Source organism: Gymnodraco acuticeps, unplaced genomic scaffold, assembly GCF_902827175.1.
Source record: "Gymnodraco acuticeps unplaced genomic scaffold, fGymAcu1.1, whole genome shotgun sequence".
NCBI classification, from domain to species: domain Eukaryota; kingdom Metazoa; phylum Chordata; class Actinopteri; order Perciformes; family Bathydraconidae; genus Gymnodraco; species Gymnodraco acuticeps.
Window position 1 is genome coordinate 1819047 of NW_022991588.1, and position 72089 is coordinate 1891135.

Consider the following 72089-nt stretch of genomic DNA (forward strand, 5'->3'; position numbering starts at 1 on the left):
AATGTTATATGTTGTATTATATAACAAAATAGACATTAAATAAAATATTAAATAGATACCTTTACATCCTAAACAGAAGGTCAAAACGTTAATATGTTACATGACAAACAAAAAAACGAAACATTATATAGGCTATATATACAGATGTTTGCTAATGTATCCCTCTTATATCCATCAGGAATTAATATTAAATGATGAATTAACATTACCTCAGCACTGCATAAGTGTGGTCGTCAGTCATATTGACAAAGAAGCACTATTATATTATTATAATTATAATTATGGGCGTTTAAAAGGACGGTATTTCGCTTGTCAGATTCATATTTGCCGCCCATAGAGATGTAACGCCAGGTTGCTATAACAGCCGAAGAAGAAGGCTATGACGCTATCGCGTAGAGCTACGTTATTGCGTAATGCGGAAGCAAAATCTAAACTGGGTTGGAATAACGATAGACGCGGCCGGCCCAGGCCGTGGCGCATTTCCATTACAGTTTAGGACCTGGGCTAGCAACGCAGTGTAGGCGGGGCGATCGTCTTTGTTTTTGTTCACATTTCGAGTTGTTCCGTCGAGCTCCCGCTGGATTTGATCATCCCCATTGAGATGTAGGAACGTCGTCACCTCCTCGGTCGACCACGGTGTGCTTTTCTTATTAGACGTAGCCATTTTTGTAGCTCATCCGTTTACAAAATGCTGTTTATAAAAATGCTGCAAGCTTGCTTCTAAATATATATGCGACGCTAGGGATGAACTCGCGCGCGATCTTGTGACGATTCTCTCTGACCAATCAGCAGTCGAGAGTGTTGACGTCACTAGTTCAGCCCTGGCCCTGGCCTGATAGAACCACGATTTTATGAGGCCGGAAAAAGAGGGAAAAAGTACCCGCTGGCCGGTACTAGGCTATATGGAAACGCCACCAAAAACCGGCCTGGCCGCTTGAGGACGGTTAAGGACGCTTAAACGGGGCTACCCGCTGCAGTGGAAACGCGCCATTAGTCGGGGCAGAAAAAAGGTGAAAAAGTAGCCCCGGGCCAAAACTAGGCCAAGTGGAAACGCAACCAAAACGGGCCCCGCACGGCTCGGCACGCTTAAAGCGAGCTGCAGTGGAAACGCGCCAATAGAAGGGGGGTAGACGTCAGACTGTTTATTGTTTTTATTGTCTTTCTTTTCATTTTTATTGACTGCGCCCTTGGCTTTAAGCCTGGAAACGACAGTGGAAAATGATTTATGAAGAGACAATATTGATGACATGTGTTTGTGTGACTTAAATGAGCAGCGGAGCTTGCTGTCGTTGATGTTAAGTCCATTTCCCTCATGGCGCGAACTTGAGGATGACGTTCTGAAATCACCCGAGGCGGCGGGGAAATGGGGGCATGGTTGCACCCCGGAAACACATGAGCATCTAACACTGGAACGTGTTCTGGAGCTGGAGAACAGGGAACTTCCAGCTCCTTTATCGAGGAGAGGAGGCCGTCAGGCCTCCCTCTTCTTCTTCTTCGTCTGGTGGCTGAAACTCTGGGCCGGCTGTGCCTGAGCGGCTGCTGCCGGAACCGGAGACTTTCTTGGCCAGCCCGTCCTCGCCTCGTGTCTGGGCTGGAGACCCGGGGCGGGCTGTGGCCTCTGCTGTTTCTTGAAACGGGCAGGACGTGAGGCAGCCTGAGCGAAGGACTGCCGCGGGGCCGTTGAAGGCGGCGGCTGGACCCTTCGGGGAAGACAAAGCTGGAGAGCCTCATCCTCCTTCTTTTTGGACTCACACCGCTGCTGCATCGAAGCTAGAGCGGAGCCAAATATGCCCTCGGGAACAATAGGCATGTCCAAGACGTCCTCTTTTTCCCGGTCTGGAAGATTCGTCAGGGTAAGCCACCTGGCTCTCTCCTGTACCACCATTATCCCCAGTGCTTTGCCCGTGGCTTGGACTGCACAGCGCTGCACACGGAGGCAAATGTCCGTGATCGCTGCGATTTCGTCCCACACGGCAGGCTCAGGTTTGACCGTCATGTCCTCGCAGAGCTTCAGCAGCGAGGAGACGTTGAGCGCCCTGGCGGACAAAGCCATTGCTGACTGGAAGCGGTCTGCCTTTGCCGGTAGCGTGGGGTTCCTGCTTGGTGCCGAAGCCAGTCGCGGTTGGAGGTGGGCTGCCACCAGCGGCTCCATGGGCGGCATGCGGAGCAGGCCGAGTTTCTCCATGCCGTCACAGTCCAGGGAGGAGGCACCCTGGATTGGGGCCTTGTTGCTGAAAGGGCAGTCTCTCCACGAGACCGACACCTCGTCCAGCATCTCTGGAAAGACTGGGAGAAGCTGCTTCCTCATCCTCGCTGCTTGGGGCAAGTTCTTCCCCTCATAGCGAGATCTGGAGGTCTCCTTGGCCACTTCAGGCCAGGGGATGTCCAGCCTGAGCGGAGGCTCTTGATGGTGAAGCGGGCAAAGGCCCGCACGAACCGGGGGTATCGATAGCTTCCTGGGCGTGATCCAGCCCAAGGCAGGACGAGCAGACCTGGTGTGAGTCCGTGCTCGAGATCTTACACCCGCAGCCGAAGAGCCGAAGAGCCGAGCCTCCGAGCCTCCGACTCCTCTGGTGTGAGGGAGAGAAGGGTCCATCCTCGTTTGCCGGGGTGTCGGCGCGGAGGGACAAGCTAGTAACAGGTATGTTACCGAGAAAATAAATCCAACCTTATCGTTATTCCGAAAGGAAAAAACGACGGGGTAGATTTTTCTCCAAAAAATATTAACTGGTGTGTTAATATCTTTCTTATCTCCGTCTCGTCTGGTGTGAGGGAGAGAAGAGTCCGTCCTCACTCGCCGTGGTGTCGGCGCGGAGGGATAAACTAGCAACAGGTATGTTACTGTTTGAAGAAAAAATCAAACCTTACCGTTATTTCGAAAGAAAAAACGGCGGGGCAGATTACAATATTAACTGGTGTGTTAATATTTGTTCAATTCTTCTGCAAAGCAAAAAAAGTAACCGGCAAGCGCCCGTCGACCGAATGTTAGCTTGGGTTCAGTCTGTGGACCGTTAAGCTAGCCCGGCTACTGATATTCGAGATGTGCTCTGAAGCGAGAAGAGGTGTTTGAATGACGCTGCGACGTAGCGCAAGCTACTTAAAGGGTGGGTGGATTCCCTGACGTAGACGTCAAGATCACCAGCCAATCAGGATTGGCGTAATGAGATTGATGCTTCTGTTTGCATACGCGTTGAGGCGCATCCCATAGTGAGACATCGAACGGAGTGTTATGAATGAGAACACTTAACACTTTCCAAGCTTAATACATTCTTACCCTTTCACTGTATATAAGGACTTTACTGCAAACTGAGCACATGCACGTCATTATTCAACAGTAACACAGTATTCAACAATTGTAATATTCATATTTAGGAATAAAGAATTTGACTTTGGCCCATTGTTCAAAGATCTAATTGCACAAAGGCAGAAACCATAAATCCACGTACTGTATTTATAACTGACCAAGATAAAAGTGACAAAATAAATTCACCTGCGATTGCACAATGAACAAAACAGAGGTCTCCTTTGAGCTGTATAAAATTAAAATATTCTGTGTTTTGGGTTTACTATATTTCCTTCCACAGGCTATACATCTATTCACCAGGTGGGCATCAACGGACATTTTACTTTATAACTATAATAAGACAACTAATGACAGAGATCAGGTCAACTGTCTTTCTGCATCCTCATGCAGCACTTAGCATTTTGTCAGCATGTGTCACAAAAACACACATTTAACATGACAGAAGCCTCCAACTTAGGGGGGAGAGGTTTCATCTCTGTCACTCACAACTCCAAATGTGCCCTGTTTAAGATGCAAGGGTTCAAGAGGCAATAATATGCACTAATTATGATACTAATTTAATCAGACATTAAACAATAAAGATGATGGGACAGGGCTTAATATGAAAATATGATAAAGGGGGTCGTACATTACAAAGTTATTTTGTATTTCCTGTCATGAGCCAGCATTGAGTTTCTTACTTATTTGTGTGTAAACACTGTAAAAGAGTGAGGGACTCTTCATGGGCCTTTAGGAAAACACTGTTCTGACTTTAGAGGCGCCCCCCCTTCTCTACCCATTACATGGACTCTTCACCACAGAAATACAAAGATCCACTTTTTTCCCAAAATAAAGTGGGAATTTGAATATAAATAAACAAACAAACGTTGTCTGCTCAGTTTACTGTGACTGAAAACAAAGCTTTTGTTATTTTGTATGGGACCTTTTTTTTTTTTAGAATAAAGCTTTCCCATTCAGCTGATTTATTTTGAGCAGATTTGTTTTTTAAAAAGACAGTGAATGTGACTGCAATGTACTTCAAAGCGTGCTGGCAAAGGTATATCGTTTTTGTGTTTTTGCATCAGTGCAAAAACGTTGGCTTCAGTACTCGCACCATGGTTTTATGGGTTTGTTAACAAAATACATGGCATTAGTATGTGAAGAAAAAGCTGTGTTGGAATCCGCTTTCCAACAAACATGCGGGAGATATAACAGTCTTGAAGTCTGTTTAAGCAAACTAACTGCAAACTATAAATAAACATCAAGAGAAGCAGGATCATTAAAATGTCAAACAGCATACAGAGCATACAAAAGGAATAACGCATTTTATCCTTGGCTAATTTGAGACAAATGGTGATTTAAATGCTGTTCCTGGTGGATCAAATTAACTTGGATAATATATGCTTGGATTGATGAACGCACCTGTAATTATTGTCCAACTCCCTGTAAATTTGTTTCGATAAACTCTCGCCCTTCTCATCAGCATTTTTTCTAGAATTAGCAGGCAACATTTTTCTTTTGCAAAATATCTCTAAAAACCAACTTCACACCATCGTCCTGGCACTTAACAAATCAGCAATGTTAGCACATAGCTGGTGAACATAGCTTAGCATTTAGCAGCAGATCTTCAGAGATGGTGAAGATCAAAAACAGATGTAAAAGGAGAACACATATTAGACCTAAATGACTACAAATGAATGTTCATGCTGCATGATGGACAGGCAACTGTTTGCAAACATTATAGCCATATCAACTTAAAAATGGTTTATTTATCATTGTTTATATATGACATCTTGTTTGCCTCCAAGTGGCCCAGAAGACTGAGTAATTGCAGGCCTACATAAAAATCAAGTTCCATTCAATGGCAGATTGCAACATTTTTTAATTAAAAATAACCTTCTTCTCGGCACTCAGGTTGGAGACACTGACGATGCACAAGATTAACAGAGGCCTTTACTCGTTATACACATCAACAATACATGTAATGTTGCATACAACCTAACACACACACACACCAACAGACAAACACCAGAGTCACCAGAAAATGCACCAAAAAGAATCAATTGTTGAAATAATTATGGGGCAGCTTTGAAGGAGTTTTTGTAAACCTGTACCTAAAATATTTAGGTAATGAGGGAGCATGTACAGTAATGCAGTCAACCCAGTCCAGGCGCCCATTGGCATGCCAATAAACACAGCGTGGATTCATTGATCAGGAGGGCTGGTCAGGGTCACTGTGGGAGCTCCATCATAACTAAAGGTTGCCCTCAGTATTGATTTTATTATCAAAGTGAACAAAGACGAGTTACAGAGCATATTATGGAGGCAGAGTTAAATCCCAGAACACATGAAGACATCAACTAATATGTGTTAGTGCTCTAAATGGGTTTTCTTTTGTGAGACTCAATATTTAAAAATAAATGCATCCATAATTATCATATGATGGGACAGTCCGAATGGCCTCTGCTTACTTGCTGTCTTGGCAGGTACATCTCTTTATTGAAACCCAATGACCCATACAACATCTTAACCCAATCACTCCATTTCTACAGAGCCCATAGTGCATTGAAAAGCCATTTCAAGTCATAATCAATTTGAGCTAAATCAATAACTCCTGGTGGAACATGGGGGCTCCCTGCGCTGTCATTCAGACAGCTTGCTCTATCTGTCACTGTTGTCTGTTATCAGGCTCAGCTCTATTGTCTGCTGCTTGATGTTATCTAGTCGACAAGTACACGCAGACGCACACACAATTATCTCAGCGCAGTGCTCCATGGAGTCGTTCTTTCAAGACAAAATTCCCGCTCAACATGCTGATTTTAATTACATACCACCTTGAACGCTGCTTGCTTTTTATTAACTCTCACTTCACAGCTCCACTGCACACAAGATAGTATTGTCTAAAGTCATCATCCCTTGCAAACAAATAAAAGATGATATTCAAAATGATTTAATCACATCTAGACGTTGACATTTAATGTTATGACCATGTGAACATGTTTGCTTTCCACTCTCTGAGCAGCGTAGCCTTGCAGGTTTATCTTCATGTTTCATTTGTTCCTTATACTGCTGGGAATAACAAATAAAAGATAAATGTAATTGTGTCAAACTATTTTATTATATGTTGAAGAGCAGTTTGTTTATGATATTTACCACTACAGTATTTCCATGATGAATAATCTGAGTTTTTGTTTTTCAGAGTCTCACAAAAATAATAGCGTTTGCCTGCATCTGTGGAAAAAACCATATCTACTACTTGTTTAATAAAATATGCACACAGCCTCTGGTGTTTTCTCTTGGGACGAGGACACAAACCAGCCTGTCCTCCTACAAAAAACGACCATATAGGCTGATTGTTCATGCCCTTATTACGACCCAGAGACACGTTTTAAAGTGCATGTTGTTTCAACATGCTCCCGTTGATTGCAAACGCTCTCTGGAAAATCCTAAATTGTGGAATAGTTTGGCCATTAAAATGCTTTTTGATTCGATTTCTGGCGAGAAGTGTTTATTGTACTCTTGGAATCCACGTCCAGTCGATTTGTAGGATCTATAGTTTGATAGAGATACAACTACGGATTTCTCTGTTGTTTTTGTGAGATGTCAGTTTACACTGTAATGCAATTCAGCCCTCTAATAAATCCTAAACTCCTCATATTTTCTTGAGGAAGGTATTAACTCAACTCCACAGTAATTGTTCAGGTTGAGGTGTCGTGCTGGACTGTATTATATGAAAATGCCTTTAATATTTGTCTGTTGGCATTTGAGTAAAGAAAAGTCAAACTAAATGTTAAAAGACCTCCCTGAAAGACTCACTGCTTTTTTCTATATTTGTTTATCCCTGTATACGCAGTAACTGGTGTTTGAAGGGTCAGTTCACCAAATCAGAAAGAAACATATCCCTCACTTACTTTTGTGGTTTAGCCACGCTGATAGTTCTTATTTATTCACCAAGCTTTTGTGATATCCATTGCTCAGACAAATGCCTCACCCTAGTTTCAACCTGTTTTTTGTCCTCAAAAAGTGGATAATGAAATTAGAGAAACTCAGCAACAATGTGCCTCTACAAGAACAAAGCCTGGGATACTCTAGTTTATCTACAGACCTCGCTGTGAACTGTTTTAATTTAAGCTATTTTCCCCATTAAACACACACAAACAATAAAAGCCTATAAATTGTTTATCTCAAAATGTTCCCCTGAAGCAAGACAGTCATATTGTAAAAAATAAAACAAAATAAAAAGTTGAATTCATAAATAATAAAAGACACCAGTACCTTATGGTGGCTAATGTTAGCAAGCTATCATTGTGTTCAGTCAGTTCGCTGACTTTATAACTTCTATGTGATGTAACGAGTTACAGATAAATCATTTGAAAGGTTTATTACAAAAAACAAGGTCTTTTTTTTAACAGCAAATCATGTGGCAGGTAAAGAACTAGTGTCATTATATTACCAATGGCTAAGTGCCATTAACGTCTCACTAAGTGGCCCAACAAAAATTATTATGTTTATCTGAATTAGTTACTATGCTTCTACTGCTATTATACTTCGCTGCCCTCTCATTTTAACTTTCAAGCCTGCCCAATCTCTGGTAAGAGGTGTACTTATGCACCTGTAACTACCAGTGGTTCAAGTGTCCTCGAATATACCGGTCCACCACTACGGCAAGGGGAGATGTTAAACCATGGGAGGTCAACAAAAGTGTGGTGATTAGGGTGTGTTAATTAAGTTACTTTTTAAAGCAGCTAAATGCAATGGATCTCGGGACATCTGTTAAATTCAGGGCAAAGGAGTAAAAACTGTCTTGACAAATACACAGTTCATAGATTAAACAAGCTACACTGCTATGTAAGGTGCAATGTTAACATATTTTCAGTATGAAACAATAGATTGTCTGTTTAGCTGTAGCTGAAGCTAGTATAAAAGATTCTGCCGTGACAAGCCATGATTTCACAAAAAAAATGAATTAACTGAAACTGCTGCCAAAAAAAAGGAGATTATGATAAATGATGTATCATCTCTCAATCATGATAATATATTCTTTTTGTTTATTTTTATTCCCACTGAACATTCTTTTATCTTTTACTCCACAGTTTTACAGAATTCTCGATGATTGAAGCATTGCTCCCGGTGACACCAGATCCTCGTCTTATTTCTTTATCGGATAACTCAGAGCGTACAACATGTCGGGAACAACAGCTGGCCCCCTGTCTTGTGCGCAGCATAAACCCCAATCAAGGTTGTTGTTGTTTCCAGGACTGACAGGCATGAAAGAAAGCATTTAGATGTTGACCCTAACATATCTCCATCTGTCTTTGAAGCCTGCGAGTAAGGCCGTGGAATCACATGTTGCCAGTAGAAATCCTAAAATGTTTTCTGCTGCACATCTACTGTTGTTATATTTCGTAAATGGTTCAATGGTGCATCTACTGATGTGATAAACCGGCCAAATACTTCCAAAACACACAAACCATTAAATTCCAACTGTGGCTGCCACGCTACCAAAACTTCATACACCGTCCACAAAACACACAGGTCACTTCTTGGCCAAATCAGGACTTCAATTGGGTAAAAACAATCCGTGGTAGTTCAGGCCACTACTGGCTTGGGGAGACATTCCCACCCACACAGCAGCGTTATCTCTCCCAGTACAGACATGCATGCATTGCCCGGGGCTCCGCAGAAGACACACAGTTGGCAGTGGACTTTCTTGTTTAATTATAGCTCTTCAGAGTAATGCTGCAAATTACCTTCATTTCCCCCCATTAATGATTGTTATAAAGCATCCTCCAGCTTCCCTCTCTAAAGCAGCTTTCAGTTTGTTGATTTTACAAGTCATGGGACAATAGCTTGGAAGAAATGATGGGTAATGATAGCTGCAGGGCATCCGCTGAAGTGTATCAGTAGAGTTGGCAAAGCAGAGGCTTAGGCACCTTGACAGCTAAGTGTGTTTGTGGTAGAGTATCTTCTCTTCCAGGATGATAATGTGACAGTCAGTTAGAGGAAGAAGACACTATCATAGCTCTTAAAAACAAACTAACCAGGAGTCACTGGTGTGGCCAAGAAATCCCTACTACCGTCTCTGGTTGTTGTGCTGTTTTTACCATCTCTCAAATTAATTTAAAGACTTTAGCCGAAGAGCTAATGGCACATGTGAAACAGAAATATGTAGTTCCGTGTTCTTCAACCTGATTATTTTACAGCTGTAATTGTTATATTTTAGACTTTAAGATCAAGAGTCTTACCTCAGTAACTGATAACACACATCATCTCAGTAATAAGCTCAATATGCTGGCAACACTTCTGTGGAAAATACTTGATGATATGAGCAGAGCAACGTATTTGAAGAACTTTTCGAAAAACTGTAAAATAGTTCCAAAAGGATTTTCTTTTTCATTTAACTTCAGCCTTCAATCATCAGCAGCTTTTCCTTTCCCATTACATTCACAAGACTCACTAAAGGGTTTCTCCAGATTCTGCCTCGTCTTCAAGGGGTCTGTAAAAAGATGTCATAATATCATCTCCAGCAGGAAGTGTGTTAAGCTGCCCGTGCAGGCACTCTGTCAGCTCCTGAGACAGCACTCCCAGACTTCCCCTTTTCAGTAAGTAAATAATAAGACACTTGCTTTTCACCTTAGGAGGAGGGGAGCAACTCAAAAGTGTATATGAAATTCAGATTCAAGAGAAAATTAAGATGTATTGTAAGAGGGCCTGACGCTACACCCCCCGCCCCTCCCTCCAGGGGCAACTCTTCTCTTGGCCTTGCCTACTTTACATGGAGATATCATCTTTATCCAGAGGAGTCAAAAAGGAGCACACAAATGTTGTTTTCCCAACAAGACATTGGCATAAATTCAAACAAACATGTTTGAATGCATGAGTTCCACATGGACGCCCATTGCACAGAGGAGATAATGTGCAGGCGCAATGGCGCATATTTGAGATGGATATCGAGGTTAATAGGATAACGATGTAAAAGGGAAATGCTAAAAGTGAATCTCCACACTGAGGAATATTATAAATGTAGAAACCCTCCTGGAGTGTACAGAGACAGAGGGAGAGAGAAGCAGGGAGGATGATGAGAGTCTGAACTGACTGTCTTTCTGCATCAGGGGTGTCCTGGAAGCACAAGGACACAAACACACGTAGCACAGGTCACACACTTGAACCTCAAGGGGACTCCACCAGCATTTCTTTAGACAATTAAAGCCCCAATGCATGGAAACGTGGACAAAAAAGAGAAGGAAAGAAAAAAAGAGGCACAGAAGCAGCACAAGTAGTTACATAACTAAAGTGCCTGTCCAAAACCCACACCACAGGGACTATTAAAAATGACTGCGTAGAGGCTGGGAAGGAGAGCAAAGTAGAGTGGTGTTAAAGTGGACAGGCAGGGAGGAAATGAACTGGATAGAGAGGATGGATGGAGAAATAATGCACAAGAACTATACAGTACCAGCATCACAATAAAAGACTATTTGTTATGCTCTCGCAGTTCATCCAGGGAGACCGAAGTGTTGCCAGAGGGGTAAAAATGGACACATATATTTGATATTTTCAAGACAGCAATGGTCTCAGACAGGCTCGCACCATGTCTCCTCACACCCGTCTAATCACTTGGTATCTTGACACTTCAATGAACTCTAAGATGATACCACTCCTCAGCATTCACTGATGAGCAGCCCTTATTCAAAGCAATAGGTCATCCAATTAAAGACAACCTAGACAAGGTCACCCACACCTGTACATACAGAATGAAGACCTGCGGATCTCAAAGCACGGGGTGTCAGTTCCTTTGTGAGGTTTACAAAAGAGAAACATGAAACTTCAAAGTTATTTTGATACCGGAAACCGTTCTAGGAATAGTAATTTCAGTGGCGTGCTGAACCTTTGATGTTTTTTTCCTCCTTCAATGTAATGAGAATCTGGAAATTATTCCACCGGCACTGTTGAAACGCCCTTGTGGAGCTGATTCTGTTTCTTTAAGAAAAGCTGACAGCTACAGGACAGGCCCCCACCATTGTATTTCCTGATACATATGGCATGAAAGTGTATGTCAAATCTGTTGGAAAGCATTTTTCTTTCAAGTGTGTTCACAATTTCTACCAGGATGCCGATGTGTAAGATATCCTCTTAACCTACCAGGTACATTTGTTTTTCAAATGTAATAAAATAAATTGGTCCCATCCTCGAAGGTGTGTTACCTGAATCCAGACATCTGAATTGCCGCCAACATTTCAGTTCATATTCAAATTGTAAATAGGTGATACAATACTTATAATGATGATTGAATAAAGGCACACCATCTGCTCGACTTTAAAATCCTTGTCATAGGAATAAAATAATAAGAAAAAGCTCGCTGTACTTTTTTAATTTTTTTTATTTATTCTACTAAAATCATACAAAAACAAAAACGTATAATTCATACACACAAATCAACAAAATTAGTAGAAGTGGGAGGGCTGAAGCATAGCTTATGGGGAGTAGCCCATCATCATTAGCATCAATATAATAATGGCATTTATTTCGTCAAAAACGTATAGAAATTAAGAAGTACAAAGAAATAAAGAAAACTAATGAAAACTGAAAAAAAAAAAAAAAGTTGGGGCAAGAAAAAAGTAAATGCATATATAAATAATACTGGGAATATCCAATATGTGTTAGCTGGAGTAATCTGCAAATAGAATTGTTTTTACTTTAGTTTTGAATTGTTGATGACTAGTAATACTTGAAATGTCTGGGTGAAGTCCATTCCACGTTCTAACTCCGATTATGGATAAGCTGTGTGATTTGATGGTTGTTCTACAGGGCTTGCTACACAACCAGTTAGGATGCCTAATTGGGTATTTCCTGACTGTGGTTTGGAACTGCTTTTGAATGTTAGTAGGCATTTTGTTATGGAAAATGTTGTGCATAATCAGTACTGTTTTAAGCTTAACTATATCAACAAATTTGAATAGATTGAGTTTTTTTAAACATGGGAGTTGTGTGTTCATATTTACTAACACCACAGACTATTCGTAACTATTCGTTTTTTTTAGATGTTATTATTTTTTGTAGATTTGTTGAGTACGTGTTTCCCCATATTTCAGAGCAGTAATAAAGGTAAGGGAGAAATAGACTGTTATAAAGAGTTCTGAGTATTTTTTCCTCGAGAATGTTCTTAGTACGATACAAAATACCTATTGTTTTTGACAGTTTAGTTTGTACATAATTTATATGGTGCTTCCAGTTGAGTTTTTCATCAACAATGAGTCCTAAAAATGTACATGCACCAACTTTCTCTATCTCAGTATTGCAAATCCGTATAATACAGTCATTTCTACATTACAAAAAAGGACAGAATATATAAAAGTGAATAAATAAAGAGAACCTCGTGCTAACTTCAGTAGAGGTTTGATGGCATAAAGTCAGACAAAAGTCGGTACGGTTTTACAATCCACTGATATAACACTTGCTTACCCGAGAGATCAAATCATGTTATTCCCGGGCCTTAAATATCAAACCATTACACCTTGTCCACTTTCATCCTGCTGCCTGAAATATTTAATGTAAAAGACAAAATTGCAACAGTTAGTTTAAAAGGATATATCTTTGAAGATCTCTACCACGCTTACCATGAGAATTGTAAAAAGCAACCGTCTCACAAGACTGACATTTCAATGAGAATAGTCTCAAGGTAGAAACAAAAACACATAACTGAAGAAACGTCATTTAAATTGAATCAAAGTCAGTGTGTTTCAGGATCTCTAGCCCTGACAATGACAAGCACTTTGCACTGCAGAGGAAATAACAAAACAAACTCACTCCATGACTTTATAATCTAGTGATCAGGAAGACAAACAGAATGTTATGTATACCCAAATCCAATTAAAGTGGAAACGGGATAGGGCCCGCAACCCATTTGTTTCTACACATTCAATCTGCACTGCTCTTCAAAAGCAACACTGGATTATTACTTTGTTTGATTGCAACAATTATTGGAACAATCAGCTTTCCACCTTCCAGACATTTTGACTGTCTGTGCAATTTTCCACACTACATCTTTAGTTTCTGCGCCGTAAGCACTTATTATTCTCTCATCGGCACAGCTCTTGGCGAGGCCAGTTAGAAGAAAAGGAAATATGCTGCTCCACGTGACCAGTGTTTGGCAAACCAGTCCCTAGACTAGGCTCCTGCATGCAAACACACACAACATCTTCCACCTGTCCCTTCTTGTAGACATAAGCAAATACCCCTGGCCATTGGGAGAGAAACAAGACTCATGAATCTTGACAAATACACACAGCTTACTCCGATTCATTACAGCAATACCTCAGGGGTCCTCCTTCTGTCCGTGTGTCTCCACCGTGTAAGGGCCAAAGGCTTTCCTATGTTCAGCAAAGCGTAGAGTCTCAACAGGTCCAAAGGTAAAGCTCCAGTAAAAAGACAAAACATCTAGAGGTCTGTGCAAGGCAACAGCTAAATTACTGCTGGCTGACTAAGAGTACAATAATTCATAATGATTTGCAAATGTTCTCCTTATGAAATATATTACAGAATGTGAGTAGGCTACATTGTCAGTACCCAGGCACTCAATCTTATTAAAGGCTAGACTCAGGGCCGCCCCTGGCCAACTTGGGGCCCCAAGCGACATTGTGAGATGAGGCCCCCCCCCCCCAACCGACAGGAGTGAACTTTTTTTTTTGGAAACAAAGTAGGCTACTTTGCAAATATAATTCCTGTTTATTATTATTATCAACGTTTACTTTTTTATACAGTGAGGTAAATGGTAAATGTGCATGTATGTCGTTCAGTATGGGTTTACAGGTGAATTTTGCATTTCCTGCCAAATACTAGCCTCAAAAAGATAAAAATATAATTAATGCAAATAAACTACTTCTACTAATAATGATAATCATAATCAATTCAATAATAAAAATACTATATTGTTTTATTATAATATAGTTGTAATATAGTCAAGACAAAACATGCTTATGACATGCTCAAAAACTGATATTTCTTAAATCTGTATTCAAATGTAGTTCCCTCTGTCAGCAATGTATCAACAACTACACACACATTTCTATCAGTATTTCTCTGTGTTGTGGTTGACATGATGACTGTTAGGAGTTAAGGGGAGAGGCTGAGCATCACCATGAAATGTGCAAATTGACATAAAAATGAATAAAAGGGGAAAAAATGCTCCATGTTTTTTAGGCTGTAAACTTGAACTGTTATGTAAGCTAACTAGACAGACAGACAATCACTCTTCCTCCTGTATATTGGCAGATAAAAGGCATAACATAATGAATGAATGAATGGTAAATAAAGAATGCTGGAAATAACTGCATCTCCATTAGCCATATGCTCTGCAGAGACTGCCTTCTTCATGTCGTGAATTGCAGCTGATGTTTTAAGATGGCAATTGGCAATTTGACTTATACAACATTCGCAAGTTGTACATTTGACTCATACAATAACCCACCTTCGAGTGATGCTCTAGTTTCTTCATGTTTTGTTTTTTGCGCCGGACTGAAACTGTCTTTTCACCGACATCTCTTCACCTGCACTAGTGGCCGTATCAAAGCCGTGATTGGTCAGATGTCGATTCATTGCAACGGTGTCTAACCCTAACCCTGTAGGGAGGGGCGGCCCTGAGACTCCTAATTAATTCAACTGGACCCATTATTGTACCTGGTCCATATGCAGGTAACTGTGGTATGAGCTCATTCAATTTATGTTATGGCATCATTAATAAGTTTCCATCAGTGGCGAACCGTCAGGGCCTTCAAGGTATTCAGAGAATACCCTGGAACACTCAGATAAAACAAACAAAAAATCGATTTAATTATATAAATAAAATGTATATAAAAATGAATAAATGAGAATCGTATCTGTGTTGTTGATCTGTAATATTACAGTGTTACGTTGATTTATTTGTCCTTCTCGGACCATGCACTACGCATTTCAGTGGTTTTGTGTTAGAAAAGAAAGCAACCAATCAGATCTTGTTCTGGGTCTCTGGGTAGAATATCCTTCACCAAGGTATTCTACATCCTTGATCGAATGCCCTGGCCGTTGCACTGAATGAGAGCGTACGTTTGGACTGACAGTTTGATCAACCAATCATATATTGATTTGTATTCTTTCAGAGTTTCCCTCGGTTTCAGGGTATTCTAGAAGGCCCGCTAGTTAACTGGCTCGAGACAGAGGATCTAGAGATGAATGCGACGAAGCAATTCATGCCGTTTTATTGTTTTTAACGTTGAAATGACAAGTGCAACAGGTGAAGATGAAGTTATTGCGGAATTGTTGTGAGTACCCTTTTCAAGACGACAATTCATTGAAAATACGGACATTATAATGCCGCGGAAGGGGGGGGGGGAGGGAGAGGGGGGGGGGGCACGGCCAGTTGTGATAGACACGGTTCGCCACTGGTTTCCATCAATATAGTTAATTGTGTTTGCATAGGATTAATCACTTTATTTCCCAAAAGAAGGGTAAAGACAACCATCCAGTCCAGGACAATATTACATGTACATAAATTAGCTTATGAAATGTAACATGGGAGATAGTATTGGCACATTAACCTCGATTATGTTATTGAACTATAGTCCGTGGTACACCCTCATTTATTGTATTTTAGCTGCCTTAATTGCCGCCTAATGATGGGTTAAAATCGGTTAAAATAAACCATACCTCTTATGTGAAGTGTTGGGTGCCAACATGAAGGGAAATGTATCAGAATGACAAGGAATGAATCGAACATTGAAACAATGGAAGCAGCTGCCAATGCTCTAGAATCAACACATCTAAAAAAAGTGATGGAAAGTCTAAAACTGCTGTGCCGTTTGTGCTTAATCTAATAAAATTCATATCATTTTTAAAAAGGCGCATGTGTAACAGGACAGGTGATATTTTACACGCCGAGATAGAAAATGTCAAAGCCATTAACTCCTCGGTAAAACATTTGAGCACACAAACATTGCACATAAAGGCTCAATAGTGTGGCATCTGATACCACGGCAGCAAAATACGTGTTTAGTGTAACGTATAGGGCAACAGGCATGCACCCCTTCAACATTGAAACCCAATCGGGCATATGTTAAATAGATTATTTAAACAGTTTGGCATAGCATAGGCAGTGGAGTCAAGGTTAAGCCTTCATTTCCTTTAACGTTATAATAATGCCTGACCTGATCTTTAACCGCACAGATCTGCAGAAAACAAACAGTAAATGTGTCATCTTTCTGAAATAATGCTGGATAGCTTTTATATGGAAGGGGCTTTGTGAGACAGGCACTACAAAAGAGTGTTTCAGACAGAAGGTCAGCACGAGAGAAAATGTGTTTTCACATTTAAGCAAACATGTTCTAGTTTAAACCCAAAATACAAGTATGAATTTGACATTCAACATGAAGTGGTCTTTAAGGTAATATGGACCATGAGCTTATTATATATAAAAACAATTAAACACAATTTGACACAGCAGACGGGGTCATAAGATTAAGCAAAGGTATAAAACCTGCTTCAGTTGTTTTTATCTGATGTTAACCACAAATGACCAGGTTGGTGGTGGTTGGCAATTCAGCTTTTAGTTGCAGTGGTAGTATGGAAGATCATACCTTTTTCATGGATCTTTGGTCGGACTCCTCACCTTGGATAAATGTTCCTCGGTACACCCTGTTAAGGTGCAGTTGCCCCTGACAACAAATCCCAACATCTAGACTGAGAAGAGTTTCGAAACTGTAAAAACCTTGGATAAATAGAGTATACAAGACTACAAATGCATACCCTAAAGAAACAGCCTTTACAAGCATGACATTGACATCCATATTTAATTGTTGACAGAATCATCCTTCACAGGGTTGTCATGGAGTGATTTATGGCAAGGAAAACGAAATATGTCAAAATAATACTAAAGATAATAAAAAAAGACTAAAGTTTATAATTAAGTGTTTCACACTGAGCAGCAACACAATACATGTTACCATAGGTACAAAAGGACAAAAACAAGTTTAACTTTTATAGAGCAACTTCCAGAAACCAAACAAAAGAAAAGAGACAACTCTGCTGGGATGTAGTCCAACACACAACTGAATAGGAAGTTATTTCACGTTTACTAATTGAAAAAAGGTAAAAACAAAGTTATAGAGTATATTAATATTAATATTACTTCTCAAAAATATGTAAAAAAATACGCAATCAAGAAAGTCATCACCATTTCCTGTTTTTCAGACCTGGAAGCCATCTTGTGCTCACAGGGGGAAACCACGCCTCCAAAGTACTCGTTATATGTGCTGTATGAGTAGGTGGAGTCTCAAATGTCATTGGTCAGATAATATGTGACCAATTATATTGGCCAATTAACTTAATGCTCACTTAATATCCTACTTTTATATTGTGTTAGCTGTAATTTGGGCCTTCAATAGCATTTTATTTGTCAGAGTTTATCTTCACGGTCAACATTTTATTGTATACTATTTTTAATTTCTGATTATGTGCATGCCCTGTTATATGCTGCTGCAACAAAAACATTTCCCAATTTTGGATCAATAAAGTATCTTATATACTAACGGTTTTGTGCAGGTTGTGTTTGTTTCGGAGGTAGAATATTTATGTAAATTAAATATCGAATCAATTTGGGTTGGGATGATTCTGAAAAAAAATATATTTCCCTGTTTAACCTGCTCACACTCATTCCAGAGTCACGACCTGATTGGCCAGATTAAATTGTGAAGGCGGTTGCTATAAATGTGGCGAGGGGAATGGAATGTTCCTTTTGTTGGCTAAAGAGCAGCACAAGGACTGTTGTGAGAAGGCAAATGATTATTTCAGTAACATTATGTTTCTGGTTCAATGCGTAAAATAAAATGCCCAATTTCTTCCAAGAAAACCCTCTATCTATCTATCTATATGTTTTATCACCGGCAGCTCACATTACAACACTGATACACTAGTTTACATTTTCAGTATGTCAAAGATGCTGAAGAAGCCATGATCCCAGCAGAGCTGTCTCATATTTCATAATTATAGTTACAATTTCTTTTAGCCATACTAATCTGCTAATAAAAACCGCAAGAGTACATTATTCCAGAGTAATTCAGTCCAGTTAGTCAGCCAATCTCATTTTAACCATCACAAAATCAATTATAAATACATTACAAGTTTACTTCATTTAACTTAACTAGCTGATCTGTAATCAGCTCGATCACAACAAAACAAATGTGAGGATTTAATTATCAAGTGTCATTGCTCGAGTGAATCAATAGTCAGCTTTTCTGTTTAAAAAATAAGCGTATGGATGCAAATAAGGGGCGAAAATACCTCACTAGACCCAACTCCTTGATTAAACTGGTTAAATGACCCTGGCTAAAGTGAAAGCTTTTGATTTAGTGGTGCTCTGTCAAATGTGTTTGTTTACGGCTTAAGAGCAACCGAGTCTCATCAGACCCTTTCTGTTATTGCTGTAGAATTTTTATTTATAGAAGGACCATGCATACAAAAACATTAATCTCAGCAAAGAGAAGAGATGCAATATGCCAGATTATAGCTAATTTCCATCTGTGGTCCTCAGACAGGTTCATAACCAGGGCTGCACATAACTGGTGCGCAGGTGCGCATGCGCACCTCCGCCAAAAAAAGAGCACCGGGTCATTTGAAACAAAGCGCATTTGCGTACCAACATTGAGAGAGGGAGAGAGAGAAGGGAGAAGAGAAAAGAGAAAATAGAGGAGAGATGAGAGAGAGAGAGAAAGATATTTGCGAGTTGCATACATGTATGAACCATGATATGAACTCAGGGTCGGCCCGTAGCGCTGGCTAGATGTTCGCCTAGGGCGCCAGATCTGTGGAGGCGCTGCGCTGGCAGTTCTGGGAGGGAAAAAAACATTTTGACCGTTGGGGCTCATCCTAATTTTCGGCCTTGATGTAACAATATTCATAATTAAGTAAATGTAACACCCTTTTCACCCCGGTTACACGTTTCATTTGCCCTGTACGATGGGCGCTGTAAGTGATGAAAATGGGGGATGTTGGCTTATCTGGCGCCCGCAGCTCACAGCCAAAATGCGAGTGAGCGAGCACCGGTTCCGGCGCTGTTGTTATTAGAATCTGGTGCCGTGCTAGCTGCTCTAACGGATATAAGAAGAAGATGTTTCTACAATAATGTGGAGGGAGAGTCCTCTCCATTCAGACTGATAACTACAGCTCAGTGAGGTAAAGTCTAAGTTCAAACGGTTTGGTCGCAATTTATGTAAACACATATTTTCAAGGCACTCCTTTATAATTATTGGGATAAACAGGTTTTAAATCATTCCAATGCATACTATAGGACAGTAACCAAAAATATGCTTTAAAACTGGAGATAAAAAAAAATGCATAAATAAATGTTAAGGTAAAATAAGATATGAATGAACAACACAAATAAAATAAGTTACATTCATTTGTTATTGGCTATGGTAGGTTATTGGTTATGTTCACATACTTATTTGATTACATCCACTTGTCTAAGATGACAACAGAGACTTTCGACCCAAAACCAGCTGTTGACTTGTGGATGCAAGCAGCTAATCACAGACTCAACCAGAGAGAAAGTAGTAGGCCTACATCATCAGCTACCATGTCTGACAGAGAGGAAGACAGTGAGGAGAACAGTCAGGAGGGTAGTGATGACAGCTTGTAGGATTACTGCTCGTGCTAATGTTGTCTTGTGTTCACCTCTGCATGTGTGTTCTGTGTTCACCTCTGCATGTGTGTTCTGTGTTCACCTCTGCATGTGTGTTCTGTGTGCACCTCTGCATGTGTGTTCAGTGCCGTGTGTCTGGCAAATAAAGTCCAGACCCCCTCAAAAGTTACGGTTTATTTCATTTTAAGGATGAGCACCAAGCAACATCTCCAGGTGCTCCTTTGAGAACCAGGGCAAAAAAGTTATGTGCACCCCTGTTCATAACAATCAATAAACAAATAATAACATTGCATGATCTCTATCAAACCATTTTAAAACCTGATTTAAGTACAGCTCAATAAATTAATACATACACTTGAAATACACTTACATGATCTCGGTCACTCAAATAATTACAAAGCCTGATTTAAATTCAGGTTACGAACATAATACTTAGTACACTTCAAATACACTTAAATAAAATATTTAAGATATAGTATGACAATACAGTTCAAATAAATAAAAAAAACTCAATTGACTGGAGGTTTGAGGCAGAAATATGTGGAGATATCCTTTGACACTAACACAGTAACTGACTGTGAGCCTTGGCTGCAACAGCGGTTACACTAATAAATGTGGCGAAAGCACATCAATAGTTTAAAAATACCATTAAGTGCCAGTAGTACGATAGGGAGGCGATCACAGAAAGCGAGTGTCTGGGGAAAATAAAATAAGTAAAACGTACCTTTCCTTACCCTTTAAAGACAGGTTGAATCCATCTCAGCACACCACAGGCAACAGATGCAGCGCCGAATAGAAACGAGATGTTATCTCAAGGAAAATGGGAAGGTGTAGATTCACTGATGTTCTGCTTTAATACAACATAAAGTTGGGTTTACAAGCGAATATGTTGCATGTCCGAGCAAAACCAGAGGAAGATTGCATTGTGTGCTAGCACTGGAATAAATCTACTACACATAGTGCAACTCCAAAATGTAGTCTGTTTGTTTGCTTTCATTAAGCACAGGTAAGGACCGGGTGCTGCAACGGAAACATGTGCACACTCCACAGATGTACACATTACTGTTGACTTCAATTGTTACAAAAAGGCTGCTGACCGAGTGCGAAGTATCATTGAAAAACAGACTATAATTTGAACACAAAAATATTTATTCCCACAATTATCCCAATAAATTGAACACATAACAAGTTACATGCATGAGACATATGGACAATATCTTTCAGCTTAAATAGACTGCAGTACACAAGAAAAAGAGTGGGAGAGTAAGCTGTCTTATCAGGGATGTGCAGGTCCAGCTGTTTTCAGTGCACCAAAGTGAGAAGAGTGCTACTTCTGTACTAGTCTTCCTCTTGAAGCAGCCACCACCCACACATGGCCACAGTACAGGAACAACTGGCTGACATAAGACAGACGGTGATGATGTGTTGTGTGTCTTACTGACCCACTCTGCTCGGCTTCCCCATTTAACAAAAGGAGCGGAAATAATCCTCGTTAAATTGACCAAATTAGTCGAATCGGGACACAAACCATTATTTTATGAAGAGAGGTAAACAGTCAAGGTAAGTACTCTGAGGGGAAGAAAACGAAAAAACTAAAGACAAAGAATTTGTAATACATGTAGAGCCTTTTGTTGACTCCACAGAAACAAGGAAACTGGAGCAGACTCAGAATACTTGGTATAAATGTTCCTACTGAGCAGCCAGTTTCCTTATGTTCATGATCAACCTCTTGCTGTAATCCAAATGGTCAACGGGTTTCACTTCCATCACTGTGGCCTTGATCCTGGACTCATCCTGTCAGACACAAAAGTACAAAACTCATTCATATGGAACCCATTATAGGCCTGCAAATGCTGCTTTTGGTGCATCCCACTTGGTTTAAATCAAAGCTCAAGTAGTTCAAAACAGTACACACAATCACGTAGATGCCTGTTTGCAATTGATGTTAATGGAGTTCATTTTCAACAAAATGTATATTTGGTGATAACCAGTAGAGACAATATTTGGATGAGAGGGTGGAGCAACGTACAACCAACAGTGAAAGAAACACATTTTTAGATGACCAAATTGTTACAATTATCTAAAACACGCTGTGGCACCCTAAGGTAGCCAAGACGAGGGCATTTGACAGAATGAAGGTTAAAAGCCTTTTTAGACAAAGACATTGCCCCTTGGTTGATCTCTAACCACAATCCAGCCACACATGTATTAGAAACAAACTATATAGGCATCTTCTATTTCCCCTTGATAAAGTGTTTTGATGAGACTGATTTGGACTGGTATCTGAAAGTAGGTTGGCATTTAAATGAATGTTTTACAAGAAAAGAAGCAGCATTAAAGCCATAACCACCTCCACAGCTGTCTAGACAGGGGAAGGTCACTTCCATCAGAGCCATTATTCTCTGCGTTTAACAGAGGTTACACTAATTTCTTCTCCATTAATCCTCTGCAGCTCAAGTGGGTGAAATGTAAATCAACTTCCTTTGGACTGGTGCCCGCAGTCCTTTAGAATAGCCTGTTATAAATCTCTCTGCTTGTTTTGCATGATGCAAGAGAGCTATGTACGCATGATAAACAAAATAACAGATGACTTCAGATTCTTGCCATTCACTGTTGTGTTTTTGGCTGTGATGTAAAAAATCTGAACATTGCTATTGGTAATAACTACTACGTTTCAAGCATTGGATGTGTCCCATGTTTAGGCCATGAGCAGCTTCTCCTTGCTGCTCTGCTGGGAGCCAATCGGAAACCATGCTGGCTGGGGGGGGGGGGGCTGTGTTGCTGTTGGCTCCCAGTGGAGTTGGAAGGCTCTGCACCGTGCCAGCTCTCCACGACCTGGTTGCTAAACGGTTTCTGCTACTAAAAAGCAGATGATTCATAATACAACTGTGTAACAACATTTTGGATGGTTTATATATTAAAAACCTTATCAATTACCAACAATGTTATTCAAATATTAACAATATCATCTTTAGAAACGTTATCATTACAAACCAATATTGTTGCCAAACTGTTTATTTATTTCCTGTATAATAGGGATTGCTTTTGTTGCAGTTCATTCATACAATTAGGATAATATTTGTAATGATGTCTAATTGTATTATCTGTTTTAATAATCAAATCAACAGATTACAAAGTAAAGAAAAGCCAAAATATGTTGTCAGTGGTCAGAACTGTGCTGCAGTGAAGCGCCTAGGATGTTGAATATCAGCTTTCTAATCATCGTCATCCTTTTGAGGTACTTCAAACCGTTATAACGTCTAGACACTGCCTACAGGGACAAGTAGACCTTAAGAACTGCACAGCAGCTCAGAGCTGAGAGCAGCCATTCCTGATGTCAGGTTAAAGAAAGAAGACGGTCAAAGAATGAAATGCTGAGTGGTTATATTTAAACGATTGGTTTTTCACGGCAACAACACAGTTATAGTAATAAAGTCATTCATCCACTGAAATCTGAGTGTTAAAACGTACACATTATCAAAAATAGTAAATATTCTAAACAACGTTCTACCTCCGATAGTAGTGTGAACATGACATTATGCGCCACGCCCACATGAACCACACCCCACGTGTTTTGTTAAACACACTGTGATTAAAAGTGTTGAGATGTAATAGCAACAAAGTGAAATGAAGTGGTGCAGCTTTTAGTTCTCAGTGGGACCCGATGCAGATGTTTTCTTCAGTGTGATGTCTGGCTCAAAGTAAATGAGCAATAAAATGCTTTCATTTGATGTTGATACTAAGGTCACCTAAAACCAGTGAAGTGTCTGTTCAAAACGTGCCTGTTTGTGATTGCTTTTCCTTGAGAGCGTCTTAACCAAACTCCAAACTTGACTTCTCAGCAAACACATTCCAAAACCTAGTTGCAACCCCTACGCATTGTTAGAGTATAAGCTTAACGTGGCAAACATCTCACTAGTGTTGCACGGTGTACCGATACTTGAAAGGTACCGCGATACCCTGCCGTTATAAACGTTACGATTCCTCCGTTTCATTAGTATCGGTACTTTAAGAATGACGGGGAAAAGTACTCCGGTGAGAAAGCGCTGTTTTAATAAGAGCCATGTGTGTTCAGCGCTCTGCTTCCACTCCCTGCACTGCAGCCTTGCCTGCAGTCCCTCCCTCTCAAGCACGCTCTAAGTCCCTCCCCTCTCTCGTGCACGCGCTAGCTGCCAGAGCATGTGAGAAAACGAGAAGCATGGCTGCAAGTGGGAGTGCAGCTGCCGCTGCGCCTCGGCTTGTTGACAAAAAAGACGCCAGAAGCGAAATTTGGAAGTATTTTAGCGATATCTCTGACAGTGAGGGCAAGCCTACGGACACCACGAGGCCTGTCTGTAAGACATGTTTTAGATCCCTGCAAACCAAGGGAGCCAACACATCAGACTTGGCTAAGCACCTCGCCGACCGGCATCCAGACAGGTTAGCGAATGTGATAGATAACATAATTACATCATGCTCAAGCCATGCCCTCAAATCTAAGTCAAACAAGTGTAATTTATTTTGTGACAAATGAACGTTTTCGTAGTTTGCCGAGGCAATTAATGGCAATGATAACTGTCTAATATGGCTATCTTTTTAGCTAACTTACCAATGTGGTTATGGTTCTGGTGTGAAATAAGGCACAATAATTACATTTAAGACGGTTTCCCTTTTTTTAAGAAAAGTATCGAAAAATAATCGCAATTTTTTTCTGGACTTATGACAACACTACATCTCACACATACATTGACTAAGCGCAACTGCGCAGACTATCCAAGAAAGGCCAAAAGCAACAAAAAAAATCTTCCATGGCTTTAGAGAAACCTTGTTACAGCTTGTTTGATGCAGCAAAGGGCAGCAGGTCCGATGCTCTCCCTGTGATGCAGCAGGGTGGAAGGGTGTCATTAACTCGCTATGTCCAACATCAAGCATTGTGAGAGCACGGCACAATGGCTGGCTTGTAGCATTGAGGAGGAGAAAATAAAGTGAGAGAGGGGTTGCAGGTGTCTCTGCTGAAGGTGTCTGGAGGCAGCAGCCAGTACATGCTTGTAGCAGTGCCATCTGCAGTTAGGATGCTGAGCTGAATGTGACAGGCACAGTGGGCTCTTCTGTGGGTTGATGGCGGATGCCGCCTCTGGCCAGGCTCCAGACTTCCTGCTCAGAGTCCCAGGCCAATCAAATCTTTTATGTGCATCCCTCAAAACAAGCCTTTATCTGTGTTGCCAACAGGAAACAGTGACAATGACATATCTGTGTGTCTTCTTTGTCCCCGCCCGTCTTATAACCGACCATATTTTCTATTTTGTATAAGCAATACGATTCAACTACAAAGCATGCTATGATGCCATTTGATCTGTTTTATTACAATTCCGGCTTTACTTACGTTATATGTTTCTAGCTTCACTCTGCTGCGGAAGACAAAAGTGTTGAAGTTGGCTTGTTGGAAGATTTCGTCAAAGGCAGCTTCGTTCTGAAAATTGAGAACATTTTGATTAGCTTAATTTCAAGAAAGTACACATTTGATCAATCATTAGCTTCGACACAGTTTAAAGTGCAAAGTAAGTTTCTGATAACTGAACAGTGAAAAACATCTCCTGTGAGTTTCTCCGTAAGAAGAAAAGCACAGAGGGTGTCTTTAACACAAATGTGCCATTGCAGGAGTGTGTGTGAGTGTGCATGCTTGGCAGTAATAAAGCCCGAGGGTTAGCTTGTGCCTTTGCCATTTTCTGAGGCCAGTATTAGAGTTGAGATCTAGAGTCTCACCGAATCCTTGAGCTGCCCCAGGTAAGCTGCGTTCTGGCCCAGGATGGACTCTGCACTCTCCTGGAAGCACGTCACCCATTGGTTGTCCGCGTAATCTGCAATGTTGGCCTGTGGGATTATATAAAAAACAAAAAAGTGAGAGTAAGTAGGAACAGAAGTGACATGCATAAACAGAATTAGATGAATGAACTATTGTTTACATTTTGCTTAATGATTGAATATTGTATGTTGACTTAACACATCTTAAGGATGCTCTAATTAAGCCCGGCAACATAATCACAAGTTTTCCCTGTGCTCTTGTTCTACATACTGTGGAAGAGAAATCACAGCTTATGCTACAGCTTGTGAAGAGGACCAATATGCCGACTTGTGAGTGGTACCAGAATAAAATACGCTTATTTTAGATGCCTGGCTGCAATTGCTTAGGGGGCTGACTAAGTGTTTTTGCATATAATGTTGTATTTCTTCCTTCCAACAGCACAGTATGAAACGCTGCAGCAATTAACCCAACATTGCTCTGATTTAAACACAAGTGTACAATCTGAAATTGGTTCTCATTACGCTAGTCACAGAAACAATTATTTTTTGCTTTTTATACAAATGCACAGAGCTGTGTGCCACAGCTGCAAAGGTTTTAGGGAAGACGGTGCCGAGTGACTTACAGAAAGGATGAGGCGGTACTTGAAGTTGGGGAACTCTTTGTCGCACTTCTCGCAGCGGAACATGCCGTTGTGTTGGTCCACCACTTTTTTGTTGCATTCTTGGCTAGGACAGGCCTGGTAGAGGCAGTTCTCCTTCCGCAGGTACACAATGGTAGCAATGCATGTGTAGTAGTCCGCCTGAAAGGGAATATAAACAAACAGAAATTCAAGTTTAGTGCCAAATAATGTCACTGGAATATGCTCTTACTCTATTTCTCTCTCTCACACAACCTTTTTGTTTTGAATGGTAAATAAGTTGACTGCTAAAACGGAACACACACACACACACACACACACACACACACACACAGTCTGAAAGCAACATAAGTGTAGCAGAGGCACTCTACCAGAATCCAAATGGCTCAGAAACAAATGCAAACTATTTGTGTAGCTGCTGTGTTTGTGGGGAACAGGCACACTTTTGAAAGCAGGCGGAAAAAAACTGCTTTCAGGAAACATTCCGAGTCTGCATGGAAAACACCCAACCAGGAGACACCATTCTCACATTGGATATAAATAGATTCAAACAATAAGCAGCTCTATATATCTGTGCTGTGTTTCAACGTGTCAACAGATGAGTCGCATCACCTCTCCTCTGGAAGACTTTCTCAGCCTTATGCACCTGACAGATAGTAGTTGCACCCTAACAGCTGATTGTTTTGGACAGAGACTTACTAACGTCTGCATTGGCTGTGACAGAGAGGAGCGCAGTCCCCCGCTCGCTTTGATGAAGGCTAAAGTTGTCTGTTCAGGGTCAGGGAGCAGAGGAAAAGGCCTGCCAGCTTGGTGCCATAACATCCAAGTACATCAAACAACCATTTATGCTAATGTCTAATTGCAATTATGATAACTGTGAAAAAACGCTTACATTCCTCTGTAATTACAGTTTCTACAAAAAGGAGTGAAAAGGCAAAAACTGGTGTGTTTTAAAAAATCAGAAAGCTCCATTAAACATGTTTGGGACCTGGTACAGCTTCACAGTGAATCGGCTTGTTCAGAAATCCTGGCTGAGTAGTCAATTAAGATATTAAAACAACTCTTAGTAACTTTTCTACCATTTGCAAATTAAATAAAACATGAAAACAGTGCAAACTAAAATAGAACATATCTCCAACATACACAGAAAATCTTTTATTTTCTCAAAGTACTGACCATTTCTTAATTCACCGACTTGACTGACCAAAAACAACCCAGACATAAAGCTCAGCTTATTTCCGAAAGAGGTGCAATTAATCAAGTAAACACCTCCTCAATTAGTGTGTGACTAACCGGGGCTGAAGATGACAGGAGAACGTGTTTTCAGTCCTTTACAAATGCGATGTCAAGCCAACAAGAGAAGGGTGACCACTAACTGTCAGAGGGGGCACGGGAGCCATTTCAAAACTTGAGACTGTGACACAAAGGGTTTGTGACAGGCACAATTAATTGCAACAGACTTTGGCTAGGGGGGTCTTGAGAGGCCTGACCCCCATGCACCTGTGTATGGGATGTCTCAGAGGGGCTGAGGACAGCCCTGGCTCGGCTCCTTTGTCAGTACTGGGTCTTATCACACGCCATGCTGAGGAGGAGCAAGAGCCCCTATAGCCCAGGGTCAAACCTTTCCTCCTCAACAGGAATCTAATGCTACGAGAAGCACCTCACCTGACAGGGGGCTAATGGTTACACTCAGGATTTAGAGTATGGAATGGAAGAGAGAAAATGATATAGGGCACCTTTAGCTGTATTGCAGGTCTATAGATGATAGAATAGCTGAAGTAGCTCTACTAAAAGAGGCATACTGACGATCAATGAGCCAATCCCCATCTGTGATGGGGAATCCTGCGGTCAGGATCATATAACAGAATTTCAGTCAATTAAGACTTACGGATAACTGCTGCTCCAGTTTAATCCATACATTCATTTCTTTTTCTAAGGACGTATTGGCCCTCAAGTCTTCAAGCTTTTTAAGAAGACAATGTAGAAAAATTGTTCAATTTGTGTCTTTTGGTGCCCAATCATAACTGCTTATCGTTTTAATGGGATATGTTCCTCAGACGTTGATGATTACTAAAGTAAAAAGCATGTTCAACTACACAAATTAAGATCTCAGCACAGGTCACATTACAATTTATACACTTCTGTGAGCACCATTTCGCTCAACGGTGGAAATGAATAAACGGGGGAAATGAAAGAACACGTATTACTTTACTTATCCGAGGGCAGTTATTCCATTACAGAGCTCAAAGAACTGAGCCTATGTAATCTCAGTAATCAATACCAGAGATAAATGTGACTTGTACCATGAAAACAGACCGAGACTGGGAGAAAAAAACCCACAATACAGGGGGATTAATGAGGAGTAGATGGGGATGCGATTTTTAAGCACACATACCTGGTGGTGGAGTCATTTTACGAGTGAATGATTATTACAAAGATTCATCCCGCTGACTCTCAGCTCAAAGGACCTTTGCACGGCAGAGCTATGAGTGACGTGTGAAGGTTGCACCCTAGCAGTACTATATAGACAAGCAATGTGTACCCTGGGTTTTTAATAACAAATGCAGCTTGACTGAGCACTCTCATATTAGTTGTTTGGGATTCAACACCAGCCTTTCAGTTTTACCTTGAATATCTTCAAAGAATCATCCCTGAATAACAATATGTCTAGGGTTACCATATCTTGAATGTTTGCGAGCATCAAGGCAAAGCAGAGCATGTGTATACCTTGTCTCCATGGCCCAGGTGCTCCGTCTTAACGTCAGACAGAGTCTTCCAGTTGGTGTTTCCTCCCCCGCTGCCTCTCACCTCCGTCAGGGACTGACCGTCCATGGCATGACCCTCCTTGTCATACCTATGTGAAAGACAACAGATACAGGTCACTGCAGATTTGTCCGCAGTCACAGTCAACCAAGTTAAGTTGTAGAACTCCAACTACTGATTACATTCTTTATACATTATTTGGGGAACAATCACATCACAATTTCACCAAGCAAGCATATTTGTGTTTCAATTATCTGACTGACCAAAACCAAGACGTTGGTACTATAATATCATGGAGAAGCAGAATGTTATGCCTTTTCCTTTGAAACATTTTAAACTATCTTAACAGTTGCAGATTAATTTCACTTTGAATAAATAATACATGAAGTTATGGTTTCAGCTCTGGATTAAGGCTGAGCAAAATATCAATTTATATTTACAATATGACACTAGATTACCGATATGACACGTGATAACATGTACGATTTATGATGTCGTCATATCGTAAAATGGTATTTGTGTTCTATATTCTTGGTTGTAACGGCTGCATTATAGTTGTTGTCAACATTACAGATAGGTCTTTATCATCTCATTGAGGAAATACTTTTATGAAAGCACCAATAGTCAACCATACAATATTAATGGAGGTATTTTATAAAAAGTATTTTGATAATCGACACAATCTGTATCGCCCAGCCCTACACTAGGGTTGGAGTTACTATAGTCATTGCATTTTGCAGTGCATCACCACATTAACCCCCAAAAACACTAATTACAAAAAGCTGGTTTTCCACTTCAAAATGCTGGTATGTCGAGGCATGCCCTAGACTGCAGCTTTACTCATTTCCATGTATCCAAACCTAAGAGGGACAAAATACTGTTCAACTAACAGTTCGCTTGAAAACATGTTTCAGGCAGAGCATCTGTTTGTGTTTGTCAAAGCAAGGAGGGCTCAGCAGAGCAAAGGAGGCTGAGAAATGAATTAACAGCAGAGGGCTGGATGAGCTGGCGAGGGTCAGTACTGCTCCAGTTATATCAAAAACCCATTTTCTCCCAATGTTCCCGGAAATTCAGGGAAGAAGAAGAAGAAGAGTGAAGGCAGGGTAGAAGGAGAAGAAAGATGGGTTCAAGCTAACTGCAGTTGTGGGGGGGCAGAACAACACAACAGTTTAAAATAGTCTCAGAGATCAATAGAGCTTACTAATCTGCTGGCCACAAGGCAAGGCTCCGCACAATGGGGAGGTCATCTTGTAAATATGGCAAGAGCATGCCTTACTCCTGGAGGCATGACTAATTGAAAATATCCCCATTAACGTTTCAGACTGTTGCCAGAGCAACGCACAGGCAGCAAATTTCCCACACCTTTTGATAAATGTGAGCAATTCTTTATGATAGCACCAGATTCCTCACTAGTGTACTGCACTGATTTGCTTTAATTGAAAATGCACCAGGTTGGGAACTTTTTTAAAGGATATTCTGACCAAACAAACAATGTGGAAATACCATTTCCCTTCATGGCTCAACAACTTTCCCAGATGTTCCAGAGGAGAAATTATAAAAAAATGCATCACACTTTAAAAAGGAAGGACTTTAGACTTTCAAGTAAGCATTTTATGGCCGCCCAAAAGGCATTATACAGTTCTAAAACTGTAGCTTGGATCATGGAGACAGCAAAGGAAACAGAAATGTCAGAGTAGACAGCGATCATAATGCAAGAAACAAAAAGGGACAAATTGGACCTGGCAGCAAAATGTGCAACAGTCAAGTGAAAGCAGGTAGATCTCAGCTTAGAGAAGCAGGACTTCAGAGAGACCAACTATAACTATCTGCGAGAACACCAAGATAGATGACAGGAGGTTGGCAGACGTGCACTTGTTTGGCATAGACATGTCAAATGTCAGTGTCAATGAACAAGGAAAGATAGGAGTGGAGAGGCGTCAGAGGAAGAGTCATATGGGAACGATGGGAAGGTTTCAGTGAGCAGTGTTCTCAGCTCCGGGCCTAAACTCTAATACCTGGGCTGCAAAAGGCAAACAACCTACAAACATGATTATTCCATGTTGTGTCATGGTTTCCCACACAGACTTTACTTGGGCGGGCCGCCCAGGTATATTAACAGCCGCCCAAGTAGATTTTGCGACCCATTTATTTTTTTAATGTATTGTGAATGCAACGCTGCGCAAATGTGGGTCTGCCTCACACAGGGTGACTGGCTGTCTACATGATGTGGCCTGCCTACATGGCCACTGTCATACAGATCATAAATCAAAGCCCTTGTTTGGTCTCTGTGACCTCATTCACACCAACGCAACTCCGGTTCAAGCTCCGTGCTAGAGCTTTTCAGGTTCAGAACCGGTTCTTCGGTTTAGCTCCAGCTCTTTTCACACCGCCCAGAGTCCGACTGGTGCTGCGTCATTGCGTCATCGTTTGCGTCATGACGTAACCGTTTGCGTGCCTGCTTCATAAAGCCAAACGGCGCGATTGTGCTCCAGCTTCCTCTGTACCTCTTCGGAAGACCAGATTCCCAGTAGGTAGCTGGTCTCTTCAGTGGACCACTGCTGCTTGTTAAGTTTCTCCATCGTTGTGTACAAACTGGATAAAACGCAGGCTTTTTGTTGTTGTTCAGGAGTTGATCCCGCAAGCATGACGTATGTGGTGCTTTTGCTCTAGGCAGACAATGTTTTGGTGCTTGAAACAAACCGGCTTCCGGAGCAAAGAGGCTGCTCCTCTGCAGTGTGAACAGGAAAACCTGGTGCTTTTCAAGCTCCAGCTCCGAACCGGCCCTGAAACACCGTTGGTGTGAATGAGGTATGTGTGTCATTCAAGCTCGGGATAACCTCAGCTCAGGTGAGGTAAAGGACTCTGAGTGTTTAGATTTCTCAATGGGTCTCAAACGGTTTAGTCACCATTTATGTAAACACATATTTCCATTTGAGGGGGTCTTCTTATCGTGTCCACAAGGCAGTCAGTTACAGGGCTTGGTTAGATGTGGTTCAGCCACAGCTGAACACATTGCTGTCCCTTCTCATTAAACTCTGCCAAGTCCGATGTTGTGCAGGGTTGCTCCAGCAGGGGGCATATCTGGAGATGTTGCATGGTTTGTGGTTCAATGCCGCAGTCACACAACGTCCCCGTCATTTAGGTATCCCCATTTGGCGAGAGTGGCTTTTGCACATCCAACACCAGATCTTATTCTGTTTAGGCATTTCCACACTGCGTAGTTGGCGTCTGCTCCAGGGGGCAGTGCCTCGCTCGCCTTTAGCTCCATTGTTGTTGCTGAGGGGGGAGTGATTAGTCAAATATGCATGAATAAAAAAATTGTTTTAACTAGGTGAAAAAAGGTAAGATACACTTTTAAAACTTGTTGAGAGCTAAAACTAGTCTTTGCTGCTGCCTCAAAGGAGAAGGGAGGAGAGGGGGGAGACAGGTGAGGCTGATTCAGGAGCCCAGACAAACTCACAACTATAAATGAACCATAAATAAATAAATAAACAAGTTTCCGTGTGCAGTGTGAGAAAATGTTTAGAGAGTACTTGCCCATGGACAAGTGAGTTTGGCAATTTACTTGTCTGAATACATTTTTCACTTGTCCAGAATGGACAAAAATTGGGGCCACTGGAATCTTCTTCGCCATCGTATTTTACATTTTCCCACGGTTTTTACGACACCGCTAACGTAAGTGAGCGGTAAGATTTTACTGCATCACACATAGGGTTGGGTATCGTTTGGATTTTAACGATTCCGGTTCTGCTTTTCGATTCCGGTTATTTTCGGTTCCGGTTCTTTGAGAGGGTAAAAATAAGTCCCATGACAAACTGGGAGAAAAATATATTTATGAAAACATTAAGTTAAATCTGTATTCCTATTTACAAATCACTTCATACTGTTGAATTTCTTACGGTTATTGAATACAATTATATAAAAATAATCTCTGCAGTGTTTAGTTAGTTCTAAGTGGTGCAGTTTGAGAATTTACAATTGGCCCAGTCTCTTCTGATGTTACACTGCAACCTGCCTGTCCAACCACACATGTCCAACACATAGGCCTAATAATAATAATACATTATATTTATAGCCTATAGGCCTAGCGCTTTTCTACAACTCAAAGACGCTTGCACATGTCCTGCAATACACATGCTGCAGCTGCCCAGCTGCTCATTAGGGATGTCCCGATCACCTTTTTTTGCTCCCGATCCGATTCCGATCATTTGATTTTGACAATCTGCCGATACCGATTTTTCCCGATCCGATCTTTATGCAATGCATTGAGGAAAAAAAGGTAACAGATCATCCAATGCGATGAATTCAGCTATCTTGGCTGTTATTTTTTTGGCCTTTTCACTGTTCTGGGGCAGTTTCTCTTTCCTTTTAAAAGTCTCCGCCTTGCAAACATTGCATCTGGCTGTTACACTGCCTTCACTTTCAATATTATAATACTTTCAAACTCCTGGCATTTTCTCTGTCCCGACTCCCGAGTCACCAGCTGAACGAAGACTCTCGTTAGCTTACGGCTACTATTAGACACTGCGCCCACTCTGTTGCTAGATTTGAGAGAAATAAGCAACCAGGTCTATGAAAACAAGCCCAGAAGCAGCAACACATACATGATGTTGTGTAATTTTAAACCAAAACTAAGGCCTCAGGATGACTTTAAGACGTGAACATGGTCATTTTTGTTTTGTAACATTAAATAAAATAAAAATATTTTATAAAAAATAGCGGTAATTAAAGTTTCAAAGTCTCAAAATGCTACAACTACTGTCACAAACTGGATGAATGTGAAGTATTTTGTTTAAGGAGGATGAAAGCGTAATTAAGGAGCACTATTGGAGTGACTTTGATGGTTATTGGACTCAGGATTAATTCATTTGGATTCCCGCTGTATGAAGAAATTACGGCGCAAGTGGAAACAATTCACAAAGGGATTAAACTGTTTAACACACATGCTCAAAGTAAGCCGGATTTTGCCGATGTGTTTATGTGGATTCAAAAGTCGTAAATAATCTACAAAATGGAGGAGACCAATCTGATCGGAGCAACTGTGACAAATAATCCAACTGAAACCGGCATGGACAATGACTATGTTTTAAAAATGCGCTTATCCAGAAAAGCCTGGTTTGGACACTTTACGGGCAGAAGAAACATTTCTGTCTTTTTATGCCTTTAATAGCTACTCACTTGAATTTGTATTCAAATTAATTAATCAATTATTAGAGACAAGGCCTTTAGTGACAATTATATGTATTAAAAAAAAAAAAGTCTAAATATGATATTTGGCCTCAAATCATCTGAGGCCTGGCGCCCCTCCTGCAATATTTGATTGCCCCCCAGGTTGGGAACCACTGGGATAAGTGACCAACATTAACCGACATCAACAGTCGGTTAATGTTGTTGTTGCACGTCACCTTACCTTACCGCCACCCCCCCCCCCAAATATATTTCAGATCTGTGGGAAACACTGTGTGTGTAACATGGTATTAGCCACTTCATCTGAAGTGAGTGACATGGGGTCATACATTGAACCAGTCATTCAAATAAAACCACAGAAGTAGTTTAATTCAATGCAGATGTGGATATGTTTTTATTTTCATTTCACTGACACCAGAAAGTGTTTCTTTCTCCTCATAATGGACATATGACAAAGAATGCAATTGTAATATTATTTGTGTATGAACACTGTGTATTCTTGCTCTGTGATTACACAATCTAACGTTTCTACAAGTCATTCCCACCTACACCGTAGGAGCGTTCTGCATGCATCAGTAGAATCAACACCCTGTCACATAGCACTGCATAATAAATATCAAATCATGGAAAAACAGAAAACAAGTCAATGCTACATTATTTTTCTGGTAAAACTGGATTTAATGCAGTTCGAGCTAAATAAATACCCTGCTCAAAAAGCAATGTATCTAAATGTTAAGGAAAACAGAAACGATTGATCAGTTAGTAAAATGGTTGCTGGTTTATTTTCTATTGAGTGAGGCCAACGAGTGAACCTACTAGAGCATCTGGTGATGAGAGCCATCATTTTAAGGCTTATTTGACAGTGGTGAATGAAAATATGCGAGCAAGCGATCAAGAGAAGAATTCCTGAGTATGTAACATGTTTCAAAACATACAATAAATCAGTTACTACTTTCATTTAGCCAATAACTCAACCCAAGCAACTCACAGTAGTTCTGCCAGCTGTTGTTAATCAATACAACACAGGGATATTTGGGTAAAAGAAGCAGTCAATGTAATACTGAGGCATCATGTTCACTAGATAACGGTGTTGAAGCTTGTTTGTTTCTGGGCTGACATAATTACTGCCATAACTCTATGCTACAGCCTGTACATGTAGATGTGATTAGGAGAGACACAATGTCAGCTTGGACTTCTGTGACTAAATGAGTGAATGTCTGAGCTCGACAGCATCAAGCATTGAGAATAAACATGACAAAGTGTGGTTAACAGAAAAGTCACTGCATGGGAAAAGGCAGCATGACCATCTCTACATGTTCTGTTGCCCCCTAATGGACAACTGCATATTCACAGTTGGATGGATGAAAGTGTGAATGTAAAGTCAGATTTGTACAAAAACAGGGCAGGGGCACAAAGCTAACAATGCATTCAAACCCCAGATTAACCTAAGATCAAGATGGTTAGAGAGATAATGAGTAAGCAGGTTGGAAATTGCTGAATGGCACCACTAATAAAAGGTTGATAATACATCTTCAAAAGATTCATTCTGAGTTGAATTGACTTGCTCCCTTATTTTGTTTTCCATAACTCTCCTCTTGGATTACAGAATAATCATTAAGGGGCACACTTTGAGGACAGCTTCTATCCAGAGACCCAGACTGATCACCAGTACATCCAAACACACATTATGGATTCAACAGCTGGCAGTCTTCCAGTGAAAACAAAGCATTTATCATCACTAGATGATCTGGTGATTTTAAGGCTGCATCTAAGATATCATCTCAGTAATACAGCTTTAACTTAAGACAAATGACTGAAGAGTCTATTCTCCATCCTCTTCACAGCATGAGACCGGCTGAGACGCAGCTCCCAGACACGCTGCATATAATGATCTTGCAGTGCATGACATTAAGGATTTTGGGAGATGGCCCTGTGGGCCATCTAAGCTAATTTACAGATGGCCCTGAGCCCAATGGAGATTGCCCTGAAAAATGCGCACGGACTAAATGACGCACGAAGGGTTTGGGGGGCCTCCCCCCTAGAACATTTAGATTGTTGCAGGTCTTAGACGCTGTCTGGTGCATTCTCTAGACTGAATTATAAGATGAACCACCACAATATTATATTGTTCAATTGTATTCTTCATTTCACTTGTTTGTTTGTTCTTGTTTGTGTTTGCTCGCTTGCATGCCCTGCATAGCTATAAGAAATACTTAAGTTGTTGATCAAGACACTTTCCATCTGATGAAGGCAAATGCCTTCCCAGATGGAAAAAAGTAGAAAACATTACATTCAGTTATAACTGCCAAAACAAACATTATTTACACTATTATGGCCCCTGTTAAAAATGTTTGTAATGTTATCTACTGTAAGTTGGTCGAACGAATGCCTCCTCATCCGGAAGCCGACCGAGCAGACCCGAGCAGCAGTCGAGAGGAGCCGAGCGCATCCGCGAAGCACACAAAATGGCGACGTCAGAGTTCCCGTTAGCCGCCAAATCTAAATCTCTTCGGTCAAAATCATTTCCCTTCAGCGCAATACCGCTTCAGTTGCGCCACTTATGTGACAGACAAGAATAGTCAATTCTAATGTCTAACACTTAATGTGGAGAAAGAGATGTCCTGTATGGGTTGATTGTGCGTTGATCTGTTGGTAATGCCTCGGGGTTCCGGTGGGCATGTAAACAAATGCATAATGCTGCGCTATACTTTGTGGCCTCACCCAGTTGCATAGCGACACTTATTGTTTAGGTGTCTTTTAATAAGCAGGCTAATATCATTAGCTAGAACTAGCTGGATCTGATCGATATGGACATAAACACGAGTGAAGTCTAATCTGACGGGAGAGAGAGAGATCAGCTGCTGCTGACGAGTCGAGACTCGACACGCAGCTCTGCATGATCACATGCAGCGGTGAGCAGACAAAACACACACTTCAGGTTAGAATATCACACGTAGCTATTTTAATTACCTCTCAAACTACCTAAACTAGTTTAGATATGTTTAGTTTTACTGTCGTTTTACTCATTACTGGATGCGCGAGCTGCATGATACTGACATAATAGATTGCCCGATCGGGCAACCAGCAGGTGAGGCTTCATTGCCCGAGCTAAATACTAGATGGCCCCGGGCCATCGGGCAGTCCTTAATGTCGAGCCCTGTCTTGTGTTCTCCATGTTCCTAACGCGGATGGAGGGTACCGAGTAAAGTCTGGCCACTTTTAAACTGTTCATGCCTTAAGACCGGCAGGAACCCAAAGTCCAAAGAGGACCCACGTGTCCAACCCTTCTAATGCAGAGCGTAAAGCAACAGCATTTGTTTTATGATCATTATGGCTGGCTGTCCAAGTTTGAAGTGACTAAATGTCATTAAACAAAAGAGCATAGGAAATGATTCAAGGTTGTATATCATTGAGCTAAAACAAAGCTGAAGAAGTAGAGTGGTCCTGATAACAGAGCATTTTCTATCACCATGAAAATGTTAAATTATCCCCTCACACAACAGCAGTGGTTGGCATTCTGAGAAATTAAATGAAATAAGAACATATATTCTAAGACGCCAGAGGCTGGTGCTAAAACAATCAGAGAAATGACTATGAGCCAAGGCATCTGGTTAAAGAGGCACATTTGAGCATATTTTACAATTTGCCTCATTCTCACCTAAAAGGTAGAGTCACATTTCACTGGTCTAGTTATGCGGATCAGGTCCTCTTGATTTACTCATTTGTGAAGGCAGAAAAAGAGACTGCACAAAATACATTTGAGCTTAATACAGTCTTTTATTCCTCAGTGCAGAGTAGGAGAGATAGACCCTGTCTGTTTAAGTGGGATCTATAAGGACGGATCAATCAGTGCTTCAACATGCTCGGCGATGTTAAGTATCAATCCTCACCGTGGACCATGAGGGCACTCAGTCATGGGACAACCTTTACCTTACAACCAACCTCACAACGTTCCCCTATAGAGCTCAACACCACATACTGAAGAGGTGATGTCTTTGTTTAACCCTTAAAGACCGAGCGAGCCGCCCGCGGCTTCAAAGAGGTAGCGTTCTAAAATGCTTAATAACTTTTTAACCGCTAATCCTATCCATCTGATTTAAAAAGTGAGGTAAAGCAGCTATTCTAGGCTTTTCGCTGGTATCACTATGTCCTTTTCCGGGATTCAGAGGCTCCGACGTGATCGGGGCAACGTTATCACATTGTACAGCCTTGATTCGTCAAGGAGACCCACGCGCCTCCGTCTGAGCCAAACAGCAAAGGTTTTAGACTAAGTCCCACCCCCCTGTGTCCAGATAGGTTTAAAATGTAAAGGTCCAGGCAAACCTCTGCCCATGCTACCATCTTCTCGACCAATCAACATAGGTTGCTGTGTATGTTTTTGGCGGCGGGAGATAAACAAAGAGAAACAGAGAGACGAGAGAGTAATACTAAAGAAGAGTAATTTTGCCAGCGTAAGAGAAATAAATACAACACGAGATATCTACAGGGTTCTTACACCTTTTCCAAAGTCAAATTCAAGCACTTTAAGCATTTTCAAGGTGCATTTTCCAGCTTTTCAAGCATCTTACAGCTGTTGTAAATTACAAATGTATATACACATACTCAAATGATTATTTCCCTACCTCACATTAAATCAGATGTTCTTTATGCTATAAACAACCAAATGTGTTTCGTGATAGCCTTCTACACGAGGATGAAAAATTAAAGAAAAGAAAACTAAGTTTAATATTTCAAAATGAGTGATCTGTCGTAGACTGGGCCTCCCATATAACCTGGCTGAGCCAATATAAAACAATCAGCCAAATAACTTTTCAATACATCATTGATTACTATTTTTGAGGTACTTTTAGGTTGGCAGTGAACATAAGTCTGAGGTAAATGGTGTACTTTTCCTCCACTACATGTATTTAATCCCTTTAGTTACTTCACAGATCTGGATGAATGATGTGAAATATAACCAAGTGTTAAATCAGACTTTAGTTCCACCTGGAGTAAATCCACCAGCTACCCTGCAGTCTACAAAGTCATTCAAACTAGCTGCACCTTTACCAGCTTTGAGAACACTTTAATGATCAATCATTAGAAAACATATCATATATATTATTCTGAAATGAACCAATCTGCACAACGACTACTTTTACTGTCGCTACTTTCACTATATTTTGATGAGAATACTTTTCTACTTTCACTTGAGGAACATTTTGAATGCAGGACTTTTACTGCAACAGAGTATTCCTACACTCTGGTACAATATCTGAGTACTTATAATTTCACTACAAGATCTGAGTACTTATTCCACCTCTAGTAGCGTATTAGTCTGAATTGTAGCCACAAAATCACGCAGAGCTGCATAAAAATAGACTCACAATGGTAAGAAGTGGAAAATAATATTTACAAATGTGTACAATGATTTGTAGGTCATTTTGACATCAAGACACCTGACTTATACATCTTCAAAGGAAGACTGTGTTCATTCTACAATTACATGGGATTAAAGCAAAATGTAGTTTTAATTGTATAATACTTCAATTTTATATAAAAGACAGTTTGTTTTCATCTGTTTTCAAATAAACAAACTCTTGGCTTTCAGAATATTAAACTTGTTTCGTCAAATTCAGATGATAAATACAACTTTGAAGCTTCGGCATAATTACAAGCAGAGAACGGAGTAATGTAACGTCACAGCAAGCATAACAACAGCCGGTGTTTCTTGGAGTGTTTCCCCGGTACACAAACGCAAAAATACACAAACACACTCGCGAGCTTCCCCCAGACCAGTAATACAAACGAAAATGTGTCTTCGGGTCAATGTGACTGATTTCGATAGAGCAAGTTACATTTGGTTTAGGCACGAAACATACTACCAGTAGAAATACATTGCTTTCAAAATCGCTCTGTGTCGAATCAATAGATTATATTTCGTGACTATAACACGAAATGCCGTGAGAGCTTCATCCTCTGAACACCACAGGATGGCGACTGTAACGCACATAACATAGGTACGCTCCTCTGAAATGATTGTCCCCTGCAATTATTATTATCCCTCAATCGAGTTCGCTATTCAGCTAGCTAACGTTAGCTTAAACAAACGTAACATGCAACGTTAGCCTAATCTAAAATGCTCTACTACGGCGTACCTTTCATGTGGCTCGCCAGCGCAGACTCTCCCATCGTTATCTTGCAAACTTTGCAGGAGGCTACTCGTGGGCTTGACCCTCGTCTTAGCCATGGCTTGTATTTGTCTTCTGCTAGCCAACGCTCGTTGAAACGGCAACCTCCTGGCACACAGTCATCTATCACTCTCATCAGAAAGCCCAGGTCACACGTAACACAAACACACTTGCGCATAGTGCGGGAAGGTGCAGCGGAGCCGTTTTATGTAGAAGCGAAGCAATTCTTTTTTGTTTTTATCTAAAAAGCGAACTATTCAGACAGACAGCAATTTATTGTAAAAGTAAAGCATTTAGATTTTCAAGCACTTTATCTCAATTTCAAGCACCATTCCAAAAATTCAAGCACTTTCCCAACCTTGAAAACACCACGTCAAATTTCAAGCATTTTCAAGGATTTCAAGCACCCGTACGAACCCTGTATCTAGATACAGTCACACACACACACACACAAATACATACACACCCCAAGACAAATTCAAACCAACATGTCAAAACGGCGTTACACTACGGAAGAAGCCGTAGAATTTATTTTGTCTGGCGGACCGCTTAGCGATGCAGCGGTGGATTCCTCAGATTCTGAAGCTGACAACTGGCGTGATGAAGAGAAGTATGATCACGGGATTGATCCCTTCGAAGATAAAAAAGTGAGTAACTTTGCTTATTTCTTATTGTTTGTGTTGCATTTATCGGTTGCTATTTCTGTATAACGCCGAAAATAATTAGTCCTAAGAGTTTTTATAATGGATGGCCATTTGCCGTAATTGTGTCATAAAGTGAAGTCCTGAGCTCAAGATTCACTATCAATAGAGGCTACAATTTATTTCAGTAAAAAAACGTCAAGCAATACCTTTCATTTATTGCCTCATTCCGCTTGCCCTCTTTGGTTGTTTGTTATAAGGTCTAATGTTATTATATTCATTGCATTACAATTCAGTTACTGATTCCATCAACTAGTAATGTTAGCAGAGGGATAAAGTGTGAATCAAATCAAAAGTTGAGACTGTGTTTAGAAAATAGATAGGATGACACTGGAGAAATACAAGCAATAAAGGAAATAAAATAAATTCAGACATTTATATCTGTATATTTTCCTCCCTTTTATTTTAGTCCAGAGGATGAGAGAGAGGATGCACAAGCCACTGTCCCCATCAGTAGGCCTCCTTCAAACCGAGAGGGAAAAGAATGTGGCCAGGAGGGTGCAGCATCCAGAAAAAAGGCCAAACCAATGGCAGCCCCCCTGACAGTGAAAGGGAGAGGAAGAGGAAGAGGAAGAGGGAAAACAACATCTCTGACCCCAGAAGAGCCAGGAGCTGTTTGGAATGGACCTGAGGTGCCAGATACTGCCCAACAACTACCACACTTTTGCCCGAAAAGAGCCCCTGGAGTCCAAGGTTTTGTTGGTGTGGAGTATACTCCTGCACAAATATTTAGAAATTTTTTTAACAACCAAGCTGTAAATATCATCTGCAAGAACACAAACAAAAATGCTAAAAGGAGCAGGCTAAGGGGGAAAAGTTTGTTTGGGAAAGCCGGTAAAATTCCTCATATATGTCGGCCTTATGATGTTCATGGCACTTCTAAAACTGCCAAAAGTAAGAGACTACTGGAGGAAGGGATCACACCTAAGTGTTCTCTTTCCTGCTTCTGTCATGACAAGAGACAGGTTCATGGCAATCAGCAGAGCTGTACATCTGACATGATGAATGTTGATACATTTCCTTTGCTCTTTATATATATATTTCTAATACTTTGTTTATAGTTTGAAGATCATTTGCTCTTTGTACATTTGCACTTTCTATATATTTCTAATACTTTGTTTATAGTTTCAATATAATTTGCACTTTGAATTTGTTTCACTGTTTGTGTTTGTATTTAAATGTTCAAATGATAAGATATTTCTCTGAAACAAGTTATTTTTGTTGCAATGTCATCTGTTATGGTTTAATTTTTTACTCTCTCAACCTTTTTTTGACAGAAGAAACATGATCAGTCATTTCAATATGGAAATACATTTCGTTTTAATTATTCCATATTATCCTAGGCGTTTTTCAGTGAAAAACGCCTAGGATAATATTGTAATAAATAGCTGTAACTTGCTCAGGGAACATAATATGCAGATTAAATTTGTGCTGGTAAATTCAGCTATTATCACACAAAGTTAAGGTAAAATGTGGACTTTAAATTAACCAGACTTGAACTAGAGGTTCTCCTGAATCAAATGAGGTAAGGCACTTGATGCTGACTGCTAGAAAAGGTTAGAACAGGTTAGGAGAAACAAATAAATACAGGAGAGTCAGGCAGGCGAAAATTCCGTCTAGGTCTTTAAGGGTTAAAAACAGATTACAAAAAACAACAAAAAGTGTATTTTACCTCTGGCAAAAATACAGTGCACGTAGGGGTGGGCGATATTGAAAAATATATTATCACGATATTTTTCAAGCAGTATCACGATAGACGATATATATCACGATATTTTTTCATGTCGGTTATTATGGTTATTTTTCAAGTTACTTAACAGTACAAGCACCTACAAGGTAACAGAGACTAAAACAAAAAGGAGTAACAGACCAAAATAGCATTTCAAGCTGGTTTTATTTCTGAAATGAATCCCTGAATGAACAATTCAACATTTTGATATGGCTTCAAGGCACAGTTTCTCAGTATAAAAATGAACTTTCTGAGGTAGCACTAGCACTAGCGTGTCAAACAACTCGAACTGAACTACCAACACGAAAGCAGAGGTGCGCTGACATTGTGAAATCGATTGGGCTTGATATATGATGAAATTAAAATCAGTAGGTGAGGCTGGGGGAGCGGGAGGGGAAGAGGCTCTCCGTCCGCTGTCACAGCCCCCTGCGCAGCGCACGGAGAGCCTCTTCCCCTCCCGCTCCCCCAGCCGTTCAAATCCAGTTTTGGACAGTCTGCCGTGGTTCCATCCCATTTCAAGTGCTGTTCGAGGCTCGGCGTAACCCTCGAAGCACACAAGTTTTTTTTTTATCACGATAGATACGATATCTCTGAAAAAGCATATCGTGGAGACCTAATATCGTCACGACGATATATATCGTCATATCGCCCACCCCTAAGTGCACGATTACCATTTTATTGTTTTTCACCAGGGAGAGGCAATCATTTAGAAAGTAATGTATCGAGGAACTGGCATGTGAGCCCAATAGAAGATGAAAGCTTGAGTCTTAAATGTTCCTCCATTTCATTGCTAGAAATACCAACAGAATATCTTCAAGGAACAGTCTTATGCATTCATTGTGTTAGTTAACTATCTTACAACTCTGTGTTTGGCTGTAGTACCCGACATGACCGGGTACTTCTAATAAAATTAGGGCCGGGACTTTAACGCGTTAATTAAGATTAATTACACAAAAATTAACGCATTTTAATCGCACTTATTTTTGCACCGCGGAACGTTTCTCACTGGATGAGTTTCAGGAGTACCGATTATACTGGAGCACCAACTAACGTTCATGACTTCAGACAACAACAAACCACAGTGAACAACAGTGGGAAATGTTGTTTTAAAAAACGGACGGATGGAAGCGTCGATAAGAGCACGGTTGTGTGCAAATTATGCAAAAAGGAATTCGCATATCACCGCAGCACATCAAGCCTCAAGTATCACCTCAATGCAAAACATATAGCAGCTAGCGTGGAAGCTAGCGTGGACGTTAGCCTCTTTTATCGCGTTCACACCAAAAAGAGCCGGTACTAAAATTAGTTAATGAGAACCTTTTTACCCCCACGAAAGTCCCTGCTAGAGAGCAGAGAGCTGCTAGAGAGCAGGGACTTTCGTACGGCTCTCTTGTGAGAAAAGAGCTATATTTCTGATTGGCTGGGCGGATTGCAAACCACGCCCCGTAAAACTCCCAAAAAGTTTTGTGAAGCCGCCATTTTATTATCCTCGCATTAGCATTAGCATTAGCCCAGCGCAGAAACGCAGAGAGACTAACTTATGGCAACACAAAATAAAACATGGGAGCGGTGGAGATGAGGAGGTGTCGGCGTTCTGGCGATTTACTCGGAAGGCTTCAGTAGAAGCTGCTGGGACTCCCAGCAGCTTCTACTGAAGCCAGTCCCCAACTCCGGGGACTTCCGGACGGGGACTTTGGGCGGCAGTATACGCCGTGAAGTGGTTTGCGGCCTGCCAGTAAACCCAAAGCAGAAGAAGAAGAAGTGACGTCAGCGGCTTCATTTGCCTAATCCATCCTCAGGGACTTATTCCGGTGTGAACGCGATCTGTACTTAGTTCATGGGAACTAAAGAGTTCACATGAACTAAGTTCACATGAACCTTTGTGGGAAAAGTACTGCGGTGTGAATGCGCCTAATGGTATACTAAAATCCATGTGAAAAAAATTGCTTCTCACTGTTCTCAGGTCAAATATTTATATGTGATTAAAAATGCGATTAATTTCGATTAATTAATTACAAAGCCTCTAATTAATTAGATTAATTTTTTTAATCGAGTCCCGGCCCTAAATAAAATCAAATATGGTGCAATATCCAAGACTGCATGTACACGGATACTTATTATTTTAAAGACAAAGATTCAGTATCTTGGCCAATTTCCACGAATGAGAAAAAATATCTTTAACTCAAAAATCCAACGAGTTAAAGTCAAAACAAACATGGAAGACGTGTACACGCTACACAACCACACACAGATCAAGGCGAAAAAAATGCTATAATCAACATAATCACACAGAAATGAGTCTGGATTTCATCTGGAAAGGTGAAACCCCTCCCACATTGTGGCTAATGGGGGGAAACTAATCTTGATCATGAGAATCAGGGCATGCATTTTTGCACCCATTTAAATCCTTAGAGTTCTTCATTTCGAACTGTAATACTTGCATGCAACACATTCTCTTTGAGCGGGAGCGATACACTAGTAAAAACCTTCTGGCTTTAAAGTCATACCTTGTTTTGAACCTGCTATGAAAGCCTTCGTCATGGGTAGATCATTAATGGAACACACGAACAATCTTCTGCGCTGCTTTATACATGAACTTTAGGCCCACTTACCAGCCTCTCAGCTTGTGTGCCTCGGGGATGTCTGGGTTGATCATCATGGTGCTGCTGAAGGATGCAGAGAGGGAGCGGCCTCCGAAGTCTGAAAGCTTTGCCCCCTTAATGGCTATGATGGGCTGACCAGAGCCTTCAAACTTCTCTGCCTACAGGAAACAAAGAAATATGGACAAAGGACAAACATTTGTCAAAACTTTTTGAATACTTGGATTCAACTTGATTTCATTTCTTCCGTTTCACATCAACGTTTTGGTTCCTTGTATGAGGTTAAGAATCCTGTGGTGCTGTGAGGCTGTTCTGTGAGGTAGCTCATGCTAACATGCTGATGATTAGCGGGTATAATGCTAACAATGTTCACCATCTTAGTTTAGCATGATATGGTTTGATATTTAGTTTTACAGGTTTTTGGTCATAACCACACAATTTGACAATGGGAAATATTGACCTGATTACGTAATCACCAACGTTTCTACGATGTATCCAGTCTGAAACATGACATCTGTGACTAATTGTATCTTTAATTGTGTTCATCTTGTGTGAATCTGTGCTGTACTTTCGCTCTAACCCTTTTGCTGCTTAAACTCCTGAATTTCCCCAACGGGATCCATAAAGGTCCATTTTATCTTATCTTAAATTTCGATGCGATCCATTGGAAAGTAAGGTATTTCACTTGTCTAGTTGAAAAGGTCTAGGGAAAGCATTCATTTTAGATATTAATCATCTGCGCACTATGAATATTAATCTATCCAATAGTTATTAATGTATTTCGGTAAAAAGCGGTCGGACGGACTGAGATACCAAAAAAGCAACTAGCTTGCCACCCTGAGAGCATCAAAGCTATGAACTATGAACACATGTCAGTTCAGGTCAAAGGTTTTTGAATAGTTGTTATAAAAAATGTCTTCACTTGTTTCTTAGGTCTTCAGCGCTATTGACTGTAATAACCTGAGGACATACACTGAGAAAAAAACTATAGAGAAAAGAGGGTGCAACAGTACAGCCTTCAGAGGCGGGGGGAAATATTTCCAACACTTGCTTTTTTGGCATTGTTGTTTATATACTATAGATCTTGTATACCTCAGCAGGTCCCTGTGGAAAAGGGTATGTGTCGAAAAACCAAACAGGGAACACTGTGCTTCTTGTTGGGAGGAGAGGGATGTTGGCCAACTCTAAAGTCCCTGTGAGCCACAGGTAAAGATCAGCTGCAAGCGCAGTTCCTTGATCTCCCCATGACAGCCACTTCAGACAACAAATTCCATCTCCATTTAACTCTAACTTCAAACTGCACACATTGTTAAATGTCTTTGTTTGTCTAACTGCTGACCAGTGGTCAGATAATGCATTGAACAACCATTCTAACTTAACATCAAAAAGTTGAACATTATGGAGATGTATAAGGTTAGGGGTGTTGAAAATAATCGTTTCTACGATGCATTGCGATGCGGACGTGGACGATTCGGTCTCGATGCAGTGACGGAAGATAATCGGTTATAGCGTAGTAACGTTGCTTCCTGATTTTCCGGCCGCGGATTTACTATAACGTTTTTTTTTCTGTCACTTTAATATTAAATCGGTCGGTGACGCAGAGATCAGGGAACAGACGTGACAGCGGCACAGCAACCCCAAACACGGAGCAGTCTGCTTTATCCACCAACCCAAGAACACCAGTCCAGAACCAACAGCAGAAGGACCCGCTCTGAATCACTCCGTGTCGCTGCGGCACAGGGATTTATGTTTTTCAAAAATAATCGCGTTACAATCATGTCAGGTTTTTGGTGGATTTAATTAAGTCTTGGATTGCAAAGTATGAATGTCCTCTAGCAATTTTCAGACGATATATACGTGTGTAAAGTTTGTGAAGGCAGGAGGAAAAAAGCTTCCGCGATCACCGTCTCCTCTCCATGAGTGACAGGCTGATAGTGACCCGATAGAAACTTTATTATTCACTTAATCACTGAGATATGATGAAGCTAATTTAATCTCATACATTCATGGGATTTATGTAACAGTAAGACAGAGAATGTAAGTGTGCACCCACATGCACTATTTTTGTTTGTATATGCTGTTGTAAATACTCCTGTTGTCTGCTGTGTTCAGACTCAAGTCCTGTGTGTGATGCCACATTCAGGACATTCAGTGTCCTTTTTTTAACAGAAGGCCGTTGCTAGAAGCTGCAGCTAGACTGCAGAAGCATTATTTTTTTGTTTTTGAGGATGGAACAACTTCACACACAGATATAGGGAGGCTAGACCTATACAATTCATTTATTTTGGTTTATAAATGAATGTCAAGACATTTATGTTATTGATTTCTGAAGCACTTTCTAAATAATAAAAAGAGAGTTCATATGTATTTACTGCATGTATGCATTGATGAAAAATAAGCCATGTGCAGTAATATAGAAAATTGAGGATGCAACGCATTGGTATGAATCGTGATGCATCGGGATATCGAATTGAATCGAATCGTTGACAGGATAATCGTAATCGAATCGAATCGTGAGACCAGTGAAGATGCACAGCCCTAATAAAGGTGCAGGCTTTTTGTATTGTACATTATTATGATAATGTGTGATCCAGTCTACATTTAAGCTTCAGGCATTTATAATAAATAGTTGTTCTCAGATGATTATAAACATGTTTTTCCCTGTGTAATAACTCACCTCTTCTGCCCACAGCGTGAGAGTCACCACCTTCCCAGACATGTCCATCAGGTTGAGCGTCCTCTTGGACACTTCCTTGTTGTTCTTTGTGGTGATGCGGGACACATCATCCACACTCTTGCACACGCCAATCACATCTGTGATGGAAGAATGAGAATCAATGCACTGGCAGCAGGAGGCTTTTCTTTTGTGACATGACCAATTGAAATGATGGTATTGATTCAGTTTTCTGACCACTTATCCCAATTGTTCACAAATATACATATCATAAATATTGATAATGGTGTTTACGCCCACAGGTCACTAGGTCCCGTGGCTGCCGGCACAAATTGGCTCATGGGAAATAAGTGATTCATTCATTTCAAATTAGGTGTGAGGTCACTGGCCTGTGTGCTAGGCACTAACATCCATAATGTAAAAGAGAAACTATAAAATAGGCTTTAATTGTTTCCAAGGAACACTATCAAGCATAATGTATTGAATAATGCACTCAAACATGATATCTGCAGAGACATGTCTGTGAAAGGTATTGAGTAGAGTGGCATCGCCAACGTTACTCATCTTCTATAAACCCCGCTCCTACTGAGTAAAAGGATTTTAAATGAATGAACCATGATGAACAAACCTTAAAGTTTGATGTCGGGTGGTAAGCGGTAGAGAATTAGTCTAACAGCAGTGCAAGCCGCAGTCTTCATTAAAATAATTACACGCCGTCGCACTAATATTACCTGTGCACAGCAGGTTCTCATTTTCTCATCGGCTCCGCCAAAGGGCCCAAAGTCAATCTGCACTACAGGCTATTACTGTCATGAGTATTATTAATACCACTTTTATCCCTCTGCTCGTACGCTGTAATTATCTCAACCTCACAGAATATCCGGCTCTACGTTCTGCTACAAACTCTATCCTTCTGCTGATTATGTGCTCGGTTTAGTTGAGCTCTTAACATTCAACCAGTGCTTTAGAGAAATGTATTTTTGATTTGATTGCCTCCCATAGTCCAAGCCCTTTGTAAAAGGGAAATAATGTGCATTTACACACATAGAAACAGGAGACACAAACTAGCTACCTGTAGTGTGTTGCCCTGTACATTCACTAATGGGCAAGTGTTCAATGCTCCCCTACGCACCGTGTTATTTCATTAGTTCAGGGTACTTAATAGATAACACATCAATGGGCCAAATGAAGCACACATTTATAAACAGAAAACCCCACACTACTACAACAATGCAACATACAAACAAACTGGTCCTCAAGCTCTGCCCTGAAAGGGTTTACAAGGTCTGAGTCATAAACCTTGGACAGTGTGCAGTAGAGCCTGAAAGGTTTCTCAAACGCAAAAGTCCATATACCATTGTGGTCCATCTAGCTGCTGGAAAAAACATTTGAAACAGTAAGAGAAGACTTTGTTTAGGAGGTGGGGCCAGCTAAGAGGAATACAAGTGGATCCAACAAGGACAAATCCTTATTCAAGCCTGTTAAACAAATCTTTGAACCAGCTACAAAGACAACAAACCAAAGAGGGATGAACAGATCCAATGTAGTTATTCCTCCACCATATATTTGATCCCGTTAGGACTGTAGGCTGGTTGTATTTAACATCTTCCATGGGCTTCTTTTAAATGTTTTATTCAGCTGTTCTCTTTGTTACAGTACTCTGGGGTTTTAAGAAAGTTTCACTCATTTATTCCATCCACTTTCTCCCTCTAAACATATCTAGAAGCACCTATAATAATTACTAACAGCCAAAGAATGTGCTTAGATTTCTAAACATCAGGTTTGTGCTGATGGGCTCTTTGCTTTATTTATAATAGTTTGTCATGTCTTTGCATATGCAGTTAGGGCTGCAGGCTGTATTTGTCTTATAATACAGACTGATAGAAAAACTGATGGAGGGGTTGAGAAATGCCATTATCACTTGTGCTACGTACCAATAATGGCATCTTTTTCCCTGTTCTCCAGGTCACCGATGGATACAAAGTCACACTGCAGCACGGGAACCTCCGAGGTGTCTTCACAGGGGATGATGCTGGACTCTCCACTGAGAGTCATCTCATAATCATTCTTCACCGATGTGTACTGCTTGTTGGCAATCTTCAGGGAGCCCTTGGAGATGTAGTAGACCTGGGCCGTACAGATGGATGAACCACGTGTTAATCAGAGATCTGGGGAGCATTTCACCTGACTGAATGGTGCAAACAAGACACAAATGCAGACAGTCGGGGGGATCAACATAGGCTGGCAGAGGATCATAAGCTGCTTATTGTATGGGCACAGTGAAGCCAGATGACTCATTCATAGTCTCTGTGGTTTTAACTCACAAAGCACTGGCAGCTGTTGATAGAACCGTGTGCAGAATCCGTCTTAAACATCACAGTGAAAGACAGCTTTTAAAGATAATTAGGACTGGGGATGGATATCAAAAACCCCTTATTACACATCCCATGGGGCTAAATTATTAGATTGTGTTCCTGTTAAGGTCCAACATTACTGGTTCTTTTGTTGGGACTTTTGATGTAATTTATTATCATGCTGCAGCATCTCCTCTGCTCTCCGTGTTGGGGCTGAGCTTCTCCAGCTACGCTTGTTAAGTGCAATAAATCCTCAGCAAGTATAAATACCAATACAACATGTTGAACAAGAATTAGCAAAGAAAAGTGATATTTCAATCCGCTCCGTTTGCAGTTTCTCATCCAACGCTGCTATGTTTTGTATGGGCACGGAATGCTAAGCTCAGCTAATAGTTTATTGTTACAAACAAGCTAAAACAAAAGCTTATATATATATATATATATATATTTGAAAGACAATTATTCACTAATGAAAAAGCACCAATGAAGAGTACTTTGATCGAATCCTGACGTTGCCCATCCGTAATAAGGACACAATGAATAATTATCTGAAGTAACGTCTCACCTTGCCAACTTCAACAAGGGTGAAGAACTTGTCCACCTCTTGGTTGAAACCAGTCACTCGAATCTCTCCCTGAAATCAAAAATACATGTGATTAGAAGATTAAAGTAGGATTACAAACTAGTGACATCGTGTTGCCAGGTTAGATAAGATAAACAAGGACAGTGGGACCACAATAACACTCACACTCTCATCCACCATCTCCATGGAGAAGAGTTTGCCGTCCCCACGAGAGTTGCTCCACGTACGGATGCCGCTCTTGTTGGTAATGCGGGCGCGGACGGTCCACCTAGCGGACAGGGGAAAGGTTCCTTGTTTGAGTATTTTTGGGTAAATGTAAGTGCCACATTGACCAAAAATGCAATAAATACATCCTGGATCCTGACCATTACTGATTTTGAGGCCAATACCAAAATTCATATAGGAACATTAAAAAACCATGATATACAATTGTGAGCTGTGCGGAGGACATTAACATTTTAAAAGTTGTAGTGCTCACTAGTTGACAGATTATGTAGACACTGATTGTATTTGTGTTGTTTATCTTATAAATATTTGCAGTAATGTTTTTGATACTGTCCGAAACAAAGCAAACAAACAATCTTTTGGCATTTCCTACTGAATTAGAAACATACTCACTTGGACTGATAAGGGTTGAGGCTGGCGATGGGCACAACTTTGGAGCTGCCCCCTGGAGTACTGGGCATATTGGATGGGTTATTTTTCTCAAAGTCTTTATTGAAAACTCTTGGCACTGTTGGAGGAATCAAGAAGGAAATAAATGATCCATGAACAGTAGTGATGGAGAGAAGTCAAAAGAGAGGCACATACATTATTCATCAGAGACAAATGACAAAAATCCAATTTCTTTGGATTGCAACTGCTTGATCAATGTAAGTATCTCACTTCACAAGGGGAGTTTCAGAGAAAAGCCGAATGACTTAAAGTAAATGTGCCACCCCAGCCAGAGGAGAGACTCCAACAGGAAACAAAAATCTTGTCAGGTGGAGTTGTCGGAGATGTGAGATCCTGCATTTTGGTGCGAAGGATGATTCACATTTCACAGAATCAGGGCAGAGTGTGAAATGCAAGAACAAACTGTAGCTGCTTTTCCTCAGTAGAGCAGTGCCGCCTGGCTGAGATGTTCCGTTTGAACAAGCGCTGCACATTTGATTTGTGTGCGTCTCACGCGGAGGATTAGAGTTCAAAGTGTCCACTTAAGTCTTCCCACTTTGCCAACCACTGCACTTCTGGTAATGAAGCCCCCAGATCAACCAGCACACAGAAAAATTAACAATAACTGTGCTGATGAAGAGGATGCTTGCCATAACCTCAATTCCCACACGGGAGATGAGGGATGAATACCTGCTATGGCACACACTAGAAATACAGCAAACCCCCTCCGACAGCTGGATTGCACATCCCTCCTGCTCAAAGTTATGTGCGATGCTGTGATCCAGTGCGTATCTTTGACATGAACAAACTTGAAAAATAAACCTGTTTGCTCAAATAAACTCTCCAGGTGTGTTGCTTTGCATTTGTTTTGTGTATTCTACTGTGCATTCAAAAAGCAAACAATGATAGACAGGCACAGGTAGAGACGGCTAAGCATAGACACAGACTCATAGTTGTCAAAGTGAATGATAGCAAGCGCTCTGGAGACTTGTGAGTGTCAATAAAACTGTGAAAAGACTCGAGAATGCAAACAAATGAAAAAACAGGCTGTCAAAACGACTTTAGTCCAGTAAACCTGTGGGTCACCCACATTACAGAAAGCAGCAGAGAAATGCTGCCACCTGGCGTTTACTTTTATGAAGTATGTTCAGAACTAAATGCAAATGCCCATTTTAATTCATGTTCCAAGAATTCATATCAAGACTTCTGCTGCTCACCTTCTTTTTTATTTTGCTGCAGTAGCGGTGCTCGGATTTCAGAGCTTGGTGCTGACTGTGGTCCTTTGGTTTGACCTACATGGAAGATTGGACATTAGTATAAACCAGCAATAAAACTATGACCAATTGTGCATGACAGTACATTAAACTCACTTACTACTGCTCCAAGACAAACATTAACTATTCAGTAAATAGCAGATATCATTATGAAACCTGTTTTGAAGGCTTACCATCATTGTAAGGAGTCGGGTCGCCAATTCTTCCTGCAACCTCTTCAGCAGGCTGGACGACTTCGATTTCCAAAATGATCACGACCCGTCTGTAACAAGAAAACATTGTAAGCTGCAGAAAATAGCAATGTTTCCATTTACCTCTGGAAGATAATTACTAAATATGTCTAAAATATAGTCAACACAATTATACGGTCAGTGAGCAAATTCTTAATATGAAAACAAGTTGAAAGACTGCATACCGTTTATCCTTCAGTATGTTGGTCACATGTCTCTTTAGAATGCAGACGCAGTTCGGGGCCAGTAAGTCGTCCTCGACCATGAAGTTCAGCTGCGTTGAAAGCATGAAGGCTGCAAAGGAGAAGAAAAGTGAGGAATGAAAATCAGACTGCCAGACAAGGATCATTCAACTAAGGGAAATAACTGCTCCTTAAGACAGGCAGTCCTTAACCCCATCTGACATACAGAATGTAATGAAGCATTTCATTGGCAACCACACTCCCATTTTAAACAGAAAACATTTATTAAGGAGATTGTAACTATGGTTATATGTATTATATATGTTAGATGTTAGATTGTAAAATATGGTTATATGTCTGAATACTGGCAACCACATTATCATATTTTCCTAAACAATTATTAGAGAAAAACATTTTTTTTAATTATTTCTATACTTTATTCCACCTTTTAAATATTTGAATGCGTGATCACGCTGCTGCTGTAACACTATCATTTCCCAATTTGGGATCAATAAAGTATCCATCCATCTATCCATTATTCAGTCACAACTCAACTAAAAGATTCACAATGTTCGGTAAGGATCTAAAATCTGCTTATTTGTATTAATGTGATGAATGTGGGAAATATGTACTCTAACATGCATACACCATCCATCCATCCATCTTCTCCCGCTTATCCGTGGTCGGGTCGCGGGGGTAGCAGTTCCAGCAGAGAGCCCCAAACTTTCTTTTCCCTGGCGACATCAACCAGCTCTGACTGGGGGATCCCAAGGCGCTCCCAGGCCAGCGAAGAGATATAATCCCTCCACCTGGTCCTAGGTCTACCCCTTGGTCTCTTCCCAGCTGGACGTGCCTGGAACACCTCCCTAGGGAGGCGCCCAGGTGGCATCCTAACTAGGTGCACGAACCACCTCAACTGGCTCCTTTCGACGCGAAGGAGGAGCGGTTCAACTCCGAGTCCCTCCCTGATGACCGAACTTCTCACCTTATCCCTAAGGGAGACACCAGCCACCCTGCGGAGAAAACCCATATCGGCCGCTTGTATCCGCGATCTCGTTCTTTCGGTCATGACCCATCCTTCATGACCATAGGTGAGGGTAGGAACGAAAATGGCCCGGTAGACAGAGAGCTTTGCCTTCTGGCTCAGCTCCCTTTTCGTCACAACGGTGCGGTAAAGCGACTGCAGTGCCACTCCCGCTGCTCCGATTCTCCGGCCCATCTCACGCTCCATTGTTCCCTCACTCGAGAACAAGACCCCGAGATACTTGAACTCCTTCACTTGGGGTAAGGACTCATTCCCTACTTGAAGTGGACAGTCCATCGGTTTCCTGCTGAGAACCATGGCCTCAGATTTGGAGGTGCTGATCCTCATCCCAGCCGCTTCACACTCGGTTGCGAACCGATCCAGTGAGTGCTGAAGGTCGCAGACCGATGAAGCCATTAGAACCACATCATCTGCAAAAAGCAGTGGTGCAATCCTTAGTCCACCGAACTGCAGACCCCCTCCCCCACGACTACGCCTCGAAATCCGATCCATGTATATTACAAACAGGATTGGTGACAAAGCGGAGGCCAACCCTCACCGGAAATGGGTCTGACTTACTGCCGAGGACCCGGACACAGCTCTCGCTTTGGGAGTACAGAGATTGGATGGCCCTGAGTAGAGACCCCCTCACCCCATACTCCCGCAGCACCTCCCACAGTAACTCCCTGGGAACTCGGTCATACGCCTTCTCCAAGTCTACAAAACACATGTAGACCGGATAAGCGTACTCCCAGGCCCCGTCCAGGATCCTTGCGAGAGTAAAAAGCTGATCCGTCGTTCCACGACCAGGACGGAATCCGCATTGTTCCTCCTCAATCTGAGGTTCGACAATCGGCCTGACCCTCCTTTCTAGTACCTTAGAGTAAACTTTCCCGGGGAGGCTGAGTAGTGTGATGCCTCTGTAATTGGCACACACCCTCTGATCCCCCTTTTTAAAAAGGGGAACCACCACCCCGGTCTGCCACTCCTTCGGTACTGTTTCCGACTTCCACGCAACGTTGATGAGACGTGTCAACCATGACAGTCCCTCAACACCCAGAGCCTTCAGCATGCATACACAAAACAGGAAAACAAAAACCTAACTTACAGGATAGTGTGTGCACGCCATCACTCATCATCACCCGATAGCGAGCTGGACCACTTCCTCCATCAATCTTGCGAATGTTCTGAAAGGGGATATACAAGTAAAAACATTCAATATGAAATACAGAATGGCACAATAGGACGACAAATATTTTTGGGGGAAGGCAAACCAAAATATAAAAATCTATTCAATGTGGAGGACTCTCAAAAGAAAAATTAAGAGAATTCATTCATCTGGAGCAGAGAAAATCATCTTGTCCAGAACAGAACAAGGATTACAGAAATAATCATTGAGTTCAGAACAAAACAATATATAAAAGCATCTATCCTTAACTACAGCCAACCAATTAAAATAACACACTCGTCCAAGTTCTTTGGTAAACACATCAGCAATAACCTTAAATGGGACATCATGTCAGGCAGTCAATTTAACAGCCAGAGATCCTGAGCATCCTGTCATTTTCAATGACTGTTTGGCATTGAACCAAACGTAAGCACTAAATAAAATGGACAGAGTTATCACCAAACTATAAAAAACCATTCAAAGTATCCTTCCAAAAGTTGGCCTAAGTGTAAATGTATATGTAATGTTGTTCCCCAGAGCCGTTTGGTAATAAAAGAAGAAGACCTGCCCATTACTTTTGTCTGGTATGATTTATGGTTCATTAAATAGTTATTGTTTATGTTAGTCCCTTGTGTTTCTTTTGTAAAGCAAACTCTTAACGTCTAATCTGGTGAACATAATCATCATGTAAAAATGTTTCCTGGAGTTGCATTTGTTGTACTATGTTCAATTAGGAGTTGTCATGGTCTAAGAATGTATTTTTTTCAAAAATGATAACACACTGACGATACATTTTGGTTTTCAGAAGTCTTCCTCAATCAGATTCAAAAAGGCACCACCATGTATGCAATGGAGGAGGAGATAATGGGGGTTAGTGCGAGTGGTGTCACACTTATTGATTATTAGTTACCAAATTCCGCAACAAATTAATTCTGCAGTCTTATGCAGTTTGTAGACTGTAACGTTGAGAAAACATTCAATAATAACATTGTGTTACTCACCACCAACTGAAGCACAGCATCGTTGCTACCGTTGCTATTGGACAGAGCCTGAAAATAAAATAAGTTAATTAACACAAACTGCGTCAGCTTAGCCTTCTGTTGTCGAGTTTGAAGGATAACAACATTTCTAACGTTGCATTAAGCTAACTGACGTTGGTTAAATTACAACATTAGCTCGTAATGGAAACAAATGACTGCTGGCTAGCTTGTCCAACTGAACAAAGACTGCAATTATAACTGCACAAAATCATCTTTAACATTTTTCAGCAGTGTTCCGTTTTGAAAATTAGATAAACATTACCTCTATGGCACCCTCTGAGAGCTTCGTCATGTCTGTGAGTAGGTAATATGGATACGAAGAGAAAATGTACTTAAATGTTTGCTCCAACTCTATGCTTCCACCGCTGACAACTTGGTGAATTGTGATGGTGGCGCCAACAGCTTGGACAAACGCGCGAAGCTGCAGCAGTTTCCGCTTCCGTTCACAGATCTGACGTCAGTTTGCATTCTGTCAGCAGCGTCAATCCATCCGCATGAAAACACTGTAAAACTGACCGGAGACCAGCTGTGTGTAAATTAGCGCCAAACAGAACGTGACGTCAGGTGCTTTATATGATGCGTTCACAGCCAGAGCAAAATGGGACACTTCAGACTCGACCATAACTAATATTCTAGAGAGGATGTAAAGTTGACATCCTAAATATGATTTATCGTTTTTAATATTGTACACAAAACCTTTACATTTTTCTTAGGATTTAGCGTAAAAATTATTGGGTGTGTAAAAAGGTATTTTACAAAAATAATGAGTGATTGCAACCCCCACCTTTTTATTGCAGTCAATCCATAACGCATCATGTAATCAACAAGAATGGTAAAATAACACCAGGCCTTCAAAAACACGCTTCTGTTTCATCATATCCCAGTTTTGTGAATTAGTTTAAGTTTTAGTTTAATTAGTAACTTCAGATTAAAAATAACTTTTAAGAATGATGTGATTAAAATAAATTGTATTTCTCAGCCCATTAGATGACATCTTTAAAAATGCAATTACATACACAATGATGCAGTATATGCTGTGACATTGGCGTTGCATTTGGATCTAAATGTTTACTCAAGCAATTAAAACAAGCTGAGGAGATATTTTACTGTGGTGTTTAACCATTTATTTTTATCTAATTATAATTGTAAGTGTTGCTTGACCAGGACATGTAATCTAATGTAGCAAGAATGTCATTTTTGTAAAGAAACATTTGGTTTTACATGAGATACTGGGCTTCTTAGTGTGTTTATTGTACAAGAAACAAAGACACACATAAACAATATGTTTCCACACACATTTCAATCCAGATAACTGATATTGTGTATTTACTCTGTACAATTATAGAGATCTTGTTCTGGGTTTTCTCTGGTACAGCAGTGCAGGTATTAGTCCCTACTTAGGTGGGCCTCCGAATGAGGCAACCTGATTCTTATCAATTGGGAATCCCACTTTATCTTTGCTTGCTGATTCTCCTCTCTGAAAGATAGGAGCTCCAGGATTTGGGTTGTTAATGACACCCATGAAAATGGGCACTTCTGTCAGATTATCTATAAGTGCAAAGAAGAAAGGTTGGCTGAGGTGGAAAACAGGGTTTGATGCTCGTGAGATCACCACCGTTGTGGCCGCGGCAGCCTCTGCACCCTCCTCATTTATCTCAAAGCTGGACTTATGCATCACACTGGAAACCAGCAGGGGGCCGTCTGCCATTCCGGCCAAATTGGGACTGGAAAACATGTCTCCAAGGCCTAACACAGATCAGAGAAAACATGGTCAATTAAAAAATGTGTTTGATACATAAGAGTTTGTTTTTGTGTGCTGAATATCATCACTTAAACATTGTCCATGGGATATAATGAAGTCTTACCCAATTTGGTAAAAACATCTTTTAGGTCTTGAGCATACTCCAGTTTGAATTTGGGGACTTTAACTTGAACAGCCCTTGCCTTGGGCAGGCGACTATACAGGTCAGAGATATTCAGCTTTGCGATTAGTGAAGACACATTCAACTGCCCGGACATGGGCATAACCACCAGCAAACTCATTGACTTCCGGAATGGGAAACTCGCCACCTGCACAGAAAGATAGAATTGTGTTGTAGAAAACTTGGTTTCTGCCATTCATCATTATTTCCACATAAGACTGAGGCAAGTGTTATTGATTAAACTGTAATTTACCTGGGCCTCCAATTCATTATCAATAAATAAACTCAAGGGATGTTTGGCATCTTCCATCACTTCAACATCAACCATGTTTTTATCGTCAAGGTAGAACACACCTCTGGAGGTAAAGCGTGGGTCAAATCGAGCCATCCACTCTCCTGTGAGGAACATGGGTCTTACATTTATTCAGCAATATAACACAAACTATAGCTGGAGGAAATCACACAACATTTCAATTGTTATTTCCACTTGGATTGGGGGAAATTAGTATTCTCAGCATCCATGATTTTTAGAAAGAGGCTCATTTTGTTGACGATGACATTTTACCTTTGAAATGGACGGCATTTATTAGCATGAGGAGCACGTTGGGCGGCAAAGCAGACAGGAAGTCAGTCATCTTTCCTTTCGTTGCATTCTCTACCCAGCCGTTTATCTGGTCCAGGCTCTCTAACACTGCTGGCTCCGAGGCATATAACCGCTGGGATTCATGGACAAATTTCTGCTTTGGCTCAAACCCTAAAACACATAACACACACTCTCTCAGGCTGTATTTCCCTTCAGTCGTCTCATAAGGGTCAGCACCAATAGGTTACAATAGAAATAGTAAGAAAAGGAACATTCTGCAAGTTTAGTCTCAGCTTTTAATATGGTATTTCTAGAAAGTTACCTTGGCGCAGGAAGATACGTGTGGCAATTCGCAGGTCACTGTCTCTGAGATATGCCAAGACATTATAAAGAGACTGGTGGTAGCAGGGGAGAGTGTGCTCATGGAGATGGTGCATCAGCAGCTCCTCTGTCTCATTTACTGCGCCTGCAGAAGAGGTGCAATAATTGGATGATAAAATAATCCCCAGTGGGATATAAACCTGGGCAAGTTGCTGACACAATTCATAGAATGTTGTAATTGGTTATATGTAGGGAAGAAGCTGTTTGGGTACAATGTGTCATGTAAAAGCTGCAGCAGGACATGCCTACCTAAAGCCAGTTGGGAGAGCGCTAATGATATGCTCAAAGGACTTATGATGACATTTGGCTGCTCTGGCGTTGTCTCCAGGTTCTGAAGCAGCTGCACACCCAGTTTCTGCATGGCTGCGGCAATGGCCTCCTTGGACTCTGGGCTTCGGCCAATAGACAGGCAATTTTCTTCTTCTTCGTCTGAGCCTCCGTTGGAAATACTAGGTATGGTTGTTGCAGTTACATTCTCTTCTGTGCTATTTGCTGTTTCTGGTTGGGCTGTAGTTTCATTTTCTACCATCTAAAAGCAACAGTAGAAGAACATGTTAAGTTCAAGGAAAATGTAGATGCTACAGTATGACACGACAAGCACAATGGGAGAAACAAAACACATCTTAACTGATTAGCATCTTACCTCTATGGGGTGGCTAGGCATCAAAGGAATGAGAGGCACCAGAGGGATTGAGTCATTTTCTGCTACCTCGGCTTTCTGATAAAAAAAAACAAGATACTATAAGACAACAGTGTATGCTTTGTATAATCAGCATTCATTTTAATCATGCAGCATTATCTTTATATTGATTTATGAGTTATTTCAGTGCTTTACAGTGACTCCTTGGCTGCAGAGACAGATCAACAGGAGTGTCAGATGAAGGTCCATGTCCTTACTGTATGTAACTGTGAAAGAGAGACATTATGTTAACAACCATACCACTTGTGTTCAAAATTCTTCACTTTTTGGTCATTGGTTCTTAGCTGTATTGTTTTTAGGTCTCAAACATTTTCACTCTACTTAGTTGCTCTTCCTTGTATAGAAACACAGTTTTCAGCAGTTATCAAGGCTTTTCGAACCATTATATGAAAACATTTTGTTAAATGCTACATACTTTGAGGGACAGAAATTCCACTTGTAGGGCAAAATATACCTCTGAGTGTAATTGCATTGTGGTGCCTATAATCGATATTTCAAAAGAAATTACATTTCTAAATCTAACAAAAATACAAATAATTTAAAAGTCAAAAGTATTGTTTTAATGCTCTTCGTATCCAGTCACACAACTCTCCTTTTTGTATTTTCTTTAATTTATTTCAGTGGTTTATACTCTACCTTTTATGTAGATTTAAACTTAAAATATTACGTTTACAGCCTTATATTCAGAAAGTATTGCTTGTTCCTCTTTTTATCCAGAGACGTGCAGTACTTGAATTACATTGTTTCTTCCTTTAACTATAATTCTCAAAGTACATCTGTCAATATATCTCCTAATAACATTTAAAAAATCATAATAATTAACTGGTGTAGCACAACAGCCGCCCTTTGCAGACATTACACAAACATGAAAAACCCATGAATGTCTGACAAATAATAATGTTCCACCAAGTTTTGAAATGTACAATAGAATCCCAGTATGTTTGTTTAAATAAATGCGGTCTTACCTTAAATTAGAAATAAAACTTCCAGCCTTGTCCAAAAAAGGAGCGACTAAGTGAGTGCGAATGGCAGAATTCCTGAGAGAAAAAGATTGGCACTTGCTCAGCAAACAGTTAAACATCAACTTACATTGATTGGGGCCTCATTTAAGCCACTACTTGTTTGTAAATGTAGCTACTGAGACTCATCCAGGGTTGAATAAGGAAGACTGAAGATGCTTAGCTATTTTGCATGTCAATGGGCAGGAGATAATGTCATGACACAACTAAATCTTTGACAGAAAACATGACAGATTAATTGCGAAAGTGTGGATAATCTAACACTGTGTGGGCAAACAAATACAGCTTGCTGTCACAAGTTACTCATTTGATGACCCAGGCACACTTTGTTATTTGAACACATTCGTAGAAAAGATGTGAAAGCATTTTACTAGGCAAGACTGGGGCTATATGTTGTGACTGACAATAACTTGATAGGGGAAGATTTGATTAAAGCAACATCAAATGAAACATATATTTCTGAGAATTTCGTGAAGTGATATCTTTTAGATCACATGACAGCCATCTGCAAACACAAGAGGGGACTTTGTCCAATCTGAGCTCTAAAGTGACACAGCCAGGATCGGTAAGCAAGGCTGGGAGTCATGATGAATCCAGGTGAATCACACAGAACTGGAACACCAAAATAAACATGGAAGTAATTTTTAATTAATCCAGTTAATAAATAAGCATTTTCAAGGACTTTTCTTAAAATGTTCAAAGTGGTTGTGAAAGAATTGTAACCAATTATCAATGTGCAACTACACATTTTCTTTTCAAAAGAAAGTTTATCGTTTTGTGAATGTTGAGCTTTGACTCGCCAAAAATCTCAAGTGGTGTGTAGTACATTTGTATTTGGCAAATAATTAGAAAAAGTAGGCAAAGTAGTATTATACCATGACAGTGATATAAGAAGAGTGCTGTGATGGTTGAATCCTAATGAGCATTGAAATGTTGTACCGTGTTTTGTGGAAATTGGGAAAATATCAGAAACAAAAATCTACTTTGTATTAATTTGCACATGATAAGGAGCCAGAAAAAAACACATTTTTTATTTATTTTTTAACTCTTTTTTCATATATAGTCATATGCAGTTATATAAACGTTATAATACAAAACTGTTTATCTTGGCATTGACTGTTCCTATGTTAGCATTTGTATTTAGAAATTAGAAAGTGGTGAGTCCAACAGCCCATTCCAGTGGCCCCTGCTCTGATACACCCCCAGTGTAATGTTGCTAAAGTCTCTGGCTGCTAGATCAAAAAACCCTAAACAAGGTTTAAAAAAAAATCCCAAAGCAACTTCAAGTAATTTATTAGTGGATAAAAACATTCATTCTTTAAAATCTGAGTGTGAATCTAAATGTTACAATTCAGGCCATACTTGTGCAGTAGAAGAAAGGCTGTGCATCAGTAAATTACTTTAGTATGTGACGTCAATTTAAGTGTCACCACGCACCTAAACTTTCATATAAAACAGAGTGTGGACTTTTATTGTTCATGATGTATACACAAATTACTCTAGAACAACTCTTAAGAAACACTGAGCAACGCTAACACAAACAAAGATTTGATCTACAAATACTGCATAGTTTAATCAGTGCATTTGGACACACGTTTTCTAACATCGAGGGAAATTAAAGTTGAGGTCAATGTTTTTTTGGTGTTGTTATGCATCCATTTGGAAAGTGTAAATACGTAAGAACCATGTTTGGTTCCACCTTCCTGAGCACATCTTTGTAATAATTATTTTGATCAGAAAAACTGGCCGTATCAAAAGAATAAATGACCTTATCAAGATAAGAATAACCTATTATATCTTATCTAGCACTTTTTTTTCTTCTTTTTTTAATACCATGTAACTGTACATGAAGAATGTTAAATGCGTAGCACACATTTTTTGCTCCTCAAATTCTGTGCCATCAGCCACACAGGCAGGATTCGGAGACATGAAGCTCATACAATGTCTTTACTTGTGCTGCTCCATCTTAAAAAGCAATTTAGAGAAAATACCCTACTGGATTCAATTGACCTTAAGAACAGGAGAGGGGACAGAGGAAGCCAAGACACCTGGTGTCTAGGGGAATAAGACACTTTTAAAGTCAGCGGTAAGAGTTTTTAGTTTAACTGGGATTGATTTCCCCTAAGCTAGCAGCCGTATGGCCCCGTTCTCAGAGCCCAGCAGCAGGAGCCTCTTGGTGGGCAGGACGGCCAGGCTGGTCAGAGTGCCGCGGAAGTTCTCTGTGCTCAGCTTTGTGCTGCTAACAGGGCTCAAGGAGATATCTGCCATGGAGTACACCCCGATCTTGTTAGCCACTGTTCCGGTCACAATCTCTGAACCGTACAGGTCAAAGGCGTGGATGGGGTCAGACTGAGATTTGTACTGGCGAAGAGGCTTGTGCTCCAGATCTTTCCACACAGCGAGTGTGTAGTCGGTGGAGGAGCTGATGACCAAGTTTCCATCTGAAGCCTGAAAAGTAAAACACAAGACAGGAAGTGACCAACTGTCCATGCCATATCACAGGAAACATTGGCAGTTTTCTAGCATCCCTTTTAAAAAATATGTTTTCATTAAATTAAAAGATATATGAACAAAATAGGATACCTTTTCAATTGAAAAAGCTTGAAACAGAAACTTGTGGCAGACGACAGCATACATATATCAGCTTCTTCGACTGACTGCCACTCTAAAGCTTACATTTAAAGATTATCAATCACATTCTAAGGTTTAGGGTACAGGAACACTACTATGCAAATTATTTTAGATTTCTAATTAAATCAATACAACAAAGTCTATTTGTTAAGAATTTCCCAGAAAGATAGCCACTTAGATGATACGAATTGAGAGGGAAGTCTGAGTAATATAAATGCGCCAATGAGAACCACTGTGGTCTTTCTAATGAGTAACCTGTGTCCATATTTGCCTAAACTTGTGCTTTTAAAACTAGAGATACAATCCTTGACCTAATGTGGGGTTAAATAAAGCTTGCTCAAACCTGCTCACTGTAGACAGCAGACCTGCCGGGTACAACTTTCACCATCCCTGCAACACTTAATATCGCTACACCACTACTTTTGGGTAATGTCAAAATAGAAGTCACTTCGCTGACCTTCTTGAATATTTATCATCCAACAGTAGAGCCCCACCTTTGGGCTTGAGAATGTCATGTGGTCAAATACGGGAACAGATTCTGACACCTATTTTCTGGCAATCTTTTGGGGCAGTACTGATATCAGCTCAGGTTTTTACAGACTATATGGTACTAAATTATGACACATTTTATTGCACCTATTCCAATACAGGCTGAATGTACATCGAAAAACAGGAGTCCTTTTTCTGAAAAGTGGGAACCAATTGCATTTGATAAAATATTTGTACTTAATTTGTTTAAGGATGAGGCCATGTGGGGCTTTGCAAACCATCAGTAATACACTTCTTACACCAAGCTCTCAACTCAAAATGATCCTAAAATATATATACCCCACTAGCAGGTCGAGGACAGACATTGGATGTGGGTAACTCAAAGAGTCAAAACAAGTGACAGGTGATAAACTGGACTACGTGCATTGCGTGGGCTGTGATGTTCACAGTGGTAGGCATCCAGAAGCCTGATTGGGAAATACTACTCTCAGGTTCTGGTGGTTGCACCAAAACCTATAAATCTGCTAAATGGAGACAATATAAACACCCTCGAGTTCTGACTTAAATTGTGGTTGCTATAGGTGTTTTTCTCTGATATAAACACATTATCACAATTATATGATCTTCCTTATATTTACTATAAAGTTCATCAAACCCAAACAGACGGACATATTTCTTCCTCTGTTGAATGCTGGTCATTAAAAGTGTTTTTACCTTGTGACTTACAACACATCTTACTCTATGTACCTTATATAACCAAATGAATCCTTTATCCTTAAATAAAAGGTTTAATCTTGGAATACACTTGAGCCCTGCTCCCTACAGGTTAGTCCCTGTGGTTGCATCGCTTCCAGTCCAAGTGTTACCAGGTACCTTTGGTTACTTGTCATCCCTCCTCTCTTTGACTAATTATTGTTTACTCTACTGTCTGCTATTTAAATCAAAAACAAAGCCCTACTCAGTTATACAGAAGTAAGGTAAAGAAAACAAACACACACACAGAAACACACACATGATTTAAGTCTACCTTCATTTGGAGGATATCTCCCTCATGAGCTGGCCAGCCCTTCAGAATAAGTCCAGTGCGTGCATCCAGCAGAACAATGAATCCAGATGAGAAACCTGCAGCCACGGTGCGCCCTGAGGGGCTCACTGCCAGGTAGCGGATGAGCCCAGCGCCCACATTGTTGTACGCCAGACGAAATTCATGCTGGGGACACAGGGGAAGATTTGTCACTGTCAACTCTGAAATAACTCTATAGTGCAGAATTGTAAAAAAGATGAATGGCATGCTAATTGGTTTATGTTGTATGGCAGAATGAGCTTGCAAACTGAAATTGATACCTGAAATCCAGGTTTGCGAGGATCGATGAAGCGGAGAATCGAATCTGCGCTGCCAAACACAACACTGCAGTGTGGGGCTGGCATGGTGGTGACAGCTGTAATGGGATTCTTCCCATCCACGGCTTCATACGAGCGAATCTGCTTGCCTAAGGAAAACAGAGGGGGTCTATTTACAAAGAACAGCAGATATTTAATTCCCCCATTTTAGTCTCATCTCCTATAACTAACGCCATCTCTCTCTTACCTGTGTACTGATCCCACAGGTGCACGGTCCCGTCGCAGCTGACGATCTCCTGTGAAGCCTCTAGCTGTCCAACATAAAAGATTGACTTTCGATGGTCGTTATATGTGTGCCTGGGTTCCACCTCCTGTGTTCCATCACCGTGGTTATAGAGAGGCCAAAGCTTCACAGTCTTGTCTTTGCTGCCAGAGAGGAAGTAGTCCTCCCCTGCCAGCGGTGCCAAACACTTTATGGGGCCGGAGTGACCCAGGAAGCTTTGCAGTCGGATCTGGTGAAAGTGAAAATGTGGATCCTGCTGGTTGAGGCCGATCTCGTACTGCCAGTAGGCCAGCCAGTTGCCCTGCAGAGAGCGGCTGCTGCGAGGGAGCTCCTGCTTCAGGGCACTGTCCTCTGGGGTGGGTCCCGTCACCCAGGAAGAGGAGAAGGACGCTGTGCCGACAGATGAACTGGTAAATGTGGATGCGGCGGTGATGGGGGTGGTATGGCTGGAGCGTCCCCAAGAGCTGGCTAAACCCAGGTTCGAAGTAGCATCATAACTACTTTCCCGGGACACTTGGATCCGGTTCCCTACCAGGTGACTCCCGAAAGTGCCTGACTCAGGGAGGGAGTCTCCCATTAAGCTGTTAGAAGGGGCAGGGAAGGGGCTGCCACCCACACGTCCGCCAAGACCAGAGGAGACACCCATGGAGGAGGAAGGCAGCTCTGACCTCGACCCTGCTGTTGGGTACGTTTCTCCATTCCCCTGACGCAAACTTTGATGGTAGGATTGGGCCAACTGCCAGACCAGCTCGTGGTTTGGAACCAGTCTCCGGATTGCTATGTCACCTACAGAAATAACAATGCATCACTGATGTATACCACTGAATTGTGAACATTTTATAGATTTCAGTAAAAATGTACTGCGTTCCTCCTACCTATGAGGCAGTAGAAAGGGATGTAAGAGGCGTGGGCCATCTCAGGGTTGAACACAGACTGTAGCTCCTCCAACACCCCCAACTCATACGTCACATTCGACTCTTCTGGTGTGCAGACGTCAACAACCACGACGTCTCCCACAACTCTGCGAGGAGCGCTGTCCAGCTACATTAACACATCTCTGTTTTACAATTCAATTCTCAAAAGGCATGGGTGAAACATGAAGAATCTACTAAATTATCTATTGCAAAAAGACAAATGAATCCTGCCGTGTTTAAAAATACATACACGCTTTTCTCTCCCTCTGTCTGACTGTTTGTATTCCAAATTTCCGTCTTGTTGTTTATTTTGATCCATATTATCTTCTGTCTTATGTTTTTGTAAAGCTCTTTGTGACAGATCTGCTTGATTTGAAAGCATTCTAGAAATAAACTTGACATCATTTCTCAGCCTTAATGTGTTGTGTTGTGTGTGCATACCTGGGGCTGCAGATAATGCAGCAGAGAGAAAACGGCAAAAAAACGTTGCAGGGTGTCAGCCATATGCTGCTGCACCATCTCCCTCCCGATGCGGAGACAGATGAGAGCCATCAGGCTGAGTGTCTTGAGACAGACAGCAGTGCGTGTCTGCACCCCGCTGGGGAACCTGGGTACAGCAGAATGGATCAAACCAAGCAGAGGATGGATGACAGATGTATTGTATATTTCTTTGTATTGTTTTTTGATTATACTCCATAGCAACATAAAAATGAAAATGACATTGAGTTCAAAAATATTTGTTCAATTAAAATATAATCAACATTCCAGAAAGATTATACTATTTGTCATGGTGTTTGCATAATGAATCACTATCATAACTCAACTTAGATCTAAAGTAGGTGCACGGTTGTATGTGTGTTACTTACCCCATGCGGGGGGTGGTGAGCAAGTCCAGTAGGGGCAGGAGCACATCCACGTTGATCTTCATAAGCATGTCCATTAGAGTTGTATCAGAGAGAAAGACGATGATCTTCTGTGTAAGTGCAACAGCTCCAAGCAGACTTGCCTCCTTACGCGTGTTAAGACGCTGCGAAGAAGGTGGAGAAACCTGGAAACATTTGTGAAATCAAAGAAAATGTTGTTAATGTTTTTGGAAAAATGGTTAGTCATTTTCCCACAATAATCTTATTTAGCTGTGATTGACATTCTTATTTTGCATGCTTTTTTGTCACGCCTTACCAGATATCCTATATAAGGCAGGTACTGGTAAGTGAGTACAGGCTCTCCATAGAGTTGAGCTATGTAGATGAGGCAGTCCAACACTGGCGCTGCTGTCTGGTCACCAACAACAGGTTTCTTCTCATACACACTGCCCATTCCTACACCCTCCACACTGCTCTCCTCAGATGCAACCGCCACAAACTGATGCTTTTCAATCCCTACAGGCAGGGCACATGAGAACAACATGGTGAAGCAGCAGCACATGATACTAGGTAAAAATTCAAAACAGCATGATGTAAGATTCAAAGGTTTTAATGTCATATGCACATAAGCTACAGTGTAGAAATGGCAATGAAAATCAACTTTATATTATGCTTTTAAGTACCAATGTAACAATTTGTGAGCAACCGCAGCAAATTTCTGGCTACATATCGCGACGTCACTGTTGGTCCAAGCTTTGCTGACAGCCACCGGACCGTTTTGCAGACAGTATCTGTGTGTGAAGACATGAATAAAACCATTAGACATCTATTAATAAACAAATCCCTTACATAAACTAAAAACTATTCACTCACCAAGAACAATCTTTTGCTCTTTCTCCCCAGACTCATCTGATTGATCATGGTCATCCTCCTCTTGCTCTCCCACAATGCCTTGCTCAGAGTCATCGAGCTCCATTCCATTCACAAACTCAGCCTCCAGAGTGGCAACTGTTGCTCCCGAAGCCTTGGTGAAACCAGAAAGGGTGAGCTCCATGTTGGCACCATTAGAGTCTTCTGTCCCCTCTCTACCCTCATTTGTCTCAGTCACCTCCTCCTCCTCCAGCTCGCCACCTTCCTCTCCCTCGCTAGCTTGTTTCAAGTCCTGGCTGCTGTCAGCTGATTTGAGACTGGCTCTATCCCGCATTGAGTCTCCATCACCCAGGGAGAGCTCACTTGTGCTGCTTTTGTCACTTAGCTTCCCCACACTTAGAGACTCCTGGTCTTGATCCTTGGCTGAAGAGTTCTGGCTCTGCTGTTTCCCGGCAGCTGCTCCACTGTTTACATAGAACCCATTCTGAAAGTCCTCTGCCTCTGAGAGAAACACTTGGTCATTCAGACTAATGCCAGAGGAGTAATCAACCATCCCTGTCTCTCCCCCCACCCCTACTCCTCCACTGGCACCATTGCCACCTCCCATATTGCCGCCAACAGTCCCAGATGGTGGCCGCACTTCTCCACACTGAAAGTCCTCTTCTTCTTCCTCTCCTAGATTACATTGAACACCCCTCAACCCTTTGCAAGATTCCTCGCCAGAGCCTGAGATGGAGCTTTCAAAGCCAGTAATGACCTGCAGCACATGGGGAAGAAGGCTGGACAGAAAGGCCTGCAGACCGAGCCTCACTATCAGCTGTAGAATAAAACAGTCAGTGTAGAGATAAAAACGTCCTCTGAGGCAGTGAGGGTTTTCATAAACGTTGATCAGTGGCTTCAGTAAGTACTTGTTTGCATTTCTGGGACCCAGTACTCCAGAGATGGGTTCAAAGAGGTACCAAGCTGCATAGACAGCAGTGGACTCCTCAAGCATGAGGGCCAGAATGAAGGGCAAGAGAATCTCAAGACCCTCCCCTGTGATGTTTCCCCGCAACAGTGTTTCAAGCTTCTGCCACAGGTGAAAGACAACATCTCTTCCTTGAAGACTACAAGTAGTCTCCATCTTGGAGTGGTAGGAAAAGATAAAGCCATGAAGTGCTTCAAAATAGGAAGGGAAAGGAAAGGGGGTGATGATTGGGTTCAGAAACTGGCAGGGGCTTGGGGGAGGGAGACCATCGCAGATGGGTTCATATTTGAAAAGGAGTGGACTTGGGCAATCTGGTACATTTCTATTTGCCATACCAGAGTGCTTCTCTATTAGAAGCAGCATCTCAAGAGCGTGGTGAAAAGACAGTGGCACATCACGGAGGCTGGCAGAGCAGAGCTTCATAACAGCTTGGAAACGCTGTCTCAGGGGAGTGCCTGCATTCAGTCCTCTGAGCTTAGAGGCGTAGAATATCTCCACGATGAGAACACCAAGGGCCTGCATGTCTCTTTGGTAGAGCTGTGTGTGAGAGAGTAGAGATTCAAGTACGATACCGTCTCTCATGCAGTCAGTAGATCCTGCAGGATGCCATACTTCAGCATGCAGACTCTTCACCAGGAAATTGTTCAGCTTCTCCAGCTCTTCCAAAGGCTGCAATGGGTTAAAGCCTTCAGGGAGGACAATCTTGATTTCCTCTACATTGGTGGCAGTCAAACTCCCCTCTCCATGTTTTTTGTTTGTTGACCCACCTCTTTGTAACATGGCACTTCGTAAACCAGGGCCTAAGCCCCCTGTGAAATCACCAGGGAATGAACTTGGGGACTGAGAAACAATGAGTGCTGCGTGCTCTCCAACCATCTTTCCTCCTGCAGTACTGACGCTTGGCATTGGCACAGCGCTGGACACAGAGCTGGATGAGCCGGCAGACGCTAATGAGTCCAGAGCTTCCATACCTTGTTCGAGCTCCTCATCTCTGTCTACCATGGTCCAGCTACTGGACTCACACCCTGTGGACTCTGGCACCATTCCATCCACAGTATCAGCCGCTGTCTTGACTTGAGGGATGTGTAGAGAAGGCACGTTAAGAGCAGCAAGGCCAATGAGAGGAGGTTCTGCTGAGGCGTACAGGGAGGGAGATAAGCGTGGCGGGTGGGGCTGGTCAAACAGCTGAACCACACCATAGGTAGTCAGATTGGTGTGGTGGTCAACCAGGTGCAGGCACACATTCTTGGCTTTGACAGCTTCTTTACCAGACAGCTTATAGCCAAATGTGAGATCTATCCAGTGATGCAAATACTGGGACACCTCTTTGCTCTCCAGAAGGCGCCGATGGATCTCTATAAACTCCTCGCATGACTTGCACCAGGAAGGCACATCCAAATCTGGCATGTCAGGGTGGATTGAGCGGAAAATGGAGGGATCTGTGTAGAACTCTGGAATGCACTCATCTGGGGTCCAGCTCTGCATGCGCTCCATACTGGCTGGGTATTCATTGGGCTCCCACTGCGATCTAACATGGCTGCACAACACTGACTTGGGTGTCTGTCGGGCTTTGTAGACATAGTACGTAATGTCTGAGAGCACATCTGATATGTGATGAGGTACATGGAGATGGTCAGACGGTCCAGCACCGCCAGCACCTATAGAGCCACCAAGGTCTCCGCCAACTCCGCTTCCACCAATCCCACCACCCGATGCAGCAGCCAAAGCCTCTTTGGTCATCTCATACGTGAAGTCCAGCTGCTTATCTCCTTTGTTGAGCCTGAACTTTGACCTCCTGAGGTCTCGGGGTTTTCCAAATGGCACAGTGAAATCAACCACCCAAGGCAGCACTGGGTGATAGTTGGGGTCTCCTTCTCGTCTTCCTGCTAACCTGCTGAGTTCCATCAAGTAGCGGAAGTTACTGACTCGACCATGGACCCAGTCCAAAACCAACTTCTTAAGCTCATCAAAGCAGTCTTCGCAAATTGTTTTATTCTCTTGGCTCACACATACATTGTTCCTTGGCAGGGCACTTTTTGGCATTTGTCTGCCAGTTGCACTGTTTGCATCCCATTCAGTCCCCAGTTCCTCATAATGGGCCAAGTTGAGTTTGAGACGACTGCAGAGCTGCTCATCTACAGCAATGTCCTGCAGGGAGAGTTCTCCACAAGACAGACCTGCTGCATGACATCCCTGCAGGGCTGTCAGTAACTGATAGAGAATGAACAACACTTTGGCATGGCTGTTAGCGAGCTTGGCTGGGCTGAAGGAGACAATGTCATGGAGTGAATACTGAGTATAAGGTAGGATTACATAGAGCATCTCAGTCGTCTCGAGCAGACACTCTGCAGGCAGAACATTAGGACACATATGGTCTGTCTGGGACTTGGAGAAGCAAGATGAACTGGATGGCTGACAGTTTTCT

The 72089-nt window shown here is 41.3% G+C and overlaps 3 protein-coding genes across 6 annotated transcripts in view; all 3 read right to left on the reverse strand.

The window, feature by feature from the left end:
- Positions 1–21080: 21080 nt before the first annotated feature.
- On the reverse strand, positions 21081–57126 carry rpa1 (replication protein A1). The gene is made up of 17 exons (XM_034197925.1): positions 56964–57126; positions 56663–56710; positions 55602–55680; positions 53473–53581; positions 53231–53319; positions 53001–53075; positions 51748–51862; positions 51295–51397; positions 51112–51180; positions 50127–50319; positions 48196–48332; positions 45531–45679; positions 29096–29222; positions 26354–26530; positions 25692–25799; positions 25312–25398; positions 21081–21743 (listed from the first exon to the last, which is right to left on the reverse strand). Exons 1-17 carry the CDS (start codon positions 56991–56993, stop codon positions 21639–21641), a joined length of 1800 nt encoding a protein of 599 aa, XP_034053816.1. The 5' UTR covers positions 56994–57126; the 3' UTR covers positions 21081–21638.
- An 802-nt stretch (positions 57127–57928) lies between these two features.
- serpinf2b (serpin peptidase inhibitor, clade F (alpha-2 antiplasmin, pigment epithelium derived factor), member 2b) lies at positions 57929–61528 on the reverse strand. The gene is made up of 9 exons (XM_034197824.1): positions 61253–61528; positions 60423–60493; positions 60231–60305; positions 59837–60116; positions 59529–59672; positions 59189–59377; positions 58877–59019; positions 58567–58771; positions 57929–58447 (listed from the first exon to the last, which is right to left on the reverse strand). Exons 2-9 carry the CDS (start codon positions 60474–60476, stop codon positions 58095–58097), a joined length of 1443 nt encoding a protein of 480 aa, XP_034053715.1. The 5' UTR covers positions 60477–60493; positions 61253–61528; the 3' UTR covers positions 57929–58094.
- An 804-nt stretch (positions 61529–62332) lies between these two features.
- The window catches only part of wdr81 (WD repeat domain 81), an 11762-nt gene continuing 2005 nt past the window's right edge, over positions 62333–72089 (reverse strand). For all 4 annotated transcript variants that reach the window (XM_034197899.1, XM_034197901.1, XM_034197898.1 and 1 more), the window contains exons 3-12: positions 68701–72089; positions 68511–68618; positions 68144–68343; positions 67831–68012; positions 67406–67571; positions 66926–67091; positions 66015–66836; positions 65771–65916; positions 65454–65636; positions 62333–63754 (exon numbers count right to left, since the gene is read on the reverse strand). The exon at positions 68701–72089 is cut by the window's right edge and continues 177 nt beyond it. In XM_034197899.1, coding sequence (XP_034053790.1) covers positions 63428–63754; positions 65454–65636; positions 65771–65916; positions 66015–66836; positions 66926–67091; positions 67406–67571; positions 67831–68012; positions 68144–68343; positions 68511–68618; positions 68701–72089 — 5689 coding nt within the window. In that variant the 3' untranslated portion in view covers positions 62333–63427. The remainder of the gene's footprint in view (positions 63755–65453; positions 65637–65770; positions 65917–66014; positions 66837–66925; positions 67092–67405; positions 67572–67830; positions 68013–68143; positions 68344–68510; positions 68619–68700) is intronic.

What these genes read in the sequence shown, in the direction of transcription:
- rpa1 (XM_034197925.1), bottom strand. Translation starts at nt 56,993, where the DNA reads ATGACGAAGCTCTCAGAGGGTGCCATAGAG. An exon ending in GCACACAAGCTGAGAGGCTG is followed by an intron (nt 29,223 to 45,530) that starts GTAAGTGGGCCT and finishes TCTTTCACATAG; the next exon opens with GTATGACAAGGAGGGTCATG. An exon ending in TGGGGCAGCTCAAGGATTCG is followed by an intron (nt 25,399 to 25,691) that starts GTGAGACTCTAG and finishes CTCAATTTTCAG; the next exon opens with AACGAAGCTGCCTTTGACGA.
- serpinf2b (XM_034197824.1), bottom strand. Translation starts at nt 60,476, where the DNA reads ATGGACCTTCATCTGACACTCCTGTTGATCTGTCTCTGCAGCCAAGGA. An exon ending in TCTGCAGCCAAGGAGTCACT is followed by an intron (nt 60,306 to 60,422) that starts GTAAAGCACTGA and finishes TTTTTTTATCAG; the next exon opens with AAAGCCGAGGTAGCAGAAAA. An exon ending in GCTCTCCCAACTGGCTTTAG is followed by an intron (nt 59,673 to 59,836) that starts GTAGGCATGTCC and finishes CCTCTTCTGCAG; the next exon opens with GCGCAGTAAATGAGACAGAG.